The 72,089-nt window shown below is 36.4% G+C and overlaps 3 protein-coding genes across 4 annotated transcripts in view; 1 reads left to right on the top strand and 2 right to left on the bottom strand.

The window, feature by feature from the left end:
- The window catches only part of LOC138329750 (uncharacterized), a 9,569-nt gene extending 538 nt beyond the window's left edge, over window positions 1-9,031 (bottom strand). Inside the window, exons 1-3 of the mRNA XM_069277038.1 lie at window positions 8,786-9,031; window positions 6,334-8,256; window positions 1-2,430 (exon numbers count right to left, since the gene is read on the bottom strand). The exon at window positions 1-2,430 is cut by the window's left edge and continues 538 nt beyond it. Of these exons, the coding sequence (XP_069133139.1) occupies window positions 6,394-8,256; window positions 8,786-9,031 (2,109 nt within the window). The 3' untranslated portion in view covers window positions 1-2,430; window positions 6,334-6,393. The remainder of the gene's footprint in view (window positions 2,431-6,333; window positions 8,257-8,785) is intronic.
- On the bottom strand, window positions 1,308-2,429 carry LOC138329751 (galactose-3-O-sulfotransferase 2-like). Its single transcript, XM_069277040.1, has one exon. The coding sequence runs from the start codon at window positions 2,427-2,429 to the stop codon at window positions 1,308-1,310; it is 1,122 nt and encodes a 373-aa protein (XP_069133141.1).
- Window positions 9,032-27,788: 18,757 nt separating the features above from the next.
- Window positions 27,789-67,341, top strand: LOC138329512 (Fanconi anemia group E protein-like). Of its 2 annotated transcripts, XM_069276551.1 has the most exons (12): window positions 27,790-27,934; window positions 54,378-54,599; window positions 54,917-55,097; window positions 55,360-55,510; window positions 58,696-58,955; window positions 59,500-59,589; window positions 60,720-60,863; window positions 61,523-61,643; window positions 62,366-62,441; window positions 63,658-63,730; window positions 64,131-64,256; window positions 66,772-67,341. In XM_069276551.1, the coding sequence occupies exons 2-12, from the start codon at window positions 54,388-54,390 to the stop codon at window positions 66,871-66,873; spliced, it is 1,536 nt and encodes a 511-aa protein (XP_069132652.1). In that variant the 5' UTR covers window positions 27,790-27,934; window positions 54,378-54,387; the 3' UTR covers window positions 66,874-67,341. The 2 variants fall into 2 exon arrangements, 1 of the variants encoding a protein (XP_069132652.1); XR_011209460.1 differs by lacking the exon at window positions 63,658-63,730 and having other exon boundaries at window positions 27,789-27,934.
- Window positions 67,342-72,089: the final 4,748 nt, after the last annotated feature.

The following is a 72,089-nucleotide window of genomic DNA, read 5'->3' as shown; positions in this document are numbered from 1 at the left end:
ACGTTGCATAGAACATTTTCATACGCAAGTTCAAAGTTCAATGTTACCATGCAGTTATGGTAAACAAAATCGGCTAGTATTTGCGTATAGTGAACATGCCTAGCAAGTGTAAATATACATGTTTGAAATTAGAGAAGTCGCATTCTCAATTCCTTCCACAGTATAAGGAATATACATAGTGTGGAGTTCCACTATATCGTCTCTAATTTTTACATCTCCCAAAATTTCAATGAGCTTTCCATTTAAATATATCACCCAATGAGTTTTGCAAAGAGAAATTCGCAGGATTATTTGACATTTTACAATCCAAAAACGTAATTGTTTAGTTATGATCCGATAAGTAAGTTTGTTCTTCTACGACAAAATAACTGAGGAAAGCAGGCTTGTACCCTGCTTGTACTAATTAAAACATAACCAACAACACCACAACCATTGTGCTTTATACAAGTATAATAAATCACCCAAAAACCTCCCATTTCATATCCGTAGCCTTGAAGAGATACATTAATCTACCAGTTGGCGACCTTTGGCATTGGTCATTTCATCTAGGAAATCACGTTCTTTTGTCTTGTTGCGACCTATAGTATAAAGACGCCGATTAGAGAGAGGGGAAATGATAGTATACAGCTTTAATAAAATATTATTAAAATGTAGTTAACTGGCATGTGATGATACCAACATATAGAATATCAATTTGTATAGTATAGCATAGTAAACTGATAGAGTGAAATATTGTATCCATCGTATAACAATTGTCATCATTTATACTTTATGTAAATGTTTCATATATTATTAGTATAGCATGTCATTACAAAAAATAGTAAAGATATTGGATATCTACACGGTACATGTAAAACATTTATTTATCTATGCTCTAGTAAAGCATAGTAGAAAAGTAATCACGTCTATGATCTTTGCAAAGAATGCCTCTTTTTATTTCATTTTCTTGATATAGTAAAGATACAAATAAATTATTAATTTTTGGAAACTTAGTAGCTAGTGTCTTTATGGCAGTTATTCGACCGACATTTCGGTGTTAATACTCTTTGCGCTATATTGCGGCTAGTATTCGCCAGGTTTACAACCTTTATCCTTTGCGATTATTCTCTTGCACTTTATTCCGTATTTGCATATTTCAAAGTTATCTCCCTTGCGGACAGGTATTCATTGTGACATCATTATTTTGTGTTTGAAAATCACGTCATTTTCCTTGAAAATATGTCGTTTTGCTCACAAACACATGATGTCACAATCAATACCTACCCGCAAGGGCAGAGCTGTAATATGCGAATACAGAATCATTGAAATCATTGTTTATATCCTTGTTTCCTTTTCAACATTTCTAGATAATTAACATCATGAGCATGCAGTTTTTCGCAATGTTCTTTTTTGACAACGAATGGTTTGTTCCACATACTTCCTTCAAAGGTCATTTCCTTGTAAAAGTCATCCGACAATACTGTTGAACAGAAGCTGTCAAACTTTTGCCTTGTTTTTCTAAAGTAAGCCAATTCGTCGTAAAAGTCTGGGGGCTGTTTTCGTATCATTTCCTTCAATTTTTGAGCAAAAAATGCATATACCTGATAATCCGGATGTCCACAGTCTTTGTAAAGTTTACGCTCGGCTTCTCCAAACTTTAACCGAGGATCTGTTTGTTTGTTAACGCGGAGCTTACTGTAAAGGACATGTCGGAGATCCCAGTTAAGCATCCGCCGCATCAAAACAATGGATTCATCCAATTGTTCAAGAATTAACACTATATCAATTTCCTTCTCTAATTGGAGTAAATAGGCCTTTATCTCGCGGTCAACTGTCTTTCCAAATAATTGATCAGGAAAACCTAGGAACATTGACATGGGATTACAAATTCCCTTATTACGAAGGCCTTTAGGTTTTTTCATTTGTATTTCTTCTTTTCGCAAGAATTCCAACACTGGATCATCTCCTTCGATACTGATCACGTCTTTGTAACGACTGAATTTCACCGCAGATTGAAAACGACTAAAAGGCTCCCTAACGACGACTATATATCGAGTATCGTGAGGCATAGCTCTATTAAAATCTGTTGTGTTGTAGATGATATGGGTACAGGATATATCATAGGTATTATTGTTGGCTGGTGGATAGAAGTATTTAGACGTTAATCTGGGTCCTCCAGCAAGATTCACACTCGGCAATGCAAAGGTCAGATTGTGTTCATCACCGTAACGTAGAAATATATTCTGTACAGTGGTACTGGCCGATTTAGGGACCTTTATAAAGGCAATATGATGGACTGGATTCCCAATCTGTTTATACTGCGTCTCATCTGAGAAGACTTTTATGCCGAGAAGGGCTCTGTTCTGCATTTCCTTCCTTTCCTTTTCAGTTGAGTTGACGTAACGTCCTACTGTAAGCAGCGTCAAAATAATGCAGCACCCATACATCATCCTGTAATATATATGTATATTGATATAACAGACGATACCAAAATCATAATTCAAACTTTTCCAGAACAATAACTTTGCATATTACAGAGTAACACCGTTCTTTTTGGTAGATATCCATTGTGGCGTCATTTTTTTGTGTGAGTGAAACATCGTCGTGTTCTCTGAAAAGTATGACGTAACGATGCTACCGCAAAGACAAATACATGTATATTACTTTGTAATATGCCAGTGGAAAAAATATTATAACTATATAGGATCTGAAATGATTGTTCATGTCACACGAGACTTTATGAAACGAGTCTAAGATGGTTTTTTTAGCGAGCTTTGGCAACAGAGTTTCATAAAACCTCATATGAAATGAACACAATAAGATATATTTCTAAGAATTTTAATGGCAAAATGTGTTGCAAAAATCAGTCGAAGGCCGCCATTTTGTCACGACGTCCTACAATTCTGACGTCACGTCATTGTCACAAGGGATTTCCATCCATTGAGAAGCGCTTCAGATTATATTAATTACTATTGTTACATATGCAAAATATATCACCGACGACGTGACTGGTGTCTGGGAGATTATATGACATCATATCATATATGTGGTTGACTGCAATCAAATGTAAAGGGTACTTTCGACAGCAAATGAAATCGAAAGAGATCACTGGATATGACGCTGTTTATAATATTTTAAAATTTGATAATGATTTATGATGATGGAGTATGGCTTGAAGTTGGTTGTTGGTTCATTTCTTAATGCATGTAGCTTTAAATCGAAAAATTACCATGTTAAGAACGCTTTAAAATTATTAAAATACATCGTAAAACTCATCTCAGCCATTCTAAATCGTAATTTTTTCCCGGGGGAGACCCCCGGATCCTTCTAACACCAAATTCTCGCGCCTTTGGGCGCTCGCAAATTCATCAAAATGCATCGTAAAACCCATCTAAGCCATTCTAAATCGTATTTTTTTTCAGGGGAGACACCCGGACCCCCCAAACACCAAAATCTCGTGCTTTCGGGCGTTCGCAAAATCATCAAAATACATTGTAAAACTCATCTCAGCCATTCTAAATTACAATATTGTTTCCTAGGGATCACCCTCAGACCCCTAAAACACCAAAATCGCTTCAACGCTTACACACAATTTGGCCAAATTGCATATTCGTTAATTTCCTTATAGCGCACCCACTGTCTATAAATGTGTACAAGGATTAAATCTAATGATTTATGAAAAATGTACATAAGCATATATGGTTGGGAGTTGAATTAATGTCCTCCTGTAGGTCCGGCGACGGGGGGGGGGGAGTGTTACAAAATATTGAGAACCTTTGCCCCCCATTACGTTTCATCTTCCTACGCCACTGATAAAATTTATATATTAACAAGGAACCCATCTATACACCAGACTGTTATGTCGCTGACAAGTAGACATTTGCCCTGGAGACACAACATGAGTATGTCTCAAATAACGTACATTAAGTCTTGAAGATTTTGATAATACTTAAAGATTTATAAAAAAATACATTCACAGAATGAAATAAAACGTCGACACTGTTGACATGTCATCGTACCTGGTATTGAAAACTTCGCGGACAACACCATTTTACAGACCAGACTATGGAACACAGGCTGTAAAGGGGAAGGTGGTGGGTAATGCTTAAAACTGTAAATTTAAATTAAATAATTGATGCAAAAGCACAATTAAAAACAATTGACCTTGACCGTACGAACCTTGTTGATCCATGATTGTCGTCCTCAGCTTCTGCTTGAATTAAGCTGCGTAATTGGTATTTATAGTGGTCTAAAAATAGCCTAAATTAATGCGCCACGAGATTAGACTGACCGCATCATGCGCTACGAGATTATACTGACCGCATCACTTATCCCTACCAGCCTCTTCATACATCTATATACATAGATCAATCTAACAGATACAGGAATAAAACATAGTCTGCCTGCATAAATTACATTAAAACAAGTTTTAATTTGCATTTATACAGGGCAAACTCCATGGCAAAGCTTGTAAGACTTGGTACTACTTAAGTAACAACAAAGACATTCCATTTGAGTTGAAAATGGCCGTTTATTATATTAAACGACGGTTGTAACAAAATATAATATTTGTTATATTTATACCAAAAAAGTCTTAGATGGGGGTCAAATCCGCCACAATGTTTTCCGCATACACTTAAGTGTATGCGGAAAACATCCCCCATCCGAAGCCATGGAGTTTCCTAAAAATGGATAACAACTGGGATATAGGAAACAAAATAGTAAACATGTAAATGAACCAGCTAGTATTAAATGAGAACTGAATATAACGTTAAAACAAATCTTACAGATTGGATATGTCTGAAGATATAAAACCTATTAGAAATGAAACGACAAAAATTGCCTATCAAAATCAGTTTGCAAAAACATGAGACAGTAATAAAACTGTTGACACTGCCGATGCACAAGCACATAATGTACAAAAATATGAGATTCTGAGTAAATGCCCAGTCTCATATCCTGTTTACAAGCCATATTCATGAACATATATATATAAATATCCAAAAACTTATGACCACGTACATGCCAGAATGAGGTATTAGGAAGTCATAATAGGTTGAAAACACAAACATCATATAAAAAATAAAACAATACTGATTACATACAGACGAGGTATCCTACTCGACCCAATGCCCAGAAGGAAAACCATGTTAAGTGATTGTTGTACAATGCAACATATGTAAGGAGACAAACAGTCCTCATACCTTAAGTAAATTAACACTGTTCCCATAACGCCAAATTATCCTTCTCGGCTCAAATGCCTAGAAGGAATAGCATAAACCTGTCCATGGTTACAAAAAAAATAGTTATACTATCTATAAAACCAAATGAAACTCCTCGACCCTATGCCCAGAAGCTCAAAAGATTCTTAACTGAATTGTTAAGTAAATACATATATATATATACATATATACCAATCTTAATGATCATAAAAAAACAACAAAAACCAAGCTTCCCGACCCAATGCCCAGAAGCTTAGTCAAAGGTACATTCAAACATCATAAAAAGTTGGCATTCTGATGTAACGCTTAAAAGCTAAAGAATGCCACCTGCCCATTTGTTGTATTTCCTCATCAGACAAACCTGAAGCAGCTGCATAGCTCGCTGCACCAATTCTGAAACTATGACTGGAATAAGGAAGATGAGACAACCCGGCCCATGCCAGAGAGCTTTGTAAACAGCTGGTAAAATATGAATAGGTAACCGGGACATTGTTTGGAAAGCAAAATAAAGGGCCAGCGTCATGACCTCTTAATTGTAAAAATTCATGGAGGGCAACGACTGGGCAAGTGGCAGCTGTATGCGGTTTGCTTTGAAACAACAAGGTAATGGGCCGAATGTTATAATGACCCTTAAATGATCGAAATGTGATTTCAAGAGCAGAAGGACAGCCATTGGGTTTGAGGGACAGCTGAGCATCTTGTAATTGAAGTACATGAGATGCTGATTTATTGACGGCCATTTCCCCTACTCTTAGTAAAGCATGAAATGCCAAGAGATACATAGCTCTAAGGAGGGACATCTGGTAATGGGTCTGACATACATGTGGAAGTGATGACACTAATTTTTCTAATATACTTGGTGTTATAGGTAAGCGACTGTCAGCACGTGATGACACCCTTTGTACCCCGGTGAGCAACTTTTTAATAATGAATGACTGGGTAGGGTCAGAGTGACCAGACATCTTATTCAAAAAACCAATAGCTGCTATATAGGTAGAAATTGTGGATGAAGCCAACCCAATTTCACACAAATGGGCAATAAAATAAGCCAACATACCAACATTTGAGGGTATGATAGTAGCATTATGATTGTTGTCAATAAGGAACTTTTGAAACAACTGGTAGGCTCTACCGTATGTTTTCCTAGTTTGCAGGGATGTTGAAGATGACAACAAGCTTGCTAGCCTCCTGCTCAAATGGTCAGGAGGTGATCCGGAATTGGTGTGGGATGTTGGTCCATGTGAGGAGCCACCTGCCGGAACAATTCCACCTGTAAACGAGACAGATGGTCAGCTAGAATATTGTCTTTACCTGGGATGTGTTCTGCAGAAAACAGAATATTCAAACGTAATGACATTAAAACAAAGCGACGAACTAAGACCATCAAAGTAGAATCTTTACTGGTTTGCTTGTTGATTATATCAACGACTGCCATGTTGTCACAATGTAATACCACACATTTGTTGCGTAGAGCAGGACCCCAAATTTCTAGGGCCAATACAATAGCAAAAAACTCCTTTACTGTAATATGATAAGAAGTAAAGGAATCAGGCCAGACTCCAAAAAACCAGTGTAATTGGAAAGTAGCTCCAAACCCCTGATTGCTGGCATCGGTATAAAAGTGAAAGTGGGCCGCAGTGACCCATTGGTCAGGCAAAAGTAAAGAAATACCATTGAAAGATTCAATAAAAATTTTCCATGCGGTAATATCCGCTTTTGCCTCGTGAGACAAACGGATACGATGATGAGGTCTCTGTAGACCTCGAGTCAGGTTAATCAAACGTCTTAAAAAAGTACGACCTGGGGATACCACTTTGCATGCAAAGTTTAACACTCCTATCAGTGACTGTAATTCTCTTAATGTAACCTTCTTACGACTCGAGAATTGGTGTAACAACTGGCGAGCTTTAAGGACCTTGTCCATAGGAAGCCTAGCTTCCATCGTTACGCTGTCTAACTCTATGCCTAAAAAAGTCAAACGGGTACAGGGATGCACTGTTTTACTCTGTTTTATAGGGATACTAGTGCAATGACAAAATTGTAAAAAATTTGTGAGATCATCCATGCACTTGTTGTCTGCTGGCGGCCCTACGAACAAAAAGTCATCTAAAATATGAACCATACCCGCAACATGATACTTGTTTTCCATTACCCAATGTATGGCTGAACTAAAAGTTTCAAACAGGCGACATGATATAGAACATCCCATAGGTAACACTCTATCAAAATAAAATTTGCCCTCAATCTGGAATCCTAAAAGCTCATAGTCATTAGGATGAATAGGGATAAGCCGGAAAGCTGACTCAATATCAGATTTAGCCATCAAAGCCCCACTACCAAAGCGCTTGATGAGGGACATAGCATCATCAATTGATTGATAAGACACAGTAGCATCTTCAGGATCAATACCGTCATTGATTGATGATCCAAGAGGGTATGACAAATGGTGGATAACCCTGTATTCGTTGGGTTCCCTTTTTGGTACCAAGCCTAATGGGGAGATCTGAAGGTTTGGAAAGGGAGGTAATTCGAATGGGCCTTGAACGCGACCAAGGGAAAGTTCACATTCAATTTTTTGTTTCAAAACTGCGATGTTATCTAATGCAGATTTCAGATTTTTAGAAAACCTATATTCGCGAGGACCTTGATATTGTAATGAAAAACCTTCAGTAAAACCTACCCGCAGAAAATGAAATTCATTGTCTGAGTAACCTGTTAAAGACTCTAAAAATGTTGGCACATTAATGGGAGTAGGAAGGTTACTGTTTGTTTGGGGGTTTGTTTTGTGGCCTAATATTGGGGTTGGAATGCGACTGTCCGTTTCTACCGGACTGTCCGGTACTACCCTTGGAGGTGTCAGTGTCACTGGAGGAGGGGACCTTGCATTGTTTAAAAGAATGCCCTCCTCCGCAATTGGAACAAACGTGTGGGAATTTGCATCGAGGGCCTCTCCTACAATTTCCAGATTTGTTGAATGCCCAACAAGTGCCTTTTGGGAAATTGTGGCCCTTTGCAAGAAAGGGCTGCTGAACTGGGGCGGAACGAGTGGCTTGTTTCAACCCAATGGCTGTCGCTTCTAAATAAAACTCAGAGTGCATTTCCCCCCAAGACATAAGGGGAAACAGCTGGTGCCATCCTCCGGTTAATTTCCGTATCATAGAACAACGCAGGCCGTGAAGACCCCCACCTAACTGTTTAGAGTTTGCACTATGGTAAGCGTTACTTCATTAATGATTGCTATGCCTTGTTTGGATGATTTTTGTACATTATTATTGTACACCAAAATATGAATATCAAGCGCTGACAACCATTCGCTCGATTGATTAATGATGGCACTATAGCCTTTTGTTTGGGGTATACACAATGGGCCGAATTGGATGATTCCATGGGTTAATTGGATTTGTGAACTAGGTCATTTTCCCTGGGGTTTTATTCGAATAAAGAACCGAAAACTCTAACAAATTTTGCGTCAGCATACAGGAGTAGGATTGCTTGATTTTCAATTTTTTGATCAATATGTAAAATTCTAGCAGAGGGTCCGAGACAACAACTATTATATGTAAAAATTTCGAACCCTCACTAACGTGAGATTTAGACACAGCTGTCGCCAATGGGTTTTCCAGACTGAAGTGGCCAGCCATGGGTACTGGCAAATGTCCAGACACATTTGGAGGGTCAGTGTGCACTGCTGCTGTTGGACCCGTCATCCTTTGTGTAGCTGGTACCAGTCCTGGTACAGGTAGAAATGTTATTGGATCTGTTGTCGATCCAGATGGGCCTCCTGATGCTGCTGCTGGGATAATGGGCCCACGTGTGGGTGTTGTACCCATAGTGTTTGTAACATTAGATTGAAACGCAGGAAGTCTGTCAGGCTGAAAGTTTTGAGGCATTCCACTAGATGTAACATCAGCAGGGACACGCAATGACCCACTTTGACCTGTGCTGTGAACTGCCTGACCAATAACAGTGTCATTTGGAAGTTGGTTATTTTGAGGGACCACAATCAGAATATTAAATAACCCTCAATGTAATTAGAATCTGTCATCCGTTACCCGTCATATTCTGTTTATGATTACATAACACTGGTTTTGAAGTTTTAATTTTGTTCAACAAAGGCTTCCGAAAAATCAAAGTGCCAAGGCCACTCATAGATGCTTTGAATGAAGGACTCAAACAAAGGAATAAAGAAATTGTTTTTTCATTTAGATATTTAAGTTAGAATACTAAGTGTGCAGTGTTGAATTACGGAGTTTAACAAAATATAGTAACAGTATACCGTATTTGTTTTATGATATTTAAGTTTTTCAAGAACAATAAGTTGAATAACTCATTTTCTTTTAAATAACTGAAATAAATTTTATATTTCAATTATTTCTGAAATAATAATTTCAACACTAATGAAACCGTTCAGAATCTGAGTATCATTTTTTTTAATTCTTTATCAATTACTAAATTATCAATTTCATCAATAAGTTAATATATCCGTATCTTAATATTCACCTTACATTTAAAGATGCTCCACCGCCGACAGAGCATAAATGATATTCATCATTTGAACAATAATTGGTGTTTAATCTTGTGTATATATGTCTAATTAACACAGAAAATAATATAAAATAATTTATTTTGCCTTTGGTGCATGCGCAATCAGTACTTCATTCCATATAGGATATAGTGCCACGGATTTTTTTCGGGATGCAAATAATTATTTTTCATATGTTTAACTTGAAGTAAAATTAGAAGCTGGACCTTTTCAATGGTGATAATGGTGTAAAGTAAGTATTATTTGTAACCGAAGAAAATTACTAAATCGTCTGCTCCTGTTTTAGATAGTGAAAACACACCATTTGTCAGCGGTGGAGCATCTTTAAGAATATTTTTGGGAAAATATAACATTAGAAATATTACCATTTCTGGATATGTTTTGGTTTCCTTTTTAGAAAACTAACATGAGTTGCTTTGACGACTTTTGACTAATAAATCATGGCCAACTTTTACCAAATAAAAGGTATATTATTTCATTACATATATCACTCGGATTTCCTTTACATCAAGAAAACTTACTTACATGTAATGTATAGGACTTTAGCAAGTCTTCGTAAGCATAACAGTTAATTGGTTGGCGACATATTATCGTGCAGAACATTTTATCGTGAGTTTTGCTTTGCCGACTTTTGACTAATAATAAATCAAAGCCATGTACTTTTGTAAAATAAATGGTACATTATTTGGTTACTTATAACACTCAAATTCCTTTCAAATTCATAAGAACGCTAACATCACGAAAACTTCATGCAATGCATAGGACTTTAGCAAATCTTCATAAGGCTACCGTACGTTACACGGCAATATAAGTTTATTTGTCACTTTAAGTTGCTCGTACATATATAGATCTATATCATCATGATATTTTATAAGTTTATGTTGATAAATTTTGTACTTTTTCCCTTTTAATATAACGCAGTTGTCGATAAACAAACGACGCAACTCCAAGTGACAGAACAAAAGAGGAAACTCGCGATCGTCCTCAAAACTATCATTCTTACTGCGCAATATCATCAGATATAGTTCGTCAATGCAACTAACACAAAAGAAAACTTTATAAGCGTTATAAGAACTTTCTTTTCCAGTTACATGTACCTTTCTAACATTTGATTACAATAATCGATCAGGAGCATGAATTACATAAAATTTAAGTAAACACACACAATCCAAAATCCACCAAAAGTCTGTCGCGGAGGAAGACAGCGAAGAAAGCGTTGTTCGTGATTTTCGGGAGACCGATACAAATATCATAGAATCCCATCTGAACACTTTAAAGTGAATAGTCGGGCAAAGGAAAGTAGTCTAAATTTTTCATTGGCCTTCCAAAAGTTCTCACATATTAATACGACGTTCAAGTTCTGCTTAGTTTCCCAGTTCTGACCATTAAAGTAAAGAAAAGTTGAAAGCATTGAAAGCGAGGCTGTGTGGAAATGTAACCACGGACATAGTGAGCCGGGAGGACGTTTTAGAATTCCCATACTTTAAATTAATTTCTTCGTACGCAGACAGATTTTGACGAGAGATTTTTATTTTTCCATTTCATAAGAAATTATACTGGATACATTCACACCGTTTTTACCGACTTTAGCCATCCTTGCCCGACTGTTCACTTTAAACACTCCATCCATGGTGTATATGTATGTACAAATTCAATGTCTGTGGTGGGTTTTTTTTTTTGTAATTTTCGTCGCGGAGTGGTTTCATTGTTTTGATGTGCACAGGCTCGCCGAGCGTACCTAAGAATATGTTTCACAGTATCAAAAATGTCAGATCTTCTATATTCCAAATACTAACAAGTGCGTACGAGAAGTAACGTTGTCAAATGACGTTGTTCAGGACATATATTGATTTAATGTTAACCATATAGATCTTTAAATCTTCGGGACCCCTCTCTTAAGCAGATGCCAACAGCGTCATATCCAGTAATCTCTTTCATTTGTCGTCGAAAGTACCCTTTACATTTGATTGCATTCAACCACATGCATGATATGATGTTGTCGTGCATACATTTATCACATAATCTCCCAGACATACAGTCACGTCGTTGGTGATATATTTTGCATATGTAACTATATAGTAATTAATATAATCTGGAGCACTTCTCATTGGATGGAAATCCGTTGTGACAATGACGTGACGTCAGGATTTGAGGACGTCGTGACAAAATGGCGGCCTTCGTCTGATTTTTGCAACACATTTTGCCATTAAAATGTTTAGAATTATAGATTGTTATAGTTATGTAACAAAAGAAATCTTATCGTGTTCATTTCATATGAGGTTTTATGAAACTCTTTTGCCAAAGCTCGCTAAAAAACCCCTCTTAGACTCGTTTCATAAAGTCTCGTGTGACATGAACAATAATTTCAGATCCTACATAGTTACATTTTGCACTGGCATATTACAAAGTAGTATACATGTATTTGTCTTTGCGGTAGCATCGTTACATCATACTTTTCAGAAAACACGACGATGTTTCGCTCAAAACAAAAATGACACCACAATGGATATCTATCAAAAAGAACGGTGTTACTCTGTCATATGCAAAGTTATTGTTCTGGAAAAGTTTGAATTATGATTTTGGTATCGTCTGTTATATCAATACATATATATTACAGGATGATGTATGGGTGCTGCATTATTTTGACGCTGCTTACAGTAGGACGTTACGTCAACTCAACTGAAAAGGAAAGGAAGGAAATGCAGAACAGAGCCCTTCTCGGCATAAAAATCTTCTCAGATGAGACACTGTATAAACAGATTGGGAATCCAGTCCATCATATTGTCTTTATAAAGATCCCTAAATCGGCCAGTACCACTGTACAGAATATATTTCTACGTTACGGTGATGAACACAATCTGACCTTTGCATTGCCGAGTGTGAACCTTGCTAGAGGACCCGGATTAACGTCTGATTACTTCCATCCACTAGCCAACAACAATGACACATATGATATATATCCTGTACCCATATCATCTACAACAAGACAGATTTAATAGAGCTATGCCTCATGATACTCGATAAATAGTCGTCGTTAGGGAGCCTTTTAGTCGTTTTCAATCTGCGGTGAAATTCAATCGTTTCAAAGACGTAATCAGTATTAAAGGAGATGATCCAGTATTGGAATTCTTGCGAAAAGAAGAAATAAAAATGAAAAAAAAACATAAAGGCCTTCGTAATCAGGGAATTTGTAATACCATGTCAATGTTCCTAGGTTTTCCTGATCAACTATTTGGAAAGACAGTTGACCGCGAGATAAAGGCTATTTACTCCAATTAGAGAAGGAAATTGATATAGTGTTAATTCTTAAACAATTGGATGAATTCATTGTTTTGATGCGGCGGATGCTTAACTGGGATCTCCGACATGTCTTTTACAGTAAGCTCCGCGTTAACAAACAAACAAAACAGACAAAATGTACAGTTACTGACAATGTCCTACACAGACAAAATGCACCGTTACAGACAAAGTCCTATACAGACAAAATGCACCGTTACTGACAATGTCCTATACAGACAAAATGTACAGTTACTGACAGTGTCCTACACAGACAAACTGCACAGTTACTGACAAAGTTCTATACAGACAAAATGTACAGTTACTGACAGTGTCCTACACAGACAAAATGCACCGTTACTGACAAAGTCCTACACAGACAAAATGTACAGTTACTGACAATGTCCTACACAGACAAAATGTACAGTTACTGACAGTGTCCTACACAGACAAAATGTACAGTTACTGACAATGTCCTACACAGAAAAAATGTACAGTTACTGACATTGTCCTACAAAGACAAAATGTACAGTTACTGACAATGTCCTACATAGACAAAATGTACAGTTACTGACAATGTCCTACACAGACAAAATGTACAGTTACTGACAATGTCCTACACAGACAAATGTACAGTTACTGACAGTGTCCTACACAGACAAAATGTACAGTTACTGAAAATGTCCTACACAGACAAAATGTACAGTTACTGACAGTGTCCTATACAGAAAAAATGTTTAGTTACTGACAGTGTCCTACACAGTCAAAATGTACAGTTACTGACAGTGTCCTACACAGACAAAATGTACAGTTACTGACAATGTCCTATACAGACAAAATGTACAGTTACTGACGACAGTGTCCTATACAGACAAAATGTACAGTTACTGACAGTGTCCTACACAGACAAAATGTTTAGTTACTGACAGTGTCCTACACAGACAAAATGTACAGTTACTGACAGTGTCCTACACAGACAAAATGTACAGTTACTGACAGTGTCCTACACAGACAAAATGTACAGTTACTGACAGTGTCCTACACAAACAAAATGTACAATTACTGACAATGTCCTACACAGACAAAATGTACAGTTGCTGACATTATCCTATACAGACAAAATGTACAGTTATTGACAGTGTCCTACACAGACAAAATGTACAGTTACTGACATTGTCCTACACAGACAAAATGTACAGTTACTGACAATGTCCTACACATACAAAATGTACAGTTATTGCATTGCCTTGCACAGACAAAATGTACAGTTACTGACAATGTCCTACACAGACAAAATGTACAGTTACTGACAACGTCCTAAACAGACAAAATGTACAGTTACTGACAATGTCCTACACAGACAAAATGTACAGTTACTGAAAATGTCCTACACAGACAAAATGTACAGTTACCGACATTGTCCTATACAGACAAAATGTACAGTTACAGACAATGTCCTACACAGACAAAATGTACAGTTGCTGACAATGTCCTATACAGACAAGATGTACAGTTACTGACAATGTGCTACACAGACAAAATGTACAGTTACTGAAAATGTCCTACACAGACAAAATGTACAGTTACTGACAATGTCCTTCACAGACAAAATGTACAGTTACTGAAAATGTCCTACACAGACAAAATGCACCGTTACTGACAATGTCCTACACAGACAAAATGTACAGTTACTGACAATGTCCTACACAGACAAAATGTACAGTTACTGACATTGTCCTACACAGACAAAATGTACAGTTACTGACAATGTCCTACACAGACAAAATGTACAGTTAAATGAATAGTACTGAATTATTCACATACAAATATATTCAATAATGAGATATTTAAAATAAATAATGGCACAATAGAATAAAACATCAATGTAATCAAATTAATACAATGATGCAGTAAGGTAAAGTTTGATCAATTATCTTGACATATCGTTCATAATATACAAATCTAGAGAGATGTCAAATTAAACTAACCAACAGTTTTTAACAGTATTAATTTAGCTTTGATATTCAAAACATCTCTATTCCTAAAAATCTACCTTGTATTTCTACAAAATCTTCTGGTTCTCACACATCTATTAGTCTGAATTAAATTGAATAATTATCAAATGGTACTTAAATGCTGCATCTATCATAAACAAACACATGACATTTGATGTCATACTGATGTCAAACACAGGATAGCAATATTGCTGCTAGGGTCATTATATTGGAATAATCACATGACATTGATACGAGGACCACATGACATTGATACGAGGACCACATAATATTAATACCAGGATTACATGACATTGATACGAGGACCACATAATATTGATACCAGGATCACATGACATTGATACCAGTATCACATGACATTGATACCAGGATAACATGACATTGATACCAGGATAACATGACATTGATACCAGGATCACATGACATTGATACCAGGATAACATGACATTGACACCAGGATCACATGTCATTGATACAAGGATCATGGGACATTGATACCAGGATCACATGACATAATACCAGGATCACATGACATTGACACCAGGATCATATGACATTAAAACCATGATCACATGACAATAATACCAGAATTACTACACATACTGACAAATTAAGTAATGTCTCTGTCTTGACCAGATTTAGTTGATTGTTTGAAAACACCATGATCTAACATTACTTTTATTATATTTGTGAACAAACATCTAGAAGCTATTCAATTATTATTTCCATTAAAAACTTAGTTTATTGCACTTAAAGTAATGGGTACCCTACCACAACCAGTAATGGACCTCTATAAAAACACAAATATCATAAATGTAGAAACTAAAATGTTTGTCATGATAAGTCTGCTGTATAAAAATTACCAGCAACATGTAAATGTACTGAACAGTAGTAAAATATTGGATGTTTTTAAATATACATATACAAATTCCAAAGTAAAAATAGCTTCTCACTAACACAGTCACCCAAGTCCATTCAATATGTAAGAAGTTTAAATGTTATAAAATATTTAAGTTCACAAAATTATAAAAAATGAGAAAATATTTTTTATTAATTCAATTTAATTAGTTTAAGCCTTTGAAAGAATAGATATCATATTGTGATGCAATTTTTGTCTGCAATTTTATAAATCAAGATACATGTATATTAGATATGCTGTGATTTTCCACTATTTTTATTTGCTAATACATGGTCATGTGATGTTCAATAAAAAGCATATTGACTCAGTGTTGTTCATGAAGGCGTTCTTTAACCAATGGTTTCTTGTAATTGATCTTGTTTTTGATATTTGTTAAGGAAACGACATAATCTAATATAAAAATGAAGGACCTTTGTTTCAGTCCATATATAGGATGTTATATCGCCCTTATAGAATCTAAAATAATGTCATTATTTATTCTACCCAGGCAATATAACAGCATATGGACCCCAACAAAGGTCCATAATAGATATATATTAATCACCATGTAAAGCCTTTATGTTTTATTGGTTTAATAAGAACATATCTGTTCTGTAAAGAAGCTGTGGAAATAAATTATTTGGTTAATGTCAGAAAGAAGTCACGAAGAGCTGCCCTAACAAACCTTAGATATCATAGGTGCAATGTGTACAATAAATACACATACTATCACTTATAATATAATTAAAGGTTGGTGTATGGCGTGATCATTAACTGGGTCAGCTTGCTGTTACATAAAAAAAACCAACAAAGCAACTGAAAATTCTGTAGAATCTGGATTTTGGATTTAAGACCCTATTTCAGTTTTTATATACTACAGATAGTTATCTGTCCTTGCAGGTAAGTACTGATTGTTGTGTCATATCTTTTAGGGTGTGAAATCATAATGACATAATTTTTCTAACAAAGAAACTCTATAATACATACAAAGACAGATTATTTGTGGTATCAACTCCCCATTTCTTCATTACACTAAAATATTTTTAAGAATATAGCATTACCTATATCTTCCAGAAAAAAGGACATAATTTTTGCACATGAAGAATTGACACCAATGACATTGATACCAGGATAACATGACATTGATACCAGGATCACATGACATTGATACCAGGATAACATGACATTGACACCAGGATCACATGTCATTGATACAAGGATCATGGGACATTGATACCAGGATCACATGACATAATACCAGGATCACATGACATTGACACCAGGATCATATGACATTAAAACCATGATCACATGACAATAATACCAGGATTACTACACATACTGACAAATTAAGTAATGTCTTGACCAGATTTAGTTGATTGTTTGAAAACACTATGATCTTACATTACTTTTATTATATTTGTGAACAAACATCTAGAAGCTATTCAATTATTATTTCCATTAAAAACTTAGTTTATTGCACTTAAAGTAATGGGTACCCTACCACAACCAGTAATGGACCTTCTATAAAAACACAAAATATCATAAATGTAGAAACTAAAAATGTTTGTCATGATAAGTCTGCTGTACAAAAATTACCAGCAACATGTAAATGTACTGAACAGTAGTAAAATATTGGATGTTTTTAAATATACATATACAAATTCCAAAGTAAAAATAGCTTACTCACTAACACAGTCACCCAAGTCCATTCAACATGTAAGAAGTTTAAATGTTATAAAATATTTAAGTTCACAAAATTATAAAAAATGAGAAAATACTTTTTATTAATTTAATTTAATTAGTTTAAGCCTTTGAAAGAATAGATATTGTGATGCAATTTTTGTCTGCAATTTTATAAATCAAGATACATGTATATTAGATATGCTGTGATTTTCCACTATTTTTATTTGCTAATACATGGTCATGTGATGTTCAATAAAAAGCATATTGACTCAGTGTTGTTCATGAAGGCGTTCTTTAACCAATGGTTTCTTGTTAATTGATCTTGTTTTTGATATTTGTTAAGGAAATGACATAATCTAATATAAAAATGAAGGACCTTTGTTTCAGTCCATATATAGGATGTTATATCGCCCTTATAGAATCTAAAATAATGTCATTATTTATTCTACCCAGGCAATATAACAGCATATGGACCCCAACAAAGGTCCATAATAGATATATATTAATCACCATGTAAAGCCTTTATGTTTTAATTGGTTTAATAAGAACATATCTGTTCTGTAAAGAAGCTGTGGAAATAAATTTATTTGGTTAATGTCAGAAAGAAGTCACGAAGAGCTGCCCTAAACAAACCTTAGATATCATAGGTGCAATGTGTACAATAAATACACATACTATCACTTATAATATAATATAAAGGTGGGTGTATGGCGTGATCATTAACTGGGTCAGCTTGCTGTTACATAAAAAAAAACCAACAAAGCACTGAAAATTCTGTAGAATCTGGATTTTGGATTTAAGACCCTATTTCAGTTTTTATATATTACAGAGTTATCTGTCCTTGCAGGTAAGTACTGATTGCTGTGTCATATCTTTTAGGGTGTGAAATCATAATGACATAATTTTTCTAACAAAGAAACTCTATAATACATACAAAGACAGATTATTTATGGTATCAACTCCCCATTTCTTCATTACACTAAAATATTTTTAAGAATATAGTATTACATATATCTTCCAGAAAAAAGGACATAATTTTTTGCACATGAAGAATTGACACCAATGTATGCACAGGTGAGATAACTCTATATAATATGCAAAGACAGAGAGGATATGTTTAAGCTATTAAAACACAGAGTAAAACTTAGAAATAGATAGAGATATGTAGGTGGTAAACTGATAGCCAAGTTTAATTTTCTGAAAAGTTTACTTCATATTTCAAGATGACAGTTACCATTAGATAATAAAAAATATGCAAAAATTACATTTAATGATTTCACACTAACTGTAAAATTCTTTTTTTTATTATGCAGCTTCCATAAATGGATTTTAGAGAATATATTTTCCTTAAACCATATTCCTATAATACACTTAATAATTTTAGGTCAAACATGGTAAATTATTTTTACCAGAAGTTTTGGTTAAAAAGTAACATCAGCACATATACTACATACATATAGGATCTTGATTACTGACTTTTCATTTCAAATAAGATTTTATGGAACATGACTCAGAAAATGAATTTTTTCGAGACTTGACAAGGAAAAATTAACACTTCAATATGAGTTTCATCAGATCTCATATGAACTGAATACCAGTTCAAAGATATTTTGATCAGATACCTGTACCAACCTCCATTTTAAACAGTTTCAATACCAAAATATGCTGAGGGAAAACTCCTCAAAATCATGATGTCACATTATTTTTCCTGACGTCATTTTACTGTTTCTGTCTTGGTGTCACAATGGATTTCCACAGCCAACGGAAATGTTTCAGGTATTATCACACGAGTAAAGTCACTGGATACACAGACAATGTGTCAGGATATCAGCAGCTATGTCAGGTCACATGAGTAAAGTCACTGGTAAGTATCAAGCAGACTATGTGTCAGGTACTACACACGAGTAAAGTCACTGGATATCAAGCAGACTATGTGTCAGGTACAATCACACGAGTAAAGTCACTGGATATCAAGCAGACTATGTGTCAGGTACTACACACGAGTAAAGTCACTGGATATCAAGCAGACATGTGTCAGGTACTACACAGAGTAAAGTCACTGATATCAAGCAGACTATGTGTCAGGTACTATCACACGAGTAAGTCACTGGATATACAAGAGACATGATGTGTCAGGTACTATCACACGATAAGCCTGATATCACAGATATGGTCACTGAGATAACACTGAATCAAGCAGACTATGTGTCAGGTACTATCACACGAGTAAAGTCACGGATATCAAGCAGACTATGTGTCAGGTACTATCACACGAGTAAAGTCACTGGATATCAAGCAGACTATGTGTCAGGTACTATCACACGAGTAAAGTCACTGGATATCAAGCAGACTATGTGTCAGGTACTATCACACGAGTAAAGTCACTGGATATCAAGCAGACTATGTGTCAGGTACTATCACACGAGTAAAGTCACTGGATATCAAGCAGACTATGTGTCAGGTACTATCACACGAGTAAAGTCACTGGATATCAAGCAGACTATGTGTCAGGTACTATCACACGAGTAAAGTCACTGGATATCAAGCAGACTATGTGTCAGGTACTATCACACGAGTAAAGTCACTGGATATCAAGCAGACTATGTGTCAGGTACTATCACACGAGTAAAGTCATCTGTGCAGTATATCACAGCATCAGCACTATGTGTCAGGTACTATCACACGAGTAAAGTCACTGGATATCAAGCAGACTATGTGTCAGGTACTACACACGAGTAATCACACAGCTGGATATCAAGCAGACTATGTGTCAGGTACTATCACACGAGTAAAGTCACTGGATATCAAGCAGACTATGTGTCAGGTACTATCACACGAGTAAAGTCACTGGATATCAAGCAGACTATGTGTCAGGTACTATCACACGAGTAAAGTCACTGGATATCAAGCAGACTATGTGTCAGGTACTATCACACGAGTAAAGTCACTGGATATCAAGCAGACTATGTGTCAGGTACTATCACACGAGTAAAGTCACTGGATATCAAGCAGACTATGTGTCAGGTACTACCACACGAGTAAAGTCAAGGATATCAAGCACACTATGTGTCAGGTACTATCACACGAGTAAAGTCACTGGATATCAAGCAGACTATGTGTCAGGTACTACCACACGAGTAAAGTCACTGGATATCAAGCAGACTATGTGTCAGGTACTACCACACGAGTAAAGTCACTGGATATCAAGCAGACTATGTTAATTCCTTTAGCACCACGATTACTATTATTGATGAATGAAGGATCCGATTCCTCAGGAAATTTTAACCCTTCAATTTAGAAATAAAAACACTGAAATAGTTAAAGATGCTCCACCGCCGACAGAGCAAATGTTATACTCATCACTTAAACAATATTTGGTGTTTAATTGTGTATAATACATATGTCTAATTAACACAAAAATTTATATGAAATCTTTTACCTGACTTTTGTTGCATGCACAACCAGTACTTCATTCCGTATAGGACATGGTGTCACGGAATTTTTTCGGGATGCAATTAATTACCTATTAATATTTTTATCTTGAAGTAAAATTAGAATCTCAAACTCTTCCATGGTGGTTATGGTGTAAAGTAGGTAACTTTAGTAACTGAAAACCGTTTGGCAGCGGTGTAGCATCTGTAAAGAGATGACATAAATGTAACAAATGTCAGTAACACAGTACACAGAGGATTATAGAAATAATGCTGTTGGCGGTGGAAATATGTTGATATAGGTAAAATTCTGTCATGTTTGGTGGAAAATAAATAGTGTTATATCAAATCTAATAACAAACACAAATATAAATTGGTTTTCAATATATATTTTACATATATATACATCTCACACAATGGTTTGCAAACTTAAACCTTGCAAACTCAGCTAGCAATTATCGTCCATTGGAAACATTCTCACCACATTCCTTATGAATACTTTTTGAATCAATGGTTTGAACTTAAATATGTAGCAATACCTTCTGACCCTGAATCCATAGGAACCACTTATTTGTCTGTCCATATCACTTTGGCATGACGGAGTGGTTAATCCATGGAAGCACACCACATGTATGAATGCCGTGTCTCCAAAGGTCCAATGATACCATGGTTACACTGACCTATCATCCTGAGAGCTTACATACATTATGGAGCCCTGAATTTATACTGTATCAGCATGATTAAGACTTTTATCCATAGTTACACAAACCTCCAGCTCACAAAGCCTTGTTTCCATGGTTACATACATCACAAGGTCATAAGGACATAAAACATCTCAAGGTCAGAACTGATCATTTTACCATAACCAGCATAGAGCATGATAGAATTTTTCTGGTCTTCAAGGAGCTTGCATCAATTGTTATATACACCAAAGGATATTAATTCTGGTCATGAATGCAGCTTGTATCCATGGTAACCATACCACATGGTAATTTGTCAGGTCCTGAAGCAGCGCCTTGTTCAGTGATGCCCATATCACTTGGTTCATTTGGCCGTAATTCAGCCTATATTTCACAGACACACACATTCTAAGGAATATGCTGTTTGTGGCCCTGAGAGAAGCCTAAGTTGTTTGCACCACATGAGCACGCTGTCGCATGGTGCTACTGATCTCACGTATCCACAGGGCGATATGGAACACTGGCTTTTTGCTCTTTAGATTGATTAACAGTTTTAGCTTTAAATAAGTTTTTGTTTACTGACATAGACAGCGGCTGCGACACATGGCCACCGCCATCTCTATGTCGAACTAAAATACAAATCTCAGAATTATTGAGTCCATTTTCTTGTGATGATTCCAAAACTTGAACCTGATCCTGGAACAAAAAAAATATATCTCTCAGTTACATTGAATTAAGTGAAATACACATCACAGAAATATGATTTTAACCCACATTTTATCATCATATCCAAGAAATATAATATTATTTTTATTTTAGTATTTTGCTTAAAATCAAGTATCGTATAAAACCAATTTCCCTTAAAGTCAGTTTATTTCTCTATTCCCTTTAGTTTCCTAGAAATTTATAAAGAGCAAATAACAAGTAATTGCAAGATTTTTATTAAAACAGAGTTTGGAGGAAGTAGATGATACAGAGTTGATTGTTTCTGTACTTGTTTTTTGATATGTTGGATTGGCAAAGTTTAGAGCCAAGAATTCTCCATTATCTACATCATAAGCTTGTCTTCTACGCCTGGAAGTAAGAACAAAGTCTTTATAATCTGAACAAGAAGACATATCATCCCTAAGATGAATGATAACAGATGTATGCTACAGACTTTATATCAGGTACAGCCCACTAACAAGTCTAAAGAATTCAGAATATGTGATGCCTGCAACCTTGAATGTGAACAAAGCTGGTAGTCATTCACCCAAGTATGCTACAATCCAAATGTCAGATATACATTAATAAACACCAACCATCCTGTGTGTGGTTTAGTATTATTAACAAACTGGTCAGTTTTTGTTTGACCAAACACTTAATATAGATAAGACAGGCTACCTACCACACAATATGTGGTCAGTTTTTCTTTGACCATTACATACCTTTACAGACCACCACACTGATCACTACGAAAACTAGAAGGATGACCAGCGATACGGCAAGCAGCATCAAATTGACATTCACTGTAATAAAGTCAACAGACATGGTTCAATCAATCTTTTATTAACCAAAAGCCCTTAGACTTATAGGTACAAAACATGTATACATATGTATATTTACATTTGTAGATATATTTACAATGTAGTTAGACAGTGGAGAATGACATAAAATACAAAATTCGCTATACAATAAAATGTAAACGTAATATCAACTTTACTTATATTTTCGATCATCGTCTCTTAAAAGCTAAATACAAGTATTTCTCTAAATTTGATAACTCCCTGACATTTTCTATGCTAAGCAATTGTATCAGTTTTAATATCGATGGTTTCCTGTAATAATATTGTTTAATTAATCGGCGCCTGAGATCAATATAAAATGGACAAATCAAAATAAAGTGAACTCATCTTTTATATCCCTTAAATTACTTTTGTTACAAATTCTGTTTCTTCTTATCACATTTTGATGCTTCTCGATTTCTATATTTAATTTATGAGCAGATATCCTAAACTTGGTTAACATTTGTTTGTATTTATTTTCGATTGGTTTGCACAAATAAAAATGTAAACAATGACTATCTATAAGGTGTTGGTATAATGATCCTTTAGGGGACGTAGTTACATATGATAATATGTTTTGTTATGAAGTATCAATAAGTCTCTGTTCTAATATTTTGAACGCAACATGAAAAGATAATGAAGATTCAAACATGTAATTAAGTCCCAGGACTGCTAACTCGTTTTTTTACATTTCTTATCCGCACATCATCTTGACTCACACATTCATCATAGCATGTTTTCAAAATCAAATTATCCATTTGGTATAGTTACTATCACATCATTTACAATTTTGTACCTAACTATTGTTAATCCAAATGAATTTTTCAGGTTTGGTTAATATGGCTAGAAAGCTTTTAGTTCTTAGAGATCTTAAAGATCTTATTACTTTTATTCCTTTTTCGGACTTATCTCATCAAGCTACACCGAAACGAGGATAGTCTGCATACAATGGGATGAAATACTTGTTAACGTTTGTAATTAATTCTATTGCTGAATCTACTCCTCATCCGGATCTGGTAGCTCAGCAAGTTACCCCGCGATGGGGAATGCAGCAATCCTTCACAGATGTCCAGTTGATCTTCCTCTTCCTTTCCTCAGGCCTAGTACTGTTCCAACTACAGCTAGTTGACAGTCCGCCGCTATTGCAGTGTTGAGGAAAACCAACTGGTCACTACTAACTATCGTCAGGAGAAAGATATATAGTTGATTGTTTAGCAGCAACTGAGTTGCCTTTTACACCAAATGTTATAGATTATTTTTTACTTTAGGAGTGTTTGTGTAAAGGTTGATATATTGTATATTGTATAAGTTTAATGTAGTATTCGAGTTTGTTTGTTGTTGTGTGTAAATAATAAATGTATATATGTTGTATGTATCGTCTCTTCGTAATTTTTCAGTTTAAATCTTCTTCTATGCTTTACCAGAGCAAGTAACATATGAAATACAAACATAGATAAATAAGTGTTTTACATGTACCGTGTAGATATCCAATATCTTTACTATTTTGTGTAATGACATTTATATAAAGTACAAATGATGGTAAATGTTATACAATATTTTTACTATACACGTATCAGTATGCTATGCTATGCTATACAAATTCATATTTTATATGTTGGTATTATCACATGCCAGTTAATAAATTCTAATGCTCCTATTTTATTAAAGCTGTATACTGTCATTGCCCTTCTCTCTAACCGGCGTTTTTCATCTTAAGAAAACAACTACATTGCAATTTCGGCCCTGCTGCCCCTATTGCATTATCGTAAAAGGCGACTATTTAGGATCTTATTTTTTTTCTCTCTTCCTAACTTACTTTGTTCTTCCTAACGTCTCCATTGACACCGTTTCACTTTTGGCCTTCTGATGAGCGTTCACCCCCGTGAGGCAGGCTCTGGGTTCTGTCCCCTGGCCGAGACACACCAAAGTCTATAAAAGTGATAGTTTCTACTCCTGCTTAACGCTCAGTATACATGGAATGGGACAACTGGTTCACCTGTTGCCAGTATAATATGACCGAGTGGAGTATGTTGCATGGTATCTTCGGCGTCATGCTTCAGTGACATAGCACTATAAAAAGGGCAACAGTTCCACTATACAAGAAGACACAAGACGAATATACCGCAGACTCCCAAAACACGCACACCACACTACATAATATGCTACACATCGCATACATGGGAGACCGTCCTTACATGACCCTGGATGTTAATAGGACATTAATTAATAAAAACAGAACAACAGACATTGTAATTAGTTAAAGAGTAAACGAGTTGTAGTAATTAATTAATAATAGCAATCATAACGATATTATATTCAAAGACGCATACATTTATGCAATTCGAATATTATATATACATAAAGATATTACAAAATAATACATTTGACGATACAAACAAATCCCACTGAACAATCAGATACCAAGTACTTTTCTATTCTGCCATTTGTTAGGAAAAGATTAACATTTCGCTAAACTTACCGTGTCGTGGTAGTCACCGACTATTAGGAATATTTACAAACAATGTTTCTAAACAGTATTGTACATCAAGTGATATAATTATATTTCAAACTTCTAAATTATAAAGTAATTATAACTTGTTTGGTTAATCTGACTTATACCTTATTTACATTTTAATTATCAGTTGTAAAGTTTATAAAAGTGTTCAATAATTTCTTATCAAACTTGTAATCATAATCTTCAGCAGCCTTCATCCTAAACTTCTCATGCCAAGCTATATACTAATTTTCCCCATGTACATTATTATTCTCTGGTTGTATCTTAGTCTCTGGTCTCCTATAACAATATAGGTTTACGCTATAGATTGTTGTTCGTAACTTTTACTGTATAACTACAGATTGTCATTATTATCTTTATAACTTTTGTGATTTTGTTTATTAACTTTCGGACTGGACGAATAAAGAGAAACATCTATTTTGAGTGTTTATATTCTTCCTTGAGGCAATGGTGCCATTGATAAGCTTAAGTAGATACATTTCATATCAAACTGTCGATATATTGTCAAGTCGTTTAATTGTGATAATATTTTTATAAAGTTTTTGTTGGTTTTTCTGTAAAATATAATGGAGACAGCTTTTCAAATAGATGTTTCTCTTTATTCGTCCAGTCCGAAAGTCAATAAACAAAATCACAAAAGTTATAAAGATAATAATGACAATCTGTAGTTATACAGTAAAAGTTACGAACAACAATCTAAAAGACCATAATATTTTCGACAAGACACAGTTTCAGGATTGCCAGGTCAAGGTCAAGGTCACTGTTACTATTTTTAGGTCACCTGACCATACGTCATAGTGACCTACTGCAATAGCCTATTGTCCATTGTGCGTTAACTTTACTTTGTGAACATGATGACTTGAGTAAATGTTAACCGAGGTAAATGAAACTTTGTATGTAGCCTTATGTCAACAAGATTTCGTACGAGTTCAAAAATGGGAATTATTCGACAGTAACGTACAAGTTATTATCCTTTGTTCTAATTTTATCATTGTGCTTTTGAACAAGATAACTTTGGTAAATGTGAACTGATTTTGATGAAACTCTGTATGTAGCCTTATATCAACAAGATCTAGGATGCGTTTGAAAAAAGGGAATTTTTCGACGGTAACTATATTATAGAGTTTATGTCCTTTGTAATAATGCTATTATTGGACCTTGTGTTCTAAAGATATTGTGGTGCTTTATCAGAATTGTGATTTTTATAAATCTTGGCCTCTTTGTTTGTCCCTGGGGAGGAGGCTAAGTTTGCTATAGTTTATATTGAATAATTTTTGGGTATATTTTGTTTATTTTCTACTGGAAATTGTTCAAACTTTTGATTCAAATTATAACCACAAGAGGACATTTTGCTATTATGTCATTTTGACCCTGTCTCATCCCCAAAGGCTGAGGGGTGGAGCCCAGTGGGATCCAAATGGCTTAGTTTTTTAGGTCACCTGACCATAGGATGATAAAATTAGAAAGAAAAATAACAACCATATGTCAGTTATGATAAATTGTTCCAGTATGCAAATTCATCCAAGACCTCATTGCATACAGAGTTTCATCATTATCAGTTCATATTTACTTCAGCTTCTGTGTTGAATACAGGAGGGAAAAAATTAACACACCATGTGTTAAAGTCCCTCATAGCTATTATGTTGGCCCTTAAATGACAAATTACTATTGGATGTCAGGTGACCGTTAAGGCCCACGGGCCTCTTGTTTTATTTAAAATATTATCTATGATTATTTTTGTTAGAAATATATTTATCAGTGGCAAGATTGCTAAGTGTATTTATGTAGTATTTTTTCATAAATTATTTGCTGTTTTTGGTTTTTATTATCTATGTGATAAATACCTGAAGTCATTATCGGTTAAGGCAATAAAATCGATTTTAATACTATTTTACTCCGAACATAAAAAGAATGGCGATTATTTCCCCTTGTTCGGATCTTTGAAGTCGTTAGAGCAGAAACATATATATACATATATGTATATATGTTTCTGGTTAGAGTTACCTCCCATTGGTTGAGTTTTCAATAATGAGGAAGAAAATGCACCTCCAGCGGGAAAGCAATCAAATGATGCTGACAGCAGCTTGAAGACGAATCTGAAGTAAGGTATATACGAAGTCTCGTTTGGCAGTAAGATACAAAAAGGTATGTATGGACTGATTAGATAAATGGTAATGGTACATGTCTAAACTAACCCTTATACATTATACGTAGTGTCAACGTTAAACGAGTGGGCCTATCCTCACTGGGCCTACTTTCGTTTTGGTGGTTTAACAATGCAGCACTGAGTAGATAAATCTCAGAACGCAGACCTGTGCATTGCAGTGTCATGTGATAAAATATGTTATATGCATGATAGTACTGACACTAAATAATTTTAAGATACATAAAACCAGGAATACAAAATAATACACAAATGCATCATTGCTTCATTATCAATAATTGTGAAACATGTTAAATAAATTTAATTATAATCCTATTTTTTTTTTAAGAATTTGTTCAATGCACTGAAAAACTTACAAAACCAGCTTGGAAGATAAATAAGCAGAAGACAACAAGTTTTGTTTTGTTATATTTTAATTGTTGGGCAAACATGTAAATGTCGATAAAATGATGCTGCGCAAAATCTCCCACTTTGGACAAGGCTTTGGTGGGAGATCTCCCACTTTGACATCTCTGGCGGGTGGCAACCCTGGCATGAGGTTGTACGTGAAATAGGCCTACATGTAATCTAGTTTTAGAGAATATTGTAAATACTGTAATGTCCATTCCGCATATTAGTATAACCCATTCCGTATTTTATATGTATAACCGGAAGTACCACATGGTAATAAAGTAACCAGCATGGCAGCCAGACAAGTGTGATTGTTGCCATTGTTATCATCACAAATCATCCGGTGTTACACACCCCTAAAGAACCCCACAACTGGCGACGAGGATGGAGCGTTTACCAGTTTTTCCTACTTTCAACAGTGAAAACGATAGATCTAACGCTGGGCCACAATGGGAGCGATGGATCGGGAGACTTGAAAATCTATTTGTCGCAATGGAGTTGGGTGACGAGGAGGACGCTGACAGACGTCGAGCTTTACTACTCCATTACATTTGCGATAAGGTTTATGATATATATCAGGCCCACAAAGGTGAGTCCGAAAATACATATGAAGGGGTGAAAGGAGTGCTCACAAACTATTTTAAACCTAGAAAGAACACTCAGATTGAAATATATAACTTCCGAACATTCAAACAAAAGGAAGGTCAATCGATCGACAAATATGTCACAGAGTTACGGAAATTGAGCAAGGATTGTGAATTTGCCGATTGTGATAAGGAAATTTTGTCTACGCTCATTCAGAACTGTTCGTCAAACCGGTTACGTCGTCGAGCGTTACAAGAACCGGATAAGGGGCTAGCTGATATTGTAGCATTAGGGAGAGCAATGGAATTGTCAAACATTCAAGCTCAAACCATGGAGAACAGCCATTCTGTGAATGCAGTCAAACAACGCCATCCGAAACAAAAACATGACAAAGATCAAAGGACTGAAGGTACTGTGAGTCGCAAGTTTACAAAACAGAAGAAGTCAAACACTAAATGCTGGAACTGTGGAGGGACTTTTCCACATAGAGGAAAACCGTGTCCTGCTAAGGGTAAGGTGTGCCATGGTAAACAACCGAACCACTTCCAAAAGGTGTGCCGAAACAAGAGCAAATCTAAAAACATGGTTCTAGCTGTTGAGACTGACGACCGCCAATCGCCAGATAGCGATGACAGTTATTGCTATGGAATCAAGGTCGAACCAAACACGAAGAACTCTGAGCATATACATGCTGTTAAAGGTCCATTTACTCAGATAAAGGTGAATAACAAGAATCTGAAATTTCTTGTTGACAGCGGATCTTCAGTCGACATAATTGACGAAGCAGACTACGAGAAGATTGGCAGTCCTACACTTTCAAAGTCCAGGTCAAAACCTAGGTTTATACCATACGGAGGAAGTAACTCACTCAAGATGTTAGACACTTGTATTTTGAATATTGAGACCAACAAAACATTTGATACCATCACTTTCCACGTCGTAAAAGGACGATACGGATCCCTAATAGGATACCCTACTGCGACAAGATTATCAATCCTTAAAGTGTGTCAGATACAGGAACAACTGAGAAATGTGGAGGATGAGGTCAAGTTTGGTCAGCTGTTTAAAGGCATTGGTAAGTTGAAGAACAAACAGGTTAAATTACATATCAATACAGTTATTCCACCTGTTGCGCAAAGACACAGGAGGACACCATTCCATTTAGGAGAGAAAGTTGAGGTAGAAATCAACAAGCTTATATTCACACTTGCTAGGCTTGGTCACTATACGCCAATACCAGCCGATTTTGTTCACCATAACTGCATGGTAACATTGAACTTTGAACTTGCGTGAGGAAATGTTCTGTGCAACGTAAAAGGACTACTTTTTTTAAAAAGAAACACATGGCTTTGTTTACATTTTGACGCAACATTACGTGTATATTGTTGTTTTTCATAGAATTTTGGAAAAATGTAAACAATATATACATGTTTTATATTTATATATGATTCAAACAATTTTTAAATTAACAATTGTATAAAGAAACGGAAAAATATCCCGTCCGGAGCGACGTGCTTTCATTTTTGTTAAAAATGATGGGTGTCAAATGTAAACATTACCTCTGTGCCTATGTTCGTTCTACGATCGAGCCTTTGGGGTGGACGGGTGTGAGACCCTCTGATAGAGGTCAGTTATAAACATATCCTCTTGTCTTTGTTCTTTGAGTATTTAATCATGTGTATTATAAAACATGCACCGCTAATAATCCACGTGTTGACAGTTCCGCGTCACCACAAATACATTGCATCCATCGAACACAAGTGAATTTGTTTCATCTATCGATGGCGATATGGATCTAAGCGTAGATTATATAATCACATGGCTCCCAAGGATGTAAAACCATCAAGTCAGACGACATCTCAAACACATTGAGCTACTTGAAAATCGGTATTTTGACAATTTCGGCAAACTGAAGTGTGTAAGCGTGCGTCAGCTTCGCCTCGCTGCACAATAACGGTCACCGAGTTCACACATGTGGCTGTGTACAAATTCTTTATGTTATTACGCTATATATTAACTTTTAGCAAAATTGAATATATATTTAAAGTTCTGACCTGATTAAATAAAATTATCTCTGAAATTTACTTTGTTTGTCATGTTTATTTTACACTAAAATATTGAACTTTTTTGTCGTCGCGGATGAATAATTCTACCTTACGTCACCATTCGCTGTTCAATTGAGTAAGCTCCTTCCACTTTTGACCGACTTTTATTGAATAATCAGGGTTTTTGCCAGGCCTTTATAGGGTCCGGTAAACGGACCCATTCCCAATTGAAAAATAGCACTGTATTTTCCCAAATTCAGTCACTATTTTCCCAATCATAGCATTAAGTTAAAACCGCAAATGATGTCTCAATATACCTCCGGTAACGGTTATTAATATCTAATGTCCTGTACAAGCCCATTTCACATGGGAAACATCATTTCTTAATAGTTTACGTTCGCGGAAGCGTCCCGATTTCAGTGACGAAGTCCCACAACTTTTTGGACTTTGCAATCAAACGCACCCGAAAAATGGCGGCCATGACAGGTGAGTCGGCTGGCCGAGAGCGCAGGTAAACTAACTGGGGTACGGACGCAAAACATCAACCAGACATAAAAATAGGATTATAAATGGCAATCACCAATTAATCAACACCTCAGGCACAATATCTTGGGTCCTGTCAGTTGGTATTTTTGGCACGTGGCCCACTTTCAGTGTGGTAAGTGACAGTAGGAATGAGCCAGAGGTTTTGTCTGCTATTCAATTTGTTAAGTATCAGTTGTAAATAAAATTTTGTTTGAATTCATATATTGTGGTTTGTGAATACATGTAGTATATTTCGTTTTCAAATGTCTTTGACAATTTACATAGGTCTCATGTACTTGCATTTTGCCATAATCTCTGCATTGATCAGTTACATTTGTACGTTCCAAGTATTTTATTTTGAACGCTCTGGACATCGTCGACAGAGCATAAACAATACTCATCATTTGAACTATAATTGAATTGAATAATAATATCAGTACTTCATTCGATATGACATAGTGCCAAAGATATTTTTTGGAATGCAATTAATTATTTTCATATTTTTATCTTAAAATAAAAGAAGAAGCTCAAACTTTTTAATGGCGGTAATGGTGTACAGAAAGCAACTTTTGTAACTGTACAAAAAATACTAGTTCATCTGCTCTTTTTTTTTTGATAGAGAAAAAATACTGATTGTCAGCGGTGGAATATCTTTTACATGCAATATAAATTACATACAGCATCAAAAATAATTAAAATGATAAATTCATCATTTTTTTTATTACTGAACACTGACTCAATAGTTTATGAATATTTTGAGTCAGACTTAAATTAAAATGATGATGATAATTTCCCAATTTTTTAAAAACACCGATAATATTTTCCCAATTTTTGCTCAGGGTCCTTTTCCCAAAATAGCTGGCAAAAACCCTGATAATTACGTCACTTTCAAATGACGATTTTATTGCATAAAATATAAATAAAAAGTCGTGTGAGTGTAAATATAGGGATTGGATTTCGTTTTTATGTTAACCATGCTTGTATGGAGCAATTCCTCTAAGAATATATTCAATATGGGGCGCTAACGCAATCCCTATGTGAAGGGCGACATTATTGAGAAAGACGATGGTGAACCTACACCTTGGGTATCGCCCATAGTTACCCCACCTGACGAGATCAGACTATGTGTTGATATGAGGGAGGCAAACAAAGCCATTATAAGGGAAAGACATGTTATGCCCACTATAGAGGAACTCATTCTTGACTTGAATGGAGCCGTCATATTCAGTAAACTAGATCTCAGGAGTGGATACCACCAATTGGAGCTTGAACCAGAATCGAGATATATAACTACATTCTCGACACATCTTGGAGTATACCGGTACAAACGCCTGAATTTCGGAATCTCCTCGGCGTCTGAAGTATTTCAGGAGACCATCAGACAGGTAATCCAAGGAATAGATGGAGCTAGAAATATATCTGATGATATCATTGTCTATGGCAAAGATAACAAAGATCATGATGAAGCTTTAAGAGCGACACTTCAGAGGCTTGCCAATTGCGGACTTACTTTAAACGGAAAGAAGTGCGAATTCCGAAAGGACAAAATAACATTCTTCGGTGTTGTGTTTAGCAAAGACGGGATTTCACCGGATCCAGAAAAGGTCAAAGTGGTTAATGATTTTGACCGACCGAAGAACGCGAAGGAGGTTCGAAGCTTCCTGGGAATGACAAACTATAGTTCGCGGTTTATCGAAGACTACGAAATGATATGCGAGCCACTGCGAACTCTCAAACATAAAGACGTCGCGTGGTGTTGGGACGACGCATGTGAAAAGGCGTTCGTGACTTTAAAGGGAAAGCTTTCGAGTGACACTGTTATGTCATACTGCGATCCGACGAAACCAGTTGAGGTCAGAGTGGATGCTAGTCCGATTGGTCTCGGTGCTATTCTCATGCAGGAGAAAACTGTGTGGTATGCTAGTCGCTCATTGACGCCTGTCGAGTCGCGATATAGTCAGGTGGAACGCGAAGCCTTAGCAGTTGTATGGGCTTGCGAACATTTTGACACTTATCTGAGAGGGTTGAACCATTTCAACATAATTACTGACCATAAGCCGTTAGAGAAAATTTGGCAGAAACCGTCACTACCCAGTTTGAGAATCGAGCACTGGGGACTCAGATTACAGCCATACAAGTTTGACATACGATACGAGCCAGGTGAAAAGAACGTTCAGACTACATGTCTCATCATCCTAGGACAGGGAGTACTGACTCTTCCCAACAGGAAGTTGCTGAGTCATATGTGAATTTTGTGACGTCTGAATCTTTACCACGAGCTATTCATCTCGATGATGTGAAAGATGCAACTTTAAATAGCCCGACATTACAGAAAGCCATAGAGTTCGTGAGATATGGTAATTGGCACGAGCTGAAGCATATGAATGAAGGAAACATTGATAACGAGGAGCTCGCTGCGATTAAAAGTGTGAGAGATGAGCTCACTGTACATTCTGATAACGTGTTACTGCGTCGTCATCGTATTGTTTTGCCATACACGCTGAGGAATCAAGCAATTAGTATCGCGCATGAGGGACACCAGGGAATGGCAAAGACCAAAGCTTTTCTAAGATCTAAAGTCTGGTTTCCAAACATGGACAGCTGCGTGGAGGAGGCAGTGAAGGATTGCATTGCTTGTCAAGTGCTGACACCAGAGTCAAAGACCATGGAACCTTTGCGCATGTCTGAACTTCCCTCTGGGCCCTGGGAGAATATTAGTATAGACTTTTGTGGTCCTCTGCCCAGTGGTGAATATCTATTTGTAATGGTAGATGAGTACTCAAGGTATCCGATTGTGCGATCTGTGTCACCCAATACTACTATTCCAGTTTTGGACAAAGTGCTGAGTATGTTCGGAACACCCAAAGTCATCAAAAGTGACAATGGAGCACCATTTAACTCTGATGCTTTTCACAAATATGCTGAAAACATGGGGTTTGAACATCGAAGGGTTACCCCTCATTGGCCGCGAGCAAATTCACAAGCGGAGGCATTTAACAAACCGTTGATGAAAATTGTTCGTGCAGCACACCTGGAAAACAAAAATTACAAGCAGGAAATGTTTAAGTTTCTGAGGCTGTACAGAGCTACACCTCATACCACGACTGGTTTCGCCCCGCATAGACTTATGTTCTCCTGGGATCCTAAAACAAAACTACCAGTACCCAACATAAGTATGACATGTCCTACAGACCTGCAAGTCAGAGAAAATGATAGTCGTGGAAAGTACATAATGAAGGAAAGGACGAACGAAAAAAACAAAGCCCGTCCACGTGATATCTCTGTAGGAGATACTGTTTTAATGCAGAGAGACACAAAGGGCAACAAACTCTCTACGCCATATAACACAGAAAAAAAATTAGTCCTTGAGAAGAAAGGACCTATGGTCACAGTGACTGAAAATGTGACACGAAATGTCTCAAGGTTTAAACGGGTAAGGTCAGGCATTAAAGACCTCCCGTCCAATTATCCATTGGAAGAAGACATGGAGCGGTAGAGTAAAGAAGCCGAATACGAAATATTCGAAAGACTTTATTCATTAAGATAAGTTACAAGTATTAGTTACTAGAGGATGACTCAACTGTGTTGGGGCACAATAATCCCCGTTGGTCATCAACAGGTCAAGAGACCTTAAGTTTTCATATAATTACACTCTTGCCAGGCTTATATCTGTTATGGAGTTGTTTACAGTTTAACATTCTTTATATAGTTAATTTGGTTAGCCAAATATTTCCATCTCTATGAAGCTGGAGTCTGAATTCTAGTCATTTTATTCATTCATTTCATATATGGACACAAAAAGACTTGAACTCTTAATAATAATAATTGTGATAATATTTTATTACTAAAAAGGGAGAAATGTAATGTCCATTCTGCATATTAGTATAACCTATTCCCGGAATTTAGTATAATAGGCCGGGATCTAGGGGGGGTCTACGTGCACCCCCCCACAACTTAACGAACCAATGTTTTTCTGAACCCTTATGACCCACTGATAACGAAATCGAGAGGTAACATTGTATAAACTGGGATGAACTTCCGGTTATGACGTCATCAAGATGGCCGCCATCTCGAATTTCACTAAAGATTGAAAAATAGTCATAACATTGACATTTTTCAACCGTAGAAGACAAATGAGGTATCAAAATGACCACAATAGAACAACAAATACATATCAGGACCATATAATCCAATATATATAGTTATTTCTACGCAGGAAATGAAAAAATCGGATTTTAAGCTCAAAAATGGTAATTTTTAAGCAAATTTTTCATATTTGGCTTGACGCAGCAAAAATGTTTGCCAACAGCAAACTATTATTTCTAATCAGTTATTTGACCTTTTATCAATCAGTAAAAACAACACCAACAAAAAAAAACAATGTTAACATTGTATGAGCTCCGGTTATGACGTCATCAAGATGGCCGCCATCTCGAATTTCACTAACAATTGAAAAATAGTCATAGCATTAACATTTTTCAACCGAAGTAGACAAATGAGGCATCAAAATGACCACAATAGAACAACAAATACATATCAGGACCATATAATCCAATATATATAGTTATTTCTACGCAGGAAATGAAAAAATCGGATTTTAAGCTCAAAAATGGTAATTTTTAAGCAAATTTTTCATATTTGGCTTGACGCAGCAAAAATGTTTGCCAACAGCAAACTATTATTTCTAATCAGTTATTTGACCTTTTATCAATCAGTAAAAACAACACCAACAAAAAAAACAATGTTAACATTGTATGAGCTCCGGTTATGACGTCATCAAGATGGCCGCCATCTCGAATTTCACTAACAATTGAAAAATAGTCATAGCATTAACATTTTTCAACCGAAGTAGACAAATGAGGTATCAAAATGATCATAATAGAACATCAAATTCATACCAGGACCACATAATTCAATATATAAATTTTTCATATTTGGCTTGACGCAGCAAAAATGTTTACCAACAGCAAACTATTATTCGTAAACAATTATTTGACCTCTAATCACTCAGTAAAACAATAAAATGTATAGAGATATAAAAAAGAATTATTGTTATACCATCATTAAGTTTACAAAACATCACCGGGTGCGTATACTGGGTATATGCTATTTTTCTAACTCCAAACCGCTGACACTACAGTTTCCTGGTGTATTATAAGTTCCTTAAATAAATTTGACTATTGGCGATTTATAAGTAGGAAACATGATTGTAATGTTGACAGAATATCTAGCCGCGGGTAGGACAAGTCATAGTTTCGTTTATTTCCTATGCATATTATTAGCAAAATGTCAGATGGTTACCACAATGTCACATATTTCTTTCACTGGTTCTCAATTATAACCATTATCATTGTGCGTGCTTTCCCACCTCACTGCACTATCCTCTGACGTGACTCGGCATGTCTGGTAGCTAGTACATGCAGTCCAAATCAGAGTAATCGAGATATCAGTATCCAATTCGTCGAAAGCCAGAGCGTCGCCTTCGATGTCAATGAGTTGATGTGACACTACATTACCAGTGGTGTTCTAGCCTGTCATCTTTCATGGCCCATCCATGGCGAGAGTTTATATCAGGAACAACAGGTTCAGGGATGTGGGATTTCCTTCAGATTCTAACATATCGTATATGCTGTTTCAGACTTCTCAGGAAATTACACCAGATCCAGATTCTTCGAATGGTGGAATGATTCAAGCACCATTCATCAACCTTGTGGACACTCGTGCGACTATAGATGGCACAGGTTATATCCTCGAGGTCTTTAATGAGGTCATAAATGTTAAATGTTTTTCATTGGTCAGACTTTCACATGTCCCTTGAAGGTACTGGTTGGGTCGCATCTGGTGTATGCGTGGATACACCATTGAAGACTCTCCAGAAAAAGTTTTCTACAGTGCTCTCCAGACTTGGCAAAGAGAGGAACTTCACTATAGACCTCATTTCATTTATGACCTCAAAGAATTCACCTGTGTCATCTATGGTCACTGAGGGTTCACAAGAATGAGGAATTGTGCTTCATACGAATTAAGGAGAAGCAACTCAACCCTTCGCAGAATGTGGCTCTGGTGTCTTTTCCATCCTACCGGAGAGGTCTGGAACATCATATACGATATGTGAATCACTAGGTTGAAAACAGGATGAGCTCCCACATCCGCGAACCCGATGTTTTTGATGTTACCTCTGGCCATGGATGGTTGACAAGTTAGAACCACGATGGTAAACCGGTAATGTAATGTCACATCAGCTCATCAGCTCATCGACACTCTGGCGAGAAAGCACGCACAAAGATAATGCTTATCATTAAGAACTATTGAAAGAAATATGTGATACTGCAGTAACCATCTGACATTTCCTTACGTTATACACAGAAAAATAAAGTTAATAATGGATGCGCTATTTCTAAAAGAAACAAATTTCGGAAAGTGTCGTGGTATTAACTGAAACAAATGCTTTCTTCAGTTTTAATTTGATACCCTATTAGTTGGCGTTGTGCAGTAAAAATTCATTGAGACGCTTCTAGTCTACAAACTTTCGAACATGAAAATGGATTTTGTTAGGAAATTGTCAAGTCCCACTTAGATATTAAGCCAACTTAAAATTCAAATGTGTTAAGATATGAATCGTCAATTGCCAATGTTATCTTCAGGAAGTTCTAAGACATCTGGAAACTGTAGTGTCAGCGGTTTGGAAAAAACAGCAATCATATACCCTGTATACGCACCCGGTAATGTTTTGTAAACCAAATGATGGTATAACAATAATTCTCTTGCATTTCTATATATTTGTGTTGTTGTTGTTTTTACTAATTAATAAGAGGTCAAATAACTGATTACGAATAATAGTTTCTTGTTGGGAAACAATTATAGCTGCGTCAAACCAAATATGAAAAATTTGCTAAAAAATTATCATTTTTGAGCTTAAAATCCGATTTTTTCGTTTCCTACCTAGAAATCACTACATATATTGAATTATGTGGTCCTGGTATGAATTTGATGTTCTATTATGATCATTTTGATACCTCATTTGTCTACTTCGGTTGAAAAATGTTAATGCTATGACTATTTTTCAATTGTTAGTGAAATTCGAGATGGCGGCCATCTTGATGACGTCATAACCGGAGCTCATACAATGTTAACATTGTTTTTTAGCTCACCTGGCCCGAAGGGCCAGTGAGCTTATGTCATGGCGCGGCGTCCGTCGTCCGTCGTCCGTCCGTCCGTCTGTCCGTCTGTCTGTCCGTCAACATTTCCTTTAAATCGCTACTAGTCATAGAGTTCTGCAAGGATTGTAATCAAATTTGGCCACAAACATCCTTGGGGGAGGGGGAACAGAACTTGTATAAATTTTGGCTCTGACCCCCCGGGGGTAGGAGGGGCGGGGCCCAATATGGGAAATAGAAGTAAATCCTATAAATCGCTACTTGTCCTAGAGTTCTGCATGGATTGTAACCAAATTTGGCCACAAACATCCTTGGGGGAAGGGGAACAGAACTTGTATAAATTTTGGCTCTGGTCCCTCGGGGGCAGGAGGGGCGGGGCCCAATAGGGGAAATAGAGGTAAATCCTTTAAATCGCTACTAGTCATAGAGTTCTGAATGGAATGTAACCAAATTTGGCCACAAACATCCTTGGGGGAAGGGGAACAGAACTTGTATAAATTTTGGCTCTGGTCCCCTGGGGGCAGGAGGGGCGGGACCCAATAGGGGAATTAGAGGTAAATCCTTTAAATCGCTACTAGTTATAGAGTTCTGCATGGATTGTAACCAAATTTGGCCACAAACATCCTTAGGGGAGGGGGAACAGAACTTGTATAAATTTTGGCTCTGACCCCCCCGGGGGCAGGAGGGGCGGGGCCCAATATGGGAAATAGAGGTAAATCCTATAAATCGCTACTTGTCCTGGAGTTCTGCATGGATTATAACCAAATTTGGCCACAAACATACTTGGGGTAAGGGGAACAGAACTTATATAAATTTTGGCTCTGACCCCCTGGGGGCAGGAGGGGCGGGGCCCAATAGGGGAATTAGAGGTAAATCCTTTAAATCGCTACTAGTCATAGAGTTATGAATGGAATGTAACCAAATTTGGCCACAAACATCCTTTGGGGAAGAGGAACAGAACTTGTATAAATTTTGGCTCTGGTCTCCGGGGGCAGGAGGGGCTGGTCCAATAGGGGAAATAGAGGTAAATCCTTTAAATCGCTACTAGTCATAGAGTTCTGAATGGAATGTAACCAAATTTGTCCACAAACATCCTTGGGGGAAGGGGAACAGAACTTGTTATGAATTTTGGCTCTGGCCTCCCGGGGGCAGGACGGGTGGGGCCCAATAGGGGAAACAGAGGTAAATCCTATAGATCGCTGCTAGTCATAGAGTTCTGCATGGAATGTAACCAAATTTGGCCACAAACATCCTTGGGGGAAGGGGAACAGAACTTGTGTAAATTTTGGCTCTGCCCCCCCCCCCCCCCCCCCCCCCCCCCCAGGGCAGGACGGGTGGGGCCCAATAGGGGAATTAGAGGTAAATCCTTTAAATCGCCACTTGTCCTAGAGTTTTGCTTTGATTGTGACCAAATTTAGCCATAAACATCCTTGGGGGAAGGGGAAACAGAACTTATGTAAATTTTGGCTCTGACCCCCTGGGTGCAGGAAGGTTGGGGCCCAATAGGGGATTTAGAGGTTAATATCATAATTCCTTCAGAAAAGAAACAATGAACCTGTATTCAGAATATTACTTGGCATTACAAACCAGGTGAGCGATACAGGCCCTCTGGGCCTCTTGTTTTTGTTGGTGTTGTTTTTACTGATTGATAAAAGGTCAAAAAACTTATTAAATATATTTAATATAATATTTGTTTGCTGTTGGAAAATATTTTTGCTGCGTCAAGCAAAATATTAAAAATTTGCTTAAAAATTACCAATTTTGAGCTTAAAATCCGATTTTTTCATTTCCTGCGTAGAAATAACTATATATATTGGGTTATATGGTCCTTATTAGGGATTTCCATTGAGGATGGAAATCCCTATTGTTATTGTTCTGTTTTTTAGGGATTTCCATTGAGGATGGAAATCCCTATTGTTATTGTTCTGTTTTTAGGGATTTCCATTTACGGATGGAAATCCCTATTGTAATTGTTATGTTTTTTCTTATTATTTTTCTTTTTTTTTCTTATTTCCACAAATCTTGTTAGCAGGATATCTCAGGAACGGAATAAGGTACGACGCTCAACTTTGGACATGTTATGAATGTACATAAGATCTGGAAATGTACGTTCGATTTTTTACAAAAATGTTCAAGGTCAAGGTCACAGACGAAAAAAACAATTTTTTGGAACGAAGTTTAAACGCTCATAACTTCATTACCGTACGCTGTACATCGTTCACGTTTTGTTATTCAGACAGATCGTGACATTGCGCGTGCTTTTCCCATGCCATGTTATCAGAGATTATGTCAAGGTCAAGAGTTCGCTACGGGGTCAAACAAAGGTCAAAAACGAAATTCAACACAGAAAAGTTTTGAAAGTTGGATATGAAAGGGCATGCCCTCAGAAATATATAATGACAAGTTTTAAGGTCATGTGATCCAAAATGGCGGAGATATAGGCCTTTGAAAAAAAGGCTATTTTGGCGTTTTCCCGCCAAAATTTTTTAAGGTTTCAGCGCCTTTAATACTTAACACACATGCTTGATTTTTTTTTATAGACATAGCATGGACGAATGTCTACAGAACTTATGCTGTTTTATTGACCTTGACATTCATTCAAGGTCACAGGGTTCAAAAAGCTTTAAATCTTTAAACGACATCTTCGTAATAAATAAGAGGTGTAGAGCGCTGAAATTTGGAGACGTTATGTACGTACATGAGTTCTTAAAATGTATTCTCGATTTTGGAGGATAACGTTCAAGGTCAAGGTCACAGACGTAAAAAACTGCTTTTTTCGAACGAACTTTAAACGCTCATAATTTCATAACCGTACGCTACACAACATGTACGTTTCATTCTCCATGTAGATCACGATAATTCACGTTTTTTTCTCATTACATGTTATCAGAAATTATGTCAAGGTCACGAGTTCACTAGGGGGTCAAATGAGGTCAAACAAAGGTCAAAAATGAACTTTACCATAGAAATGTTTCGAAGGGCGCATATGAAAGAGCATGTTCTCAGGCACATAAAATGACCAAATTCAAGGTCATATGATCGAAAATGGCGGAGATATAGGACATCAAAAATCGAAATTTTAGTTTATATTTGCCCCTGCCCGAGACGTTTCAGCGCCTTAATACCTGTATGTACGGTGTTGATTTTTCATACGGCTGTTGTATGAACTTTTGTCTTCAAAAGTTATGGGTTTTAAAGGGATTATATAGAAAAATGGCGGAAATATAGCTCTCCAAATATGGCAATTTGTTCTATTTCCTGATTTTTCAACGTAATTTGTGTGCTCGTAGCGCCTTCATAATTTAATGTAGGGTGTTGATTTTTTGTAAATGTAGACTTTAACATATTATCTGTATCGGGTTTCAATTTCAAAGACAAAGCACTGAAAATGGCGGAAATGTAGCCCTCCGAATATGGCGTTTCGTTCATTTTTTTAAAGTAAATTTTACCGTTATTTATGAATTTTCAAAGAAAATTGTTTTGAATTAGATGTGATAGAGCATACTCTAAGACACATAAAATGACCAAATTCAAGGTCATATGATCCAAAATGGCGGAGATATAGGACATCAAAAATCGAAATTTTAGTTTATATTTGCCCCTGCCCGAGACGTTTCAGCGCCTTAATACCTGTATGTACAGTGTTGATTTTTCATACCTATGTTGTATTAACTTTTGTCTTCACAAGTTATTTATTTTTAAGGGGTTATATAGAAAAATGGCGGAAATATAGCTCTCCAAATATGGCAATTTGTTTCTTTTTCTTATTTTTGTCCGTTATTTGTGAGCTCGTAGGGCCTTTATCATCTCATTTAGAGTGTTGATTTTTTGTAAATGTAAGCTTTAGCCTATTGTCTGTACAGGTTTTTAATTTCAAAGACATGAATTTGAAAATGGCGGAAATATAGACCTCCGAATATGGCGTTTCGTTCATTTTTTAACGTAAATTTTAGGGTAATTCATGAAAATTCAAAGGTGAAATGTTTTGAATTGGATGTGAAAGATCATGCTTTCAGACACATAAAATGACCAATTTCAATGTCATATGATTCAAAATGGCGGAGGTATAGAACTTTCAGCGATTTTGAGTTGTGATTACATGATGTGGCATGTGGCCAAAGGGAGATAATCGGTATCTAATACTAAAACTCTAATCGTACGTGTTATTCCGCATTGGTCCAAGATCTTCATAAGATAAGGAGAATTTTTGCACATTTAAAAAACCTGAAATTCTAATGTTTTTACCTATTCATTATCAAAATTGATATTTTGAACCTAAATCTCAATCTGAATTTCCAAATTCATATCATGGTTATCAAGGAATAATTACCTGTCAGAAAACATTTTTAATTTTGAAATTCATAATTAGCCAGCCAATCAGCGGCTGGGTTAAAATTCTGTCCTGGGCTCAATCTTCGGTACACAAGGGCCGTTTCGAATGTATTTTTACATCTAGTTTTCAATACTTTTCGGGATGTTTTAAGTGCTACTGTAATAGGGAGGGTTTTCCACAAGAGACCAGGAGGGGCGATCCGACTGTATCTCCCGTTATATGTATAAGTCCCAAATCGTGATCGTATAGTATTTTTAGTATACAACAGAGTCCACAGTCGTCACAAATCCTCTACGGATCCTGTTTCCTCCACAGGTTACAGGCCTGTATCTCAACAGGTTCGATCTCTAGGATGTAGCGGAAGCACTGACACTAATCCAATAACTCAACTAGGTAAATACAGGTACAAATAACTATTTATTATATAAAAGACAAGTAGATTAAGTATTACATAGAAGATTCACAATAGTGCCCGTTAAGACAGATAACAATAAGAGATATAAGTGCCGAAGCAGTTACAATGTATCCAAGATTAACTATAGCCAAACTTTAGGCCTAATTAGCTCAGTCCTGTGTGATTACCACGTTCCCTAAACAAAGCCTAACACCCTACGGAGCCAACTAGCTCTGCTCCCTACCTATTCCCTAAGTCAAGACCAAAGCTTCCTTAGAAGCAGCCCCTTTTATAACAACTCATCAACCCAGTACCCCAAAGTGACCACTGATTGGTCAATGTCCGGATGTCCGGACAGAGCACCATATTTAGGTGAAACCGCTGCTACAACAACCCACCTACACACTAAATATAACTTCCGCTGATAAACACCTCCCAAGTGTACCACACGTGTACTCCGGCCAGCGGTCATCATCGGGGTGATCATGAGGACAACTAGGTTGATGAATGTGACTGCTAAACAGCAAACACACCCTAGATAAGACCTGTTCTCACGGTGTTCCCCTGAATTTGGGTCAAATATACATAAACAGATCACTGAAGTGAAGACTTAGAAGAGTGCAATAACAAATATACATACTGTAGAAATAAATGCAACAATGATAGAAACCCGTTCTATCACACTACATATACACGTATATATGAACAATGTACACGTGTTTGCGTAAATACACGTACATGTGTAACTACACCGCATACATGGGAGGCCGTCCTTACGTGACCCTAGCTGTTAATAGGACGTACATTTGAACAAACAAACAATAAAAGTAATGCACAAACACAATAACTGACAGGTTTAAAAGCCTTTTATGTGTGTGGCAGAGCCGTCACCTGTGACACCGGATGTTCAAACACAACCGGTGCTATTTTGAGAAACTATCCGGCCGTGTTTTGAGATCACAGAACCAAATAAATTCCCATAGAGGACCGTGTTAACGTTTGCTACTATTCAGGTTAATTGAAGTTATCAAAATTCTTTACAAAATTTACATCTACATGTATTGTTCCGACCCACACATATATCCAATCAGCAGGCTCCTATATATTCACCTCTCTATGAAATCTTGTGCCCAAAGGGGGATTCCCCTAAATCTGTTTTTCGGTTGAACCAGACTACTTTCGTAAGAAACGCTTTCTGATTAATATTGAGTGAGATCGTCCGTTCGTTCAAGCAATCGTCTGTTCGCTAACATTACTTATATCATTACATAGGTGGAAATCCCGTGTTTTGATCGCGATCAAATCTAGTTTCTTCTTATTCTTATTTTTCTTTTTTTTTCTTATTTCCACAAATCTTGTTAGCAGGATATCTCAGGAACGGAATAAGGTACGACGCTCAACTTTGGACATGTTATGAATGTACATAAGATCTGGAAATGTACGTTCGATTTTTTACAAAAATGTTCAAGGTCAAGGTCACAGACGTAAAAAACAATTTTTTGGAACGAAGTTTAAACGCTCATAACTTCATTACCGTACGCTGTACATCGTTCACGTTTTGTTATTCAGACAGATCGTGACATTGCGCGTGCTTTTCCCATGCCATGTTATCAGAGATTATGTCAAGGTCAAGAGTTCGCTACGGGGTCAAACAAAGGTCAAAAACGAAATTTACCACAGAAAAAATTTGAAAGTTGAATATGAAAGGTCATGCCCTCAGAAATATATAATGACAAGTTTTAAGGTCATGAGATCCAAAATGGCGGAGATATAGGCCTTTGAAAAAAGGCTATTTTGGCGTTTTCCCGCCAAAAATTTTAAAGGTTTCAGCGCCTTTAATACTTAACATACATGCTTGAATTTTTGTATAGATATAGCATGGACGAATGTCTACAGAACTTATTCCTTTTTATTGACCTTGACATTCATTTAAGGTCACAGGATTCAAAAAGCTTTAAATCTTTAAACGACTTCTTCTTTATAAATAAGAGGTGTAGAGCGCTGATATTTGGAGACGTTATGTACGTACATGAGTGCTTGAAATGTGCGCTCGATTTTGGAGGATAACGTTCAAGGTCAAGGTCACAGACGTAAAAAACTGCTTTTTTCGAACGAACTTTAAACGCTCATAATTTCATAACCGTACGCTACACAACATGTGCGTTTCATTCTCCATGTAGATCACGATAATTCACGTTTTTTTCTCATTACTTGTTATCAGAAATTATGTCAAGGTCACGAGTTCACTAGGGGGTCAAATGAGGTCAAACAAAGGTCAAAAATGAACTTTACCATAGAAATGTTTCGAAGGGCGCATATGAAAGAGCATGTTCTCAGGCACATAAAATGACCAAATTCAAGGTCATATGATCGAAAATGGCGGAGATATAGGACATCAAAAATCGAAATTTTAGTTTATATTTGCCCCTGCCCGAGCCGTTTCAGCGCCTTAATACCTGTATGTACGGTGTTGATTTTTCATACCGCTGTTGTATGAACTTTTGTCTTCAAAAGTTATGGGTTTTAAAGGGATTATATAGAAAAATGGCGGAAATATAGCTCTCCAAATATGGCAATTTGTTCCATTTCCTTATTTTTCAACGTAATTTGTGTGCTCGTAGCGCCTTCATAATTTAATGTAGGGTGTTGATTTTTTGTAAATGTAGACTTTAACATATTATCTGTATCGGGTTTCAATTTCAAAGACAAAGCACCGAAAATGGCGGAAATGTAGCCCTCCGAATATGGCGTTTCGTTCATTTTTTTAGTAAATTTTACCGTTATTTATGAATTTTCAAAGAAAATTGTTTTGAATTAGATGTGAAAGAGCATGCTCTAAGACACATAAAATGACCAATTTCAAGGTCATAAGATTCAAAATGGCGGAGATATAGGACATCAAAAATCGAAATTTTAGTTTATATTTGTCCCTGCGCGAGACGTTTCAGCGCCTTTAAACCTGTATGCATGTAGTAGGGTCATATTTTATGTGAATTTATGTAATAAATAAAAGTGGTATAAAAGTGTATTTGAAAGATGTTTCAATATTTGCAAATATATAATTTGCAGTGAATAACAATATTAGTATGTATCTATGCCGTGCCGTGTTTTACTCGCGTGCGTAATATATCGTATATATTCGCGAGCGCTGCGTTTGTCTATATGTGTATGTACGTACAGTATATGTTTGTGTACCCGTTAGTAGTGTTCACTGACGGACTTTTATGACGGACAGGACATGTGACTGTTACGGACATTGACGAAGTTGTCAAATACTTTTAACACGTATAGAGGACCGTGTTAACGTTTGCTACTATTCAGGTTAAATGAAGTTATCAAAATTCTTTACAAATTTTACATCTACATGTATTGCCCGACCCACACATTAACCATTAACTGATGTACCTTGAGTATATCCAATCAGCATGCTCCTATATATTCACCTCTCTGTAATAGGAGCGAGACGGGCCCAGTTTGTTAATAACTACAAACTACACCCGGCTCCCTACCTGTGTGTTTCAACCCAGGTTTGTAGGGTTTTGCTTGATTTTTGCCGGTGAAGGAAAACGAGGCAAATACTTTTAACATGTAACAATATTCATTTATAATGACATATTACACGATTTTTTACACAAGACGTAGGGCCCAACAACGACGAGACTAACACATATATTTACAATATATCCCCCGTCAACCCCTCCATGCCCCACTTACAACCCTACTACCCTATACCTATAAACATCCCCCCTTCCTGCTTCCTATTACCCACCTCTATTTAAAACCTATTAGGTTCAGGAACTCAATCCTTCAGTACACCACAATGAAATGGATAGAACACCCATATATATACCCGACTATAACAATACAGGCACGATCGACCAATACGAAGACGGAACACAACACAGGCGCTCGATACAATGACATATTGTGCACGACAGCTCTACGTGTACAAGATACACACGCACTCTTACAGCTAGCACAGGACCACGACACCATATATATTCCCATAAAGCACAAACTATTTACAAGCCCTGCTACATCTCTATGAAATCTTCTGCCCAAAGGGGGATTCCCCTTAATCTGTTTTTCTGTTGGACCAAACTACTTTCGTAAGAAACGCTTTCTGATTAATATTGAGTGAGATCGTCCGTTCGTTCAAGCAATCGTCCGTTCGCTAACATTACTTATATCATTACATAGGTGGAAATCCCGTGTTTTGATCGGGATCAAATCTAGTATGTATTTGTTGTTCTATTGTGGTCATTTTGATGCCTCATTTGTCTTCTTCGGTTGAAAAATGTCAATGTTATGACTATTTTTCAATCTTTAGTGAAATTCGAGATGGCGGCCATCTTGATTACGTCATAACCGGAAGTTCATCCCAGTTTATACAATGTTACCTCTCGATTTCGTTATCAGTGGGTCATAAGGGTTCAGAAAAAATTGGTTCGTTAAGTTGTGGGGGGGGGTGCACGTAGACCCCCCCTAGATCCCGGCCTATAACCCATTCCGTATTTTATATGTATAACCGGAAGTACCACATGGTAATAAAGTAACCAGCATGGCGGCCAGACAAGTGTGATTGTTGTCATTGCTATCATCACAAATCATCCGGTGTTACACACCCCTAAAGAACCCCACACATACAAGTATAAAGTAGGTGTTTAGGATAGTGGAAAGGTGTTTTTAGTCATGATGTTTTGTCTGTTGCCGTCCGCCGTCGGCTATGCGCCAGGCTACAGAAATATATGTGTAAAGTTTTCATATTTTGAACTTTAATCTCAAGTTCTACTGTTCCACAAGTGTGATTTAGCTGAAATTTGCCTGGAATTATCCTAACATGGTCCCGACAAACTTTGTAGGACAGCAATCTTACTGCAGCTTTTCATACCTTAATTTTAATAACACAATGTCACTTAATTATTAACCAATATAATAAAATAAATATTTACAATACATGTAAACAACTCCCCTATTAAATCATCAGCTTTTTGAAAAGAACCATCGTGTTGGACTCACTCATTTAGGATTTATACCTGGATCCTTAGTGAGGCCTCTGTATTTGCCTGGATCCATGACTGGTTCTATCGAGAATGTCTAGAATTTACCTACATACTAGTACGGTGGCTGGGAGCGGACATGAAATAAATAAGATGTTCGAACGAAATATTATTGCGTTCGAACGAAATATTATTGCGTGGGAACGAAATACTATTGCGTTTGAACGAAATATTATTGCGTGGAAAGGAAATATTATTGCGTGGGAACGAAATATTATTGCGTGGGAACGAAATACTATTGCGTTGGAACGAAATATTATTGCGTGGGAACGAAATACCATTGCGTGGGAACGAAATACTATTGCGTTCGAACGAAATATTATTACGTGGGAACGAAATACTATTGCGTGGGAACGAAATACTATTGGGTTCGAACGAAATATTATTGTGTGGGAACGAAATACTATTGCGTTCGAACGAAATGTTATTGCGTTCAAACGAAATATTATTGTGTGGGAATGAAATACTATTGCGTTCGAACGAAATGTTATTGCGTTCAAACGAAATAGCTATTGAACTCATTATCATACATGGATGATATAACAGTAATCATGCCACCGTAGTAATATGATTAAGATATGGCCTACAACTTATGAAACTGCACCTTATCTAAAAAAAGGTGTATTCCTTATTTTTAAAGATTTAAAGTCTTGTTTATTGTATTATATGTTATATATCTAATGAAATACACGTACCTATGATGGCGTACAGGGGACACTATACATGTTTATAATTGTGTCTATCTTGTACGTACAGCATATATATATATAGTGTCTTGTACATATGAACAACTTAGTATATAAACTTGTACGTACAAGATACTACGTTGTGCGTGCGAATGTAATATGTCATAATTTGTACGCACAAGATACTGTAATAATTTGTAAGATATGAAGTTGTACGTACAAGATAATAATTTGTAGGTACAAGATACTAGGTTGTACGTACATGATACAACGATGTACGTACAGACGTACAAGATAAGTGTTTGTGCATACGTACGTACAAATGTACACGGTACTGTAACAATAGATACTAAAAAGATACTAAGTTAAACGTACAAGATAATAATCTGTATATACATGATAAATAAAACTATATATTGGTCCTAACATGCTGCCGTAAATAAAAGCATTATATGTGCTTTTATTAGCTCACCTGGTCCAAAGGACCGAGGTGAGCTTATGGGATACCACAGCGTCCGGCGTCCGTCGTCCGTCAACAATCGACTTCTTCTCCATAACCGCTGGTCGGATTTCAATAAGATTTGACTGGTAGCATCCTTATGGGCTACTAACTGAAAATTGTACAAATGATGGGGCTGACCCCCCAGGGGCCTGAGGGGCGGGGCCAAAAGGGGTCAATTTGGCTATTTCCATATAAACGACTTCTTCTCTGAAACCAAGCATAGGATAGCACCCATAATGCAATGGTAGCATCCTTATAGGGTGGGGATTCAAAATTGTACAAATGATGGGGCTGACCCCCCGGGGGCCTGAGGGGCGGGGTCAAATGGGGTCAATTTGGCTATTTCCATATAAACGACTTCTTCTCTGAAACTAAGCATGAGATAGCACTCATAATGCATTTGTAGTATCGTTATAGGGTGGGGATTCAAAATTGTGCAAATGATGGGGCTGACTCCCGGGGGGGCTGAGGGGCGGGGTCAAAAGGGGTCAATTTGGCTATTTCCATATAAACGACTTCTTCTCTGAAACCAAGCATGGGATAGCACCCATAATGCAATGATATCATCCTTATAGGGTGGGGATTCAAAATTGTACAAATAATGGGGCTGACTCCCTGGGGGCCTGAGGGGCGGGGTCAAAAGGGGCCAATTTGGCTATTTCCATATAAACAACTTCTTCTCTGAAACTAAGTATGGTATAGCACCCATAATGCAATGGTAGCATCCTTATAGGGTGGGGATTCAAGATTGTGCAAATGATAGGGCTGACCCCCTGGGGGCCTGAGGGGCGGGGTCAAAAGAGGTCAATTTGGCTATTTCCATATAAATGACTTCTTCTCTGCAACTAAGCATGGTATAGCACCCATTATGCAATGGTAGCATCCTTATAGTGTGGGGATTCAAAATTGTGCAAATGATAGGGCTGACCCCCGGGGGGCCTGAGGGGCGGGGTCAAATGGGGTCAATTTGGCTATTTCCATATAAACGACTTCTTCTCTGAAACTAAGTATGGTGTAGCACCCATAATGCAATGGTAGCATCCTTATAGGGTGGGGATTCAAGATTGTGCAAATGATAGGGCTGACCCCTTGGGGGCCTGAGGGGCGGGGTCAAAAGAGGTCAATTTGGCTATTTCCATATAAATGACTTCTTCTCTGCAACTAAGCATGGTATAGCACCCATTATGCAATGGTAGCATCCTTATAGTGTGGGGATTCAAAATTGTGCAAATGATAGGGCTGACCCCCGGGGGGCCTGAGGGGCGGGGTCAAAAGGGGTCAATTTGGCTATTTCCATATAAATGACTTCTTCTCTGCAACTAAGCATGAGATAGCACTCATAATGCAATTGTAGCATCCTTGTAGGCTGGGGATTCCAAATTGAGCAAATGATAGGGCTGACCCCGGGGGCCTGAGGGGCGGGGTCAAAAGGGGTCAATTTCCATATAAATGACTTTTTCTCTGCAACTTAACATGGGATTGCGCTCATAACGCAATGGTTACATCCTTATAGGGTTTGGATTCAAAATTTTGCAAATGATGGGGCTGACACCACCCAAAAGGGGTCAATTTAGCTATAAACGACTTCTTCTCTGCAACTAAGAATGGAAGAGCACTTATAATGCAATGGTAGCATCCTTATAGAGTTGGGATTTGAAATTGTACAAATGATAGGGCTGACCCCCGGGGCCTTAAACGGCAATAGATGCGAGGTCAAAAAGGTCAATTAGGCTACTATTTTGCTTATTTTTCTAATTGTCAGATTCTTGTGATAATTACTAACAAAAAACCAGGTGAGCGATACAGGCCCTCTGGGCCTCTTGTATTACTGTGTATATGACTTTAATACATTATGCTTCAATATTTCCATTTGAATGTGTGCAATTGTGTTACAACGAAAGTTTTTTTGTATCAAAACTTAGTCAACTATTTTAAAAAGTAAAACAATGAATTTACATGACTTTCTCTACAATTTTAATGCAAATTATTAAAGGCAAATACTGAAATAGAATACAAATCCAAATGATACATGCAATAAACTTTAAATTAATGGTTTCGAAGCAAAACATACTTTATAAAATATACCTTATTAAGAAGGTTTACACAAAACCACTTTAAATGACCAATTACAAAGAATATTGATATGAAATTGCAGACTGCCACATTTGAAATAGCCAAAGGTAAACCGTTGATATTTCGTTCCCACGAAATGATTATTTCGTTCCCTCGAAATAATTATTTCGTTCGAACGCAATAATATTTCGTTCGCACGCAATAATATTTCGTTCAAAACGCAAAAGTATTTCGTTCCCACGCAATAGTATTTCGTTCCCACGCAATAATATTTCGTTCCCACGCAATAATATTTCGTTCCCACGCAATAATATTTCGTTCGAACGCAATAGTATTTTGTTCCCACGTAATAATATTTCGTTCCCACGCAATAATTTTATTTATTTCATGTCCGCTCCCAGCCACCATATACTAGGACATTGCATCTCCACCCCCGACTAGTCAAAATAATAATGATAAGTTTGTACTGGTACTGTATCGAGTTTTAATGAAAATCAACTCAAGATTATCTAATCCCGATAAAGTTAACAAAAATCAAAAAAAAAAAAAAAAAAATCAAATGGTCAACCTAAGCAATGACATGTATCTACATGTATACATATATGTTTTGGTTTTTTACATATTCAGTAAACATAAAAAAACAAATACAAAAAACAAATTTATAATGTAGCATTTTTTTAGCTCACCTGGCCCGAAGGGCCGGTGAGCTTATGTCATGGCGCGGCGTCCGTCGTCCGTCCGTCCGTCCGTCCGTCCGTCCGTCCGTCCGTCCGTCGTCCGTCCGTCCGTCGTCCGTCCGTCAACATTTCCTTTAAATCGCTACTAGTCATAGAGTTCTGGATGGATTGTAACCAAATTTGGCCAGAAACATCCTTGGGGGAAGGGGAACAGAACTTGTATTAATTTTGGCTCTGACCCCCTGGGGGCAGGAGGGGCGGGGCCCAATAGGGGTAGTAGAGGTAAATCCTTTAAATCGCTACTAGTCATAGAGTTCTGGATGGATTGTAACCAAATTTGGCCAGAAACATCCTTGGGGGAAGGGGAACAGAACTTGTATTAATTTTGGCTCTGACCCCCTGGGGGCAGGAGGGGCGGGGCCCAATAGGGGTAGTAGAGGTAAATCCTATAAATCGCTACTTGTCCTAGAGTTCTGCATGGATTGTAACCAAATTTGGCCAGAAACATCCTTGGGGGAAGGGGAACAGAACTTGTATAAATTTTGGCTCTGACCCCCTGGGGGCAGGAGGAGCGGGGCCCAATAGGGGTAATAGAGGTAAATCCTATAAATCGCTACTTGTCCTAGAATTCTGCATGGATTGTAACCAAATTTGGCCAGAAACATCCTTGGGGGAAGGGGAACAGAACTTGTATAAATTTTGGCTCTGGTTCCCCGGGGGCAGGAGGGGCAGGGCCCAATAGGGGTAATAGAGGTAAATCCTATAAATCGCTACTTGTCCTAGAGTTCTGCATGGATTGTAACCAAATTTGGCCAGAAACATCCTTGGGGGAAGGGGAACAGAACTTGTATAAATTTTGGCTCTGACCCCCCGGGGGCAGGAGGGGCGGGGCCCAATAGGGGTAATAGAGGTAAATCCTTTAAATCGCTACTAGTCATAGAGTTCTACATGAATTGTAACCAAATTCGGCCACAAACATCCTTGGGGGAAGGGGAACAGAACTTGTATAAATTTTGGCTCTGACCCCCCGGGGGCAGGAGGGGCGGGGCCCAATAGGGGAAATAGAGGTAAATCCTTTAAATCGCTACTTGTCATAGAGTTCTGCATGGTTTGTAACCAAATTTGGCAACAAACATCCTTGGGGGAAGGGGAACAGAAGTCGTATAAATTTTGACTCTGGCCCCCCCCGAGGGCAGGACGGGTGGGGCCCAATAGGGGAAATAGAGGTAAATCCTATAAATCACTTCTTGTCCTAGAGTTTTGTTTGGATTGTAACCAAATTTGGCCATAAACATCCTTGGAAGAAGGGGAACAGAACTTGTATAAATTTTGGCTCTGACCCCCTGGGGGCAGGAGGGGTGGGGCCCAATAGGGGATTTAGAGGTTAATATTAAAATTCCTTCAGAAATGAAACAATGAACCTGTATTCAGAACATTACTTGGCATTAAAAACCAGGTGAGCGATACAGGCCCTCTGGGCCTCTTGTATTACAATAATTTGGCATAAAATGTTTCTATAATATACTTGTTATATATGTATAACAAACTATACATGCATGCTTATAACAAAGTAATTTTGTTTGACCTCAGAGGTTAATTATAACCGTGTTTTACTATATTGTGATTGATATACTATATACAATGTAGTTGGTAAATTCCACGTGTGTAAAATTGCGATTTACTGTTGGGCACTTATTTGCAGGTGTCTATTTTTGCAAATTATCTTTGCATTATTTGAAAGTGTCTGCATGCATATGATACTACACACAGGCTTTAATATGTAAACCATGATTTTTGAAAAGTTGTGTGAGGTATTAAATTTCGCGACCATGGATAGATTAGCAAATTTTGTGAAATTGAAACCTCTGCGAATATTAACGACTATACAGTACTTTTATCTTGCCCTATACATTGTAGTTGTTATGTAGACCAATGCTATTTGCTTTGATCCTTCCTTTTTATCCCTGGAAAGAAACTTTTTTATTTTGTTCATATAGTTTACTGGTGATGTCCCTGACAACTCCACAGCTGATACAGAAGCTGCCTCAATCCTGGTGGGGTCTGTTTGGTGCTATGAGGCTGGACCATCACCATGGTGATGCTACCGAGACTTGGTACCAGTCTGAGGCTAAATCTAAATATGGTGGACATTCAGACTGGGGTGAACTCTTAGCAGCTCTAACTGTCAAGGAGCCCATTTGTTATCAGAATCTTACCTTGTAAGAATCGTCTGTAAAATTATTTGTACAATTTGTTCTTCTTTGCTCTGTGTATATACATGTGTATACATTGTCTATGCTCAGCAAACCAAAGAAACCAGTGGTTATTAAACTAATCCCCCCCCCCCCCCAAAAAAAAAAAAATTCTTAACTTCATGTAATTATTAAATCAAAATAAAATTTTTATTTTTTAACTGTACATGTATGCATATACATGTATTTTTGTACGATTACAATAATTGGTAATTCAATTATCCTACATATTTTAAAATTATGATATTTTTAATAGATATCTTTGCACCTTTTATTGATTGTAGCAAGTCAAGATTTGTTCAGCTCCCAAGTGATATACAGTGTCAGTTTCTCCGATTTGTTTTACGACATCGTGAAGAGATACCATTAAGTGAATTGTCAGATTTCTGTGAAGATAGCCAATGTCATACCGATTCAGAATCATGGCAAAATGTTCTACTACAGATGTTAGCTACTTACATTAAGGTAAAAATGGGATTGAAATCAAAACAAAAGAGATTTTAGTTAATTAAAAACTCATATGATAATTAATGGTGAAAGTTGGTCTCTACCACAACAGTAATATGATTTAAGTTTTCCAGTATCACATGGATATCAGGCTATGTACCATAATGTTAAATGTTCAGCATGTAATAATAGTCTTAATGTCAACATGCAAAATGTGTTTATAGAAATCCTTATACATATTGTGTTGAACCTTTTATTTTATCACTTTCGTTTATTGTAGGTAAAACAACAAGAGAGTGGCCTTCACCTCCATCAAACTCCATACAGATTCACCTGTGGGAACCAAGCTTTGGCTGCCTCCTTCTGTGAGAGGCTAAAGAAATCTACACAACAATGTCCGTGGAAAAAGATTCCAATGAAGAAAATTCCAGGTAAAAGTTGGATCTTCACAAATAATATGTATTCTAGCCTAGCATTTCATCAACAGTAAAATAAGTAGCATGTGTAATTAAAGGGCCAGTCCTATTATAGTGATATTAATCAATGTGTCTGTCATCTGTCTGCTGTCAACCCATTCAATTTCCTCAAAAAACAATAGGCCGCTTGTTTTGATACATACAAGTATTAATAAAATAGCTGATACAGTAGTCCCTCTCTTTACGACCACTCTTATTAACGCTATCACTCCTTTTAAACGAATACGGGAATTTTCGTGCAGGGAATTTTCGTACAGGATAATTTTCGTACCGGCGAAATTTAGTACAGAAAAACATATACTAGGCCTTATGATAAACTTACATGATAAAATGTTGTGTTATTAATGCTGTGGATGTAATGAGATCTATATTCTATGAATTACAGCAAAAGATTTCTTTTCCGTACAGTATTTAGCTTTTCAAACATCACGGCCGTCAGTGCTTGGTAGTAACATATTGTATGAGGTATCTATCTGTATAAGTCTGACACAAATTTATAGTTGTAGATTTTCTATTGAAGCATGTTTAAAAAAAAAATATCTAAAAGAAATTCCAAATAGCTGGGTCACCAGTCAGTTCTGTACCAATGAGGAACGCCGTCTTGTCAATTACCTGTAATTAAATTGACTGACACGGGTGATGAGAGCTCGCCAACCAATGATATTTAACGGGAGGAGCCATACACTCCGTATGTTTGTCAATTATACCTGACTGATGGATTGATCAAAGGGACAGCCACGTGCACGGGAGCACGTCGAGCACTTCTGTAGACGTCAACTAAATTGTTTTGTACAAAGATCATAAACGGACTCGGAACATTTTTTATAATATTGAAATTTTACACAAAATTATTACAGATGTTAAATCTTATAAAATATATCAAACGACTTACTCTGCCATTAAGTAAACAACACCTGTACATAGAGACTATGTTGTTTCGTAAACTGTATAATATATACAGGTCTGTAATTGCCTGAAATGATTAGTGCTGAGCGATATTATCGAAAAATCGGTTTATCATGATACAAGACGGTCGGTGTGATATATATCGGTACACAAAATGCAAGACCGGGTTTTTCCGGTTTTTCTACTTTCTCTTTCCAATTGTAATCGTAATCACCCAGACGCTTCAATCCTATACGACTGTAAGCTTTATGCAAGCGTCGATGTCATCTTGATCAGTAGATTCACAAACCATGGCGGAGGCGAGTGTCAATTACGTGAAAAACACCACAGGAAAAAGTAGAATAATCAATATGGGAACAATTTTCACCGAAAGAAGTGGAAGGGAAGATACTTAAAGATACTGTATCATGTAACGTTTGTAATCAAGATATGAAGAACCCTGGCGGCACCACCAATATGTTTTCACACGTTCGTCGTCACCATCCTGAAATAAATTTGGACAATTTGCCGGCCAGCGCTGGTACAAAGAAGCAATCTATAGTGTGTGTAACAGGTCAGCGTACCCTAACATCCATGGTTGCTGCTAAATATCCGCCAAAGTCGTCCAAGTTTCTTAGTGTTATTGAATGTTATGAATAACAACAAACAAATGTTTGGTTTCATTCTAATGTTTTTATTTATGCATTGCCAAACGCTAACAGCAAAAGTTCTAAAAAATAAAGAAAATTACCATATGCAAGTTCCAATATGCAATATATTGTCAAAAAGCATATAAACTTAAGAATTAACACTTAGTACTTTGCATTTTGAGGTCAGCATGGAAAACTGAAAAATATTGTGATATATCGTGATATTTCCACTGAAAAGGTGATATATCGCGATACAGTTTTCTGTTGGTGATACCCAGCACTAGAAATGATCAAAATAATGTTGTTGATAAGACTTATCATCAATGAAGTAAGTAGATTGAACAATGTAAACGAAATAAATATGACCCAATTTTTTCGGTACCAAAATACCTGGACAAAAATTCCCCAGTACGAAAAAGTCTCCGGTACAAAAATGTTTTGGTACGAAAATTCCCAACACCTATTAAACGACCACCATTTTTTAAGACATAGACATTATTCAACGGTAAACTACCCCTTCTCAACAACCACCCTTCATAATCTGACCAACGACTGGCAAATATTCATTCGAACATCCCTCTCGCCAACAGTCATTTTGTTCCTCTATCGGCATATATATACCAAGCCATATAAAACATACAATGTATTAAGCCATGTATGCAGATGTACAAAAGTGGTTTGAATTTTTCCAAAGAAATTCAAGATGGCCATCATGATCCCCAAAGAGAAATTGAAAAATCATCTTATTTCATTAAAAATTGGTAGACAGTGTTTTGTTGGGGATACTGATCATGAATATCATGGTTATAGTTTTATAGAGCTCTGGGAATCTAAAATGGCCACAAATGCCCCTTAAGGGCCGGTTCAACATTTAAAAATTGTCAGTGTTCAATGGAAATTAATATTTATGTATTTTTAGGGTCACTTGTCTGTTTGGGGTTAGTATTGTAATTTACCTTAGCTAATAAGGGTCAACATAGTTGGGGCATGCTACTTTCTGACATTTTAGTTTTCTAGTTTTTAGCTCACCTGGCCCAAAGGGCCGGTGAGCTATTGACATGGCGCGGCGTCCGTCGTCCGTCCGTCATCCGTCCGTCAACATTTCCTTTAAACCGCTACTTGACATAAAGTACTGCATGGATTTTAACAAAATTTGGTCAGAAACTTCCTTAGGGGAAGGGGATCAGATTTTGCATAAATGGTGACCCTGACCCCCCTGGGGCAGGAGGGGCGGGGCCCAATAGGGGTAATAGAGGTAAATCCTATAAATCGCTACTCGTCCTAGAGTTCTGCATGGATTGCAACCAAATTTGGCCAGAAACTTCCTTAGGGGAAGGGGATCAGATTTTGCATAAATAGTGACCCTGACCCCCCAGGGGCAGGAGGGGCGGGGCCCAATAGGGGTAATAGAGGAAAAGCCTATAAATCGCTACTTGTCCTAGAGTTCTGCATGGATTGCAACAATCACAATCACAATTGCAGAACGCTGGGACAAGTAACAATTTATAAAATTTACCTCTATTTCCCCTATTGGCGAATATGGTACCAAGTATTGACCTATATATTATTATTGTAGAATGACAACTTAATTTTTTTTTTTTGAAGAACCAGACACTCAGTACCAGAAAATGGAGATCTGTGATGACCATCCATTGTTGGACAGATCCCATTCACCTGTACAGGTGTGCTCCATCATCACCCCTAGTGTGGACTCCTCCCTCTCAGTCCCAGGAGTAGATGTAATCACCATTGTCAGTGATGATGATGAGGAATCCCCTGTGGAAATGGAGGTTACAGAGCTGTGTACTGATCCAACAGAGGAGGAACCAATACCTAGGGAAAGTAATGCAGATACATTGCTGCTGGTAAGTTAATCTCATTGACATAAAGTATTCATATATATATATACATGTACCTAAAAATAAAAAAAATAAAAAAAATTTTAAAAATAAACATTTATATTCCTGAAGAGCCATCATGAAATGGCGAAAGTACTAGAGGAAGGTCGTTGAGTTTCATTTTTTTTATTTATTTAACTCTACATGGACACATACTTTTTTCTTGGTTTATACATGTACCTTATATATATAGTGAAATGTTTGATTTCGACTGAGTTAACAAAACACTTCAAAGTAAACTCGGGTCTTAAGTTACACAAGTTGGACTTAACAAGTTTCAACTGTATTAGTATCAACTAATAAATTGTTTCCTTTTTCAATGTGTTTGTATAAAAGATTTATACTTGCAAAACAAAATTTGATGTGTTTAATCAATGTTTGTTATATCTTGTTTATTAAATGCAAATCTGTGCTCTTAATTATAAATGTTACAAAAATCATCTATGTTCATCACATAATTTTGGGTAGATAGTAGAAATGTGTGTGTTAGTGTGTTAAGTGTATGTTGAAGGCTAAAGGGGAGAAGTTGAAGGAAAGTTGGCAGAGTGGATCAGAGACATCGCCGGAGATAGACTTGTTTCTTGTAGCAACACCAGATCAGGTATTCAACCAAAGTACCAATTAGTAGGAGCAATAAAAACTATACTTCTGTTGAAAGGAACTGTTCAGAATTTTAAACAGAGGTATACTGTAATGCATGCCTTGATTTGAAGATAATATTTTGTAATAGGTACGGCATCCTTTAAAGATGCTCCACCGCCGACAGAGTATAAATGATGTACATCATTTGAACAATAATTGGTGTTCAATCGTCTATATATATGTCTAATTAACACAAAAAATAATATAGATAATTTATTTTGCCTTTGGTGCTCACACAATCAATACTTCATTCCATATAGGATATAGTGCCACAGAATTTTTTTCGGGATGCAATTCATTATTTTTAGCTCACCTGGCCCGGGGCAGGAGGGGTGGGGCCCAATAGGGGAATTAGAAGTAAATATTTGAATTCCTTCAGAAAAGAAACAATGAACCAGTATTTAGAACATTACTTGGCATTACAAACCAGGTGAGCGATACAGGCCCTCTGGGCCTCTTGTTTATATTTTTAACTTGAAGCAAAATTAGAAGCTCAAACTTTTCAATGGTGGTAATGGTGTGAAGTAAGTAACTGTTGAAACTGAAGAGAATGACTAAATTGTCTTCTCCTGTTTTAAATAGTGAAAAAATACTATTTGTCAGCGGTGGAGCATCTTTAAAGGTTTCATTTTTCTATTAAACATGTACTTTTTCTAACCTTTTTAATTTGCTACTTTCTAATATATATTTTGTATATATACTTTTATAACACCATTACCTCTTCAGTGAATAATCATTACAAATTTGTTTGTTTGTCACCTCTCCAATGAAACTTTATACAGTTACCATTATGATGGTGCATTCTATAATCTTTACATTAAAAATCTCTGTAAATTGTTCTCCAATTATTGCTGTAACTTTCATTTGTGCTTTGAATTCCGTATTTACCTTTATTGCTAGCTGACATTAGCCTGCTTGTCATTGAGTGTGAATAAAAATCATATACATTGTATCTCTTTATAGCTATATTTACTCAGTTATAAACAACTTCCCTATACACTTCAGAATAATGAATTACAGATAATTTGGTATGATTTTATCTTTGACCTTGATTGAAAAGAAAAGATGTTCTCTACATTAAAATTTCAGATACAGTCAGTAGCAGCTGAATTGAAGTTTTGTTTCTTGACCGATAGTGAAGTTCTGACCGCCTCTCAGAGTTTGACCACTCTGTCCAGTATCCTTAGTGAAGCTGCGAGTGTCCAGTTTATGGCCAGTGTAGTCCACCCTAAGGTTTGTTGTCCGGGTAGATAAAGACGACTTGCTGTTATGAAGTGACAGATGAGATCACACAGTATAGTCATAACCATGTTCATTCAATCTGAGCACCGGGGTCAAGATGAAGCAAAAAATAAAATAATTTTTTTATCAAATATCTGCCATATTGTTTAAGATTTGAAGATTTTCTGTTTGTACTCCTAACTAAGACTACACTCTCACATTTCTCCGTTAATGATCTGAATGGGATCAGTTTGTTTAAGATAAAAATTGTTTTTGACCTCATTGAATCTTGTTTCAATCTTTATTGGATTGAGAAGATTGATATATTTACAAAGATGAGTTTCCAAGAATTAGCACTCAATTTTAATTAGTTGCAGTTATATAAGATTTTTTTTTATAAAATATCTAAATTATTTCTTTCTTTCTATGAATTTAATTCAAACCTTTGCACGTACACTATACAGTATATGTAATAAATACAAAATAATTAATATGAATAATTGATTAATCATACTACTAGTTACTTTTATTACTGTTTGTAAAGTTGATACAAAGTTCCTTATGGAACTAAATACAAGTGGGATCCATGCATATCTTTAAAGAAAAAGAAATATTTCTAACTTAAGGATCCCTTTTTGATCGTTTCTCTTCCTATAAATTTTATTTCACAGATTGCTGCTCTGAAGCAGAGTGCATCACGCCAACTACTGGGAGTTATCTCCCTTGCTGCAGAACACTTCCCCAAGAGTTTGATAGAAGGAGTGTTTATAAGGTGTTTAGAGCAAGGTCTAGGTAATTACTGACATTATCACTTCATCTATCTGAAATACACATCACAAGTGAAATTTGTATTAATTCTACACATAAGTCTACCTAAGTTTACGGGAAAAGTCAGGTTTCTTAAATGTTTGAGGGTAAAGTACAATTGATTGGAGTTTGATAGCATTTTATCAGTTATATAGGCATACAATTTGATTTTTAAATCCTGTATATCCAGTATTTCATTTTGGGGTATGAAAAACAAATAAAATATTAGGGATTCAAAACCTATATTGAGTATTAGGATTTGAAAGAAAGAGCTACCTTCATAGTTTCTATACTTGGTTGTCCAATGACCCCTCATATCCAAACACCAGTTGCTCATACATTTTATACATGTAGGTGTGACTACCTTGTGGTCATTTCAATAATTTAAATACCTTTTCACAATGTCCTCTACATTTTACTTAACTCTACCTTCAAGCTTGAAGATAGTTGATTTTACTGAGGTACTTCAACAAATCTTCGTTATTTAGGTGGTTTTTAATCAAATTACGAATAGTAAGACAATGAATTTGGTTTTATACATTATTCAAAGCACTATGATATTAGCTAACAACAAATATTTCAACCCACAAAATGATTTTAAAGTTCCAAACCACCACAGAACTACAAACATTTCATGTTGTACATTATAACATAATTACCTCCTTTATCTGTGCAGTATTATCTTATGAAATGTTTCTGCTGTGTAGGTTCAGCCCAGACTGATATTTTCTGTAAAGTCATCAAGACCGATCTCCCAGATTCTGCCCGCCTACAGATGGTTCAGTGAGTATAAAGCCTATCTTACAACTACTTCTTTATCATCTGTATAGGAGAAACTACTGAAGGAACATTCAATTCCTACTTATTGAGTATCCTGATTTATCACTATTTCTTAATTTCATCAAGGTATGAAAACAATTTTGTTTGGGAACTGTGAATTTGCATAGTGGATTTGTATAAAAGTAACAGTTATGTTTAAACGTACCATCTAGTGAGTTTTCAAGGGATTCTTTTTCTGAATCAATACGCAACGTCATTGTCTTTATTATGACATCATGATAACGTCGGGGCTTCGCACCATTCTCGGATTTTTTATATTTCATAGTGGTATGCAAAAAAAAAAATATTGGCCAATCAGAAAGCCAGATTTAGTATGAAAAAGATGGAAAAATTAATTATTGAAATATACTACATGTAATTAGCAATGTTTACCTGGCATCTTTACCTGACCATCCTTACACAACCATGGCTGCTACTAGGACGCTAATTAATCAAACAAACAAACATCTTTACCTGAATTGCCAATTTTGACTGTTAAAACTATTTGGCTGTTAAGTTTTTGGGAGCAATATAATAAATATTGATTTATTGTTTGGTATGGGCAAACAAGATATTGGATAGAACAAGGTTTTACAATCTGACAAATACAGTTTAATGATATTCAACTTCTTTTACTGTATCTTAATATTTCAGGGGTTACTATCACTGTTATAACATCCTACTCTGAGATATGTTGTAGCAAAATTGCAGGCTCTGTGTATGACAACAGATCAGCAGGAAGTTCTCCTGAACTGCGTTCAGTTTTGCTATGGCATATAGTCCAGGGGTGGATACAACAGCAGTGATATTAACCCCTGGAGTATTGAAAAGGCTTTTACTGGTATGAACAATCTATAGTGTAGAATTTACTTTTCTCTAAAACGAAAGTGTTTTTTATAACATGCATCAAGCTCGGAATGCAAGGGACCATCAGAAATAATTATACTTAATAATCAAAAATTATCATTATGTTATGGAATGATATGTAATTGAAAGAAGTGATTTGAATAAATGTATAAGAAAATGATGAAAAGTACATCAACAATAATGTATTTGATCTGGATGTAGAACTGAATGATGCAGTGACCATTACCTAACTCTGTAACGATGTAATTGTTCTGCTATTCTGTGTAAATGTCTTGTTCTACATTAGACAATTTAAAGCTGTTGTCTATTATAGAAAGTTGACAGAGTGTACCAAGCCTCTGGACGAGAACATTGTCTACATCTATCAAACTCTCATAGATACAAAGGTAGGGGAGGAAGAGAAACTTACATTTATAAAGATAACATACATAGATAGCTTTTGCCTTAATGTAAGCTTACGGTCAATGGGTACAAAGTCATAAAAGAAGGTGATAGGTCCACAGCGATGCTGTAACACCTACTGATATATAAGTCTTTGATCTCCAACTGATGAGTCAAATGTGGTATATTATCACATTTCATTTAACCATGACTGCAATCTAACATCACAATAACACTATGGAGAAGCATTGCAATTATTTTACCTTTGATCGTATCTCTCTATGATATGGTTTAACATCAGAATGTGTTTTATGGACCGGTAGGAATTTGTCATACACATAAATTGTTTAAGAGATTTTAATTGAAAATTTCCTTATTCCTTATTGAGTTTTTTGTTTTTAATAGGTGGAACTTTCTGAAGTTTTGATGACTGGTATATTGAAGACATTACACAGTCATTCCAGTGGAATGGAAAAGAATCTCAAGTATGGTAAACTGTTACTTGCCATTATCAACAAATATGGCCATCAGGTATGTTTTAATTTATATATTCCTATATGAAAGTGGGAGTAAAACTAATGCATGATTAGTATTTGAGGTGGTATGTAACTAGTATTGCATTTTATTGTAGAAAGTTCTATAATGAAGCTTTTCACCATTGGAGAACAACTGCTGGTAAAATTGTGTTTGTTTATATACATTATGCTGTGAAGATCAAAAGTCAATGGGCGAACCACTTTTCCTGTTATTATGGCTATGTATTATGATAAATAGTGCGGTTATACACACACTGACATATATACATGTATGAATTAAACTATGTCCATTCATTCGCTGAATCCATCAAAAAAGATGTAGTAGGTATGTTTTGCAGTACAAATGTAGACAGAAAATGCATGTACTTGACAGTGTATATCCTGTTTTTAGCAACTTCCTTGAAATAAGGACATCAGACTTGACTTTAATTTTACCGACCTCAGTTACAGTGTACTTATTTGGCTATTGTTTATTGCCTTAATTAGCATACGTTAATTATCTGTATAGTAAAAATCATATGACCAATGAATGACTTTAGGAGACAAAAGATAAAGTTGTGTCTAACAAGACAGAAATATTTATCCTAGTACATACTTGCTCTCCAATGTCTGATGGGACTTATTTAGCGTCAAAGTTAATTTTGTCAAATATACAATAAAATTTCAGCGCATATGAGGGTATCTGATTTATTTTGTTATTCCTCTGTATCCAACAAATCAAATATTTACAGTAATACATATATGGTATCAGGGATTTTATCACCAATTGTTTATGTATTAGATAACTGTACAGGACTACCTTGTAATCATTTCAGTGACAATTTGAGTACTTTTTATCCCCCGCTTTCTCCAAAACGGGGGATATTAATTTGGGGTTGTCCGGCTGTCTGTAACACTTCGTTTCCATGCAATAACCATAACAAATGTAAACCGATTTTCTTCAAACTTGGTGACAAGGTTAAATGCCTTAAGGGCTCGGCTATATTCGATTGCAACTGTTGATGGACTTCATTTAGCGGAGTTATGGCCCTTTGAATTACTAAAAACGTCATTTTCTGACATTTCTGTGCAATAAGTGTAGCAAATATAAACCGATTTTCTTCAAACTTAGTAACAAGGTTATATGCCTTAAGGACTCAGCCAAGTTCGATCGCAACTGTAGATGGACCTTATTTAGTGGAGTTATGGCCCTTTGCTTAAATAAAAAAAGTCAGCTTCTGCCACTTTTGTACAATAACTGTAATAAATATAAACCAATTTTCTTCAAATTCGATAACAAGGTTGAATGTCTTAAGTGCCTGTCATTTTTCTACCGTTTCTGTGTAATAACCAACAAATGTTAAAATTAATATTGTTAAAACTTGGTAACAAAGTTAAATGTCTTAAGGGCTTATCCAAGTTCAATCACCACTTTTGGCAGATCTTAATTAGTAGAGTTATGGCCCTTTGATTCAATAAAAAAATGTCATTTTCTGCCTAACATTGGGGGATGGAAATTCTACGAATTTGCTTGTTGCACAATGTCCTCAATAGTAAAAAATTTTTTTATTGATATTGACGTTTTCACATTATTAGCTATCTATGGATGATCAGTTTTATAGGATTTTAATATGATAGCTATAGGGTATGTTACATAGAAATTTGTTATACCTGAAACAACTATTTGGCATAAGTTATAGGGTATGTTACATAGAAATTTGTTATACCTGAAACAACTATTTGGCATAAGTTATAGGATATGTTACATAGAAATTTGTTATACCTGAAACAACTATTTGGCATAAGTTATAGGATATGTTACATAGAAATTTGTTATACCTGAAACAACTATTTGGCATAAGTTATAGGATATGTTACATAGAAATTTGTTATACCTGAAACAACTATTTGGCATAAGTTATAGGGTATGTTACATAGAAATTTGTTATACCTGAAACAACTATTTGGCATAAGTTATAGGATATGTTACATAGAAATTTGTTATACCTGAAACAACTATTTGGCATAAGTTATAGGATATGTTACATAGAAATTTGTTATACCTGAAACAACTATTTGGCATAAGTTATAGGATATGTTACATAGAAATTTGTTATGCCTGAAACAACTATTTTGCATAAGCTATAGGAAATGTTACATAGAAATTTGTTATACCTGAAACGCTAACCTGGTATAAGCTATTGGATATGTTACAAAGAAATATGGTATACCTGAAACGACTTCCTGGCATCAGCTATAGGGTAAGTCACATAGAAATAGGTTATACCTAAAACGACTTTCTGGCATAATTATTTAATTTGATTTGTTTATTTTATGTCCAATTAATAGCCAAGGACATTTAAGGATGTGTCAGATTTATTGTAGAGGAAAGCTAATTGTAGCTATATATGCCTGTTTAATTTCAGAAATGTGGCCGATATATTAACCATGAATTGATACGCTGAAGAACAGTACTTTGATAAGAACGGAATTGTATTGATTTAAGATATATAAATGATTTATGTTTTCAGTTCACTAATGGGAACATCAATATCATGGAAAAGGAAGTTCATAAGAATGGGACGTTCTTGAAAAAGGCTCTCAGTGCAGCTCTCAATAAACTAAGGAAGTGATACGAGATTTGAAAATATTGAAGGAGCTCTTTGGGTATCATAATACATTTCTGATGGAAATTGCCAATACTCCACGCATACGTTTTAGGAGACGTTCAAAAATAGAACTGATGATACACAAAATCTTATGTGTTCACTAGAACACATTTCTCTTTTAAAAGAACAGGCCGTTGGTGAAGAATTATTTGACATTGCCACTGACCAAACATGTCTTGAATCTTAACTGAAGGACTACTGACCAATCTGGTTAGAAAGAGGACATACGTACGTGTCTCAATAAAGTAGACGTGATATTTCATTGGGAAGAAAAGCATTGCTTATGGAATCAAATCATTCATGTGCTGGTCCTAAGATGGAAGTTTTTTCTCAAAGCTGACAAGGAATGGAATTTTTGGAAGTATACGTATATTTGTTTATAGTTGCCTATTTACTGTTTATATGTTGAAAATAATAATTTGTTGATATACATGTGCGTTGTTTTGTGATTATTTAATTTTGAATGATCGTTATAAACTTTATTTATTTTATATCGATTACGAAACAAGTTATACAACTTATGTAAATCACTCTCGATGGCCCGGATGTAAGCGCGCGAGGGATCTAAGTGTGGGAGGAAACCGGAGTGCCCGGAGAAAACCCACGTGATCGGGCAAGTGACCCCTAACCTTTTCACGTCCGTGCCGGGGATCGAACCCCGGCTGGCTAGGTGAAAGGCGAGTGGCTTAACCACTACACCACCCGATCACCCAAATGATCGTTTGGTTTGTTTTCCTGGTATGTTGTTGCAATTGAATAGGTAATTAAATTATGACAACCGTTTTTTTTCGTTACTTGCTAATATGCTGCAATCTTGAAACTCAGATTCAATGTCTATCTTTGTGATGCGTCACCTCTTTATTACACTATGATGTACATCGTCCGAGCTTAACATTGAAATTCCTGTACATCTTTCATCCAATAGACTGTATTTAATAAAGTTGGTTTCCTTGATAGACCTACTATAGCTAGTCTTGAAACTTGTACTTCACCGAACACATTTATATTTATTCACTTGCAAATCATGGCGTTCCCCTGAATGACCATACACATTCCTTTCATTTAAAATATAATCAATAAACTAGCCGTGCATGTTTTTCATCCTTCAAGACTAAACAGAACTAAAGGAATTCATTTTTGCGACAAAAACTGATAAATCTAACAAAGCGTTCATATCGTGCTATTCTGCCTTTGCAAATAACAGAGCTATCTGCACTTACGTGTACGTTTCTGTAGGTATTGATTGTGACGTCATGTGTTTGCGAGCGTAATGTCATAATTTTCGGAGAATACGACGTAAATTGCACCCACAAAATAATGACGTCACAATGGATTTCTACCCACAAAGGAGTTAACTTGACTATGTCATAGTAAAACTGAAGGCATAAGTACTTACTCATCACAGTCCTGCAGGTATGGCATTAGAATCTGCTGCCCCTTTTGACACCGTCTTATTGTTGGGCTAGCTTCTGTTGAGTGCTCGCCCCTGTGATGAAGGTTCTGGGTTCTGTCCCCTGGCCGAGACACACAAAGCATATTAAAGTGGTACAATGTAATTTCTGCTCTTGCTTTTCGCTCAGCATTAAGGGAGTGGAACGACTGGTTCGCCTGTTGTCAGTATAATGTGACCGAGTGGGATGTGTTGCTTGTTGTCTTCAGCGGCATGCTTCAGTGATATAGGAATATAAAAATGGCAACAGTTCCACTATACAAGAAGACACAACACGAACATACCACAGTCTCCCAAAACACACATTTCGCACTACAAACACGCTACACATTGCACTCATAGGAGGCCGTCCTTACATGACCTTGGCATTTAATAGGACATTAATTCATCAAACAAACAAATATTACAGGCCTCATATTGGCGATTACAAGGGAGCTTTATCCAATGTCAAACAAACCATGATATGCATCAAAGGATCAAAGTATCCTCATACACAAGTTGTCGCACACAGAACCTTCAGTCTTACTATGACGTTAGTCCAGAGGTGAATGATAGTGATAGCAACCTTTGAAGGTCAAAGATCTTTTCTCTATTTTTTTGAGGTATTGATACTCAAATGTTTCTTTTAATATTTGTTTGCCAATATTATACTTTACTTTGTAGTGTATGTCAAATTTTCTGATATATGCAGTGTTTAATTGTTACACTGCATTCAATGTAAATATCATAATGTGGAATATTAACTTTCATTTTGGCGACATAATACATTACTGTTTAAACAAATCGGCGAAATGCATGCCTCAGAATATGAAATATAAGTTTTGACAGTTTCATGTAGTATTGTCATAATTAAAACTAACAAGATGCCCGCATTTCTCAATGACAATGGGGAATTTTATTGTCGACTAGAACTATTAAATCTAAGTGCACTAAATGCATGCTTGAATTTTATGTTACTGAAATAATGGCGCTTGTCAACTTTGCTCATAAATAAACATACATTTTACTAACAAATGTGTCTTGATAGTAACTGTAAGCAGGCGAATATTACTTTATTGCGACATGCAGCGCCAAAATTACCTGAAACACAAGAATTGAGTCAAAAACAGCTTCCTTTGAGTAATGAGAGTATCTTAAATAGTAACTAAAGATTTAAGAACAAAATACAAAGTATGATGGCATGCATATTTACATGTGGAAAAATAACCAACTGTGACATATTAGATGCCTTTGAATATGCATAGAATATTGAATCGAGTTTCAGATAAAGCAATAAAGAGAACATTTGCTGCGACATCTGTCTTGAAATTCTGGGTCAAGTTCAAGTCGAAGTATAAATTAAAACGAGGTTACTAAAACGGATGTTGCGTAATGGGAATGTATCAGATTCTAGATTTCAATATCAATTTGAAAATAGTACACTGCATTGGTTGAAAAACCATCATTAGATGGAATACATGTTTGTTAATTAGAATATACCATTGCTACAGAAAAAAACATAGTCATGTTGTATGCATACATAAACCGGGGTTTATTTTCCTGCAAAGTGCATGCGTTATTGAAAATGTGACGTAAAAACCACTGCGGATTTAGTCAAGGTCGTTGAAATATCTAGACGTAACGCATTAAAAATGACACAATACGTATGCATGGTTAGGTATGTTCTTACAAACTAAAACAGAGAGGTAACTAATTATGTCTGACATCCACAGTCTGGATTTCTCTCACGTCATTTCCGGTCTTTTTGTGGTGTATGAGGTCACTGCACTCTGTATATGGTGGTGCAGAGCTGCACGTGGCACACACGTGTAGAGTGGTGCACGCCCTCATTGAAATGTAGTCATAAACGTTGTCACGACCTAGGACAATGTGACATTGGAAAGCAATAAAGGTGGTGCGAAATTTCCCATTATATAAATATGGAAATTGGCTGACAGTTACATCGGTATTTTTTTTTTGTTTTAATGAGATGCCATGCCAGGTATGGTGATAGATGTAGGTCATTAGGAGGTTCTGCTCCACAGGCAAGGTTAATTAGCAGAATACAAATCTCATGACACGTAAATTTTTCTTTAAAAAAAGGACTTCGAGATAAAAAAAAAATGAAGTTTAGTTCTACCGTTCTAACAGTATTGAGTAAAACAAATTTCATGCATGTCTTAATTAGAAAGTTGCAATAAGGTAAAACGACTTCTAGTCTGGAGTCGTCAAAAGGATGAGTCGTCATAGAGAAAGGGGACACTGTTTTCCTAATTGTCTTAATGACAGCAAAGGCGGAAGGTTGTTACAGTCTGTATGTACAAGGGAAATATCGATGCTGCTTAGTGCCGATGTTTGACTTTACTTGAATAATGATAATGTATAATAATACATTTACACTGGAGTAGTAAAGGTTTGGCATCATAATGATACATTTAAATTAAATTATAAATTAAGTTATTCATCGTATACGAAACAAGGCCATACTGGCTTGATTTGTTATTCTGTTTTAGCCATTGACCGATCTGTGGAGTTGGTTATCGTCACAAAGAAATTGATTATATTGTAACGTAGGTTGTGAGAAAGTCTGTTGTGTATACATGTGTACTAGGCCTATATACTATATAAAAGGACAAGGGAACCAACGGCTCGCTTGGAAGAGGTACACCTGCCTCTACAAAAGTCGCCGGTATTCCGTCAAAACATGGATAGATATGTATATATTTAATACTAATATATTCTTAAATAAATTTGCGATACGGAAAACACAACTTCAGACACGAATTAATATATTAACATACCTTTAATTCATCATTAACGTGGAAAATGCAGTCAGATATCCTCACTGTCGTTATGCCTGTCCAGTGAAATCTAGGTCAAAGGCACTCATATTCCCTTGTAACAAATTTTGTATGCATTCATTTCACTTTCTGGTGATATTTTCCCATTGCAAATACAAATAGGCTATCTCCGATAACGCTTTCATTTATACAATCCAACAAATAAGCGAGGAATCACACTTTTTTTTATCCAGCACTCGACTCTTGTTCGTATAATCCGCCATATTGTAATTGATGATGGGTACCTTTTTAGTGTGCTCGCCCTTACCCGATACTGCACTGAAATTCTGTACCCAGACTCTGTATAAATTAAGTTTCATGGTTAAGGTTCTTAGAAGTACCTTTATTTGAAATACACGTATCATTAATTGAAGAATCTAACTTAAGTCGAGACTCTAATGTTTTACTTTACCGTTGCCACATTAATATTGTAGCTTTTAGTATACAGGCACTGTGTATATGGGGTTTCCAGTTTGGGTCCGGGTATGGGGTACACAATATCCACTCAAACGTGTTTAACCTAGATTTCAGTGGACAAGCAAAACGACAGCGAGGAAATCTGACTGCATTTTCCACGTTCATAGTGAAATAAAGGTATGTTAATATATTATATCGTGATTAAAGTTGTGTTTTCCATGTCGAAAATTTATTTATGAATGTATTGGTATTATATATGTACATATTTATCCATGTTTGACGGAATACGGGCGACTTTTGAAGAGGCAGGTGTACCTCTTCCAAGCGAGCCGTTGGTTCCCTTGTCCTTTTATATAGTATATAGAGATAGGCCTAGTACACATGTATACACAACAGACTTTCTCACAACCTACGTTACAAGTCTGTGGAGTTGGTTATCGTCACAAAGAAATTGATTATATTGATGAAGGTCTCAAATTGGACCATCGTGGGAT

Source organism: Argopecten irradians, chromosome 8 (assembly GCF_041381155.1).
Source record: "Argopecten irradians isolate NY chromosome 8, Ai_NY, whole genome shotgun sequence".
Taxonomy (NCBI): domain Eukaryota; kingdom Metazoa; phylum Mollusca; class Bivalvia; order Pectinida; family Pectinidae; genus Argopecten; species Argopecten irradians.
This window is presented reverse-complemented; position numbering and strand designations above follow the sequence as displayed.

Coding starts and splice junctions, on each gene's coding strand:
- LOC138329751 (XM_069277040.1), bottom strand. CDS start 2,429: ATGATGTATGGGTGCTGCATTATTTTGACGCTGCTTACAGTAGGACGT.
- LOC138329512 (XM_069276551.1), top strand. CDS start 54,388: ATGTCCCTGACAACTCCACAGCTGATACAGAAGCTGCCTCAATCCTGG. Junction 55,511..58,695: donor TCCAATGAAGAAAATTCCAG/GTAAAAGTTGGA, acceptor TTTTTTTTGAAG/AACCAGACACTCAGTACCAG. Junction 63,731..64,130: donor AAACTCTCATAGATACAAAG/GTAGGGGAGGAA, acceptor TGTTTTTAATAG/GTGGAACTTTCTGAAGTTTT.